Source organism: Adiantum capillus-veneris, chromosome 8, assembly GCF_014529385.1.
Source record: "Adiantum capillus-veneris isolate H3 chromosome 8, ASM1452938v2, whole genome shotgun sequence".
Classification (NCBI taxonomy): Eukaryota; Viridiplantae; Streptophyta; class Polypodiopsida; order Polypodiales; family Pteridaceae; genus Adiantum; species Adiantum capillus-veneris.
The window spans coordinates 48,691,518-48,763,606 of record NC_140938.1 but is presented as its reverse complement, the minus strand read 5'-3'; the positions used below and the strand labels follow the sequence as shown (position 1 = coordinate 48,763,606).

Genomic DNA, 72,089 nt, shown 5'->3' with positions numbered 1-72,089 from the left:
ATGGGCTTGGCATTCCTTTTAGCCCCTTCTTGGAAACCATAATGTGGTGGATTACTTGGTGATAGAACGAGACCGTTGGGAGGTGACATACTCGGCCATTTTTTAACGTAATCCCGCACATAATTGTTGCTTTTGCTTGGTGAAGTCTATCTTTCAAAAGATGTAGCCTTGAGATGTAAATCCCAAACTTGTCCACATATTTGTGGATAGACTCATTGGAGAGCAGCTTCAAACCCCGCCATTTGGTAAGCATTGTTATGGAATTTTATTGTTTATTGCAGCTGTGACAGGTGGAATAGGCTAAGGGTTATGCGAAAGGACGACCTCAAAAAGATATTATATTTTATAATTTATTGTTCAAGTGCTCTTTTATGAGCTTTGTCCATTTATGACCGGTCGGCCAGTTTGTACGCAATTTGACCATTCAAGAAATCTATAAATCAAATACGTGCAAGAGAAAAATGGTCACTCTTGCACGGGGGGAGATTGCACCAAGTGTTTGCGTTTATCCTCTCTTCTCTCACATCATGCTAGCATAGCACTCCGCTCTGGGAGGTGTGCCTGCACGTTTTCTTTTGCTCTCTCCGATCTTTATCTCTCTTTGTTCGTGTATCCCGCAACTATGTGCTTGTGGATGCGTCAGGTATGCAGATTCGTTCATTTATGCTTAGCAATATATTGTTTCGGGTATTTTGTAGGGCAACCACGTATCCGTCTATAGCAGTGGTATCAGAGCCAGACTACATTCTTGGATTTGCAACCACCATGGCTATAGAGGAGTTTTCATAGAGAAATCAAAGCTAAGTCATGTTCTCCTTAAACTTCCTTCTTCATATTTACGTTTGAATACGAGATGCATGTGTATGATTTATCTGATTAGCTTATTTGATTTTCCTAATAACGTGCGTTATATTATCCGACGAGAATTATTTAACCATATATATCGAGCTATGTATAAAATTCAAGGGAGACAGAGATCAAGAATTAGGTCATTTTTAATGTCGTAAGAACCGTCCAAAAGAGACCTAGTCAAAGATCTTTTTGATGAGATATGAACTTGAGACTTGTTACATTGGGAGGACCATTCTTCGCATGATTGCGAAGCAGAAGAGGGGGTGTTGTATACATAAATAGATTTATAACACCTGCGGGACGTTGATACACAATATTAGCTATTGCATGGTAATAAAGATTACAGTCTTGGGTTTACGTTAAGCTGTGAGCTATCACTAAATTTCCCAATTGCCACCCGAACATTTTCCGGCTCCCAGTGAGGATCGAACTTGTGACCTTTCGGTTACAAGACGAGTGCACTACCACTGTAATTTATTTTTAATAAAGAATACTGTCTGAGTTTTCGATGAGCTCCAATTAAGGGTTGCCATCAAAGTTGCAGCCGGCAGCGCACGACAGTGGACGGCAACATCATCGTCCATCACCCTCCGTCAGCTTGGTGGTCCTCCACATTGGTGCCCTTAGCAGCATACAAAAGTGGCGGTGGTAAATTTTCAGGTGCATCGCAGGACTCATCGCTTTACCGCTGTGGTCGCATGACCACTAGCCAACCAACGTCAATAGGCAGTTAGACTCTCTCTCTTGCCAACCACAGACCACACAGTTAGTTGCTCTCTCTCTCTCTCAATCAATTCGCAGTCTGTCTCTCTCTCTCTCTCTCTCCTTCTTTGAGCCAAACGAACGCTCTTTATCTCACTCTTAGAGCACCTACTCAGCCAGCCACCATGCAGACTCATATCAGGGTGGGTCTTGAGAGCTGGCCGGTCTTCTGTCTTCCTCTACCTTTCCATGAATGGCCGTCAGTGTCCCCCCCCCCCCCCCCCCCCCCCCCCCGGAGTGGCCCCTTCTACACCAACCACAGCCAGTATTTTTTTCCCACCATTGCATGACCACCTTCGCCAGCCCAGACACAGGCGACCACACACAGTCTCTATGTCTATCTCTCCCTCTTTCTGCCTCCACTTGCAAACCTTCATGCAGCTTAAGGTTATCGAGCATAGCACCTCGCCGGCAAAGAACGAGACATTCGCAGTAACCACTCCACTTGCAAACCCTCAACCACCCCTCGTCTGCAACCACTCTCCATGAAAAGCTGAGGCCGCCAACACTTTAAACAACCACACTTCATACACGCGTAGTTCTCCAGCCACCAACTACTCACGCAAGCAGAATTTTGCTGCCAACTCTGGCCTTTCAAATAGCTGGTGCACATGATCACCCTTGCAGCTGGGAATCCTTGCACCATTTTTCTTTCATGCTGTCAGCAGCTCTCCCTCTCTCTCTCTCTCTCTCCTCAATTGGAGGCCGCTCACCAGAGAATTCCCACTGCCCATCTCCACAAGAACTCGACTCGGAACTATCGGCATCATGCGCATGCATACAGTCACCCCGCTCCTGGCGCACAGCAGTAGCGTCAATGAGTCCTGCAACCTTTTTTTTTCACCTTGCACCAGCTGCAACCTCATCTCCTCTCGTCTCTCTCGACTACCTACAGAGGTAGACATTGATGACGCTCTGCAGAGCCGCTGCAATACCTTCTCAGGCGACGCTCGATGCAAAGCATCCTCGGACATTGACGACGTTGCTGCTGAAGATTTTTTTTTGTTTCTTTCAGTCTTTTTTTAATCTTGCTAGCTTCCCGAGGATACTACCTGCCCCAATTTTGGGTGAACTAAAGAGCCTTGGGTTTGTTTCCCACCAAATTTAATATTTCCCTCAGGTTTTGGGCATGCAATCACAGCAAAACGTTTCACTATCACCCACAACCTCTCTCACACTCTTTCTATCATCCATTTGCACATGAGTTGAGCACCTCACCCACCATAGGGTCCCCGCATCATGGTATACTGCACAACCACCACAAGGTCCCATACCGTCATCAAGATCTCTCTCTCTCTCTCTCTCTCTCTCTCTCTCTCTCTCTCTCTCTCTCTCTCTCTCTCTCGACTAGGTGTAACAGAGGCGGCCAATGATGAATCTCTTCAGGGACGTGTGCAATACTTGTTGGAATTAGGGTTGCATAGAAACGCACACAGCTTGGAGAAGACAAAGGAAGCTCAAGGCACACAATAGAGAGTGTGTTACTTAGTGTGCAATGGAAAAATAGATAGCTCTAGAGTGATGGGTGTATATACAATGCTCGAGGGAAAAAACCTCCTAAAGACGGAAAAAATGCCCCGGTTGTCCTAGTGTGTTCACACACATCACTACCACATGTATATGGTAACAAATCCCCCCTGGAGTGATGCGGTGAATGAGAGCTGGCACATGAGTAAAGGGAAGTGCCATGCCCTGAGGACATGATCAGTCCACAAAGGGGAGTGAGCCCAAAGCTTTGCGGAAAGCTTCAAGCTTCTCACGAAACAATGCCTTTGTGAAAAGATATGCAAGGTTGTCTTGTGTTGGCACATACGCCAAGCTTATCTCTCGTGCTAAGAGCCTCTCCCTGACATAGTGGTAATGCATCTCAATGTGCTTTGTGCGAGCATGAAAAACTGGGTTTCTAGCAACTGCCAATGCGCTCTGACTGTCAGTGTAGATAGTGTTGGCAGTGTTCTCTCCAACACCCAAATCAGCCACATAAGGCGTCTGAGCCATACACACTTAACCGTAGCTGTGAAGACTGCCCTCTACTCAGCCTCACAACTCAAAGTGGCCATAGTAGGTTGCTTCTTGCTCAACCATGATATACATGAACTGCCAAGCATGAAACAAAAACCACTTGTGGACACTCGCGTGTCAAAACAACCTGCGCAATCTGAGACCGAAAAAGCATGTAAGTCTGGCGGAAATGATCCCCCCTTGGGATAAAACAAGCCAAGATGTAAAGTGCCACTAAGGTAGCGGAAAATCCTCTTGACAACCTGCCAATGCTTAGACCCTCGACTATGCATAAATCTGCTGACCTGTGAGACTGCAAACTGAATAATTGGCCTCATGTTGCATACATAAATGCGGCAACCAACAACAGTTTGGTAAAGAGTGACATCAGCAGGATCGCCAGCATCATGTAGACTCAACTTCAAACCTGTTTCCATGGGAGTGGCAATATTTTTGCAATCCTCAAGTCCAAACTTACATAGAAATATCTCTATGTAACTTTTCTGACACAAGGCAATACCACCATCACACTGCTTACACTGTATATCCAAGTAATGATGTAATAGCCCCAAGTCTTTCATCTTGAAAGTAGCATTCAAATCATCCTTAAATTCAGCAATATGTCTCTCATTTGGTCGAGTGATCAGCAAATCATCAACATAAAGAACCACGATGAGAAGTACATCACCCTCACGCTTTACATACAATTTGCTTTCTGTTGGATTGTTACAAAGCCTCATTTAACCAAATGAGTGTCAGCTTTCTCATACCAAGCATGAGGAGATTGCTTCAACCCATACAAAGCCTTCTTACATCTGCCAAAGCTCATTGAAATCGGAGAAAGTGAGCAGGCGTGTGCTGGAGCAGCTGGCGACTAAGCCCGAGAGGATGCAACCTGCTCTGATACCAATTGTTGGAATTATGGTTGCAGAGAAATGCACACAGCGTGGAGAAGATGAAGGAATCTCAAGGCACACAATAGAGAGTGCGTTACTTAGTGTGCAATGGAAAGATAGATAGCCCTAGAGTGATGGGCGTATATACAATGCTCGGGGGGAAATACCTCCTAAAGAGGAAAAAAATGCCCCGGCGGTCCTAGTGTGTTCACACACATCACTACCACATGTATATGGTTACAATATTGTCTTTGACTATGCCCGCTGCCCAACATCCTTCAGCATGGACGACGATGCTGATGATGATTTTATGCTTTTAGGTTTAGTTTCACACTTTATTTCATTTTATTTTATACCCGGACATTGTATTTAAATCCACCAAGATTATATCCTTTTAATCTCAAAAAAAAACTTACCTTTTGAAGACGTTTACTCTCTCATTTCATTTCATTTCTCTCTTTCTCTCTTCACAACCCCCGATCACCTTCCCCTCTTGTTATGTTTTGGTAATTGACATCAATAATGTTATATTTTTGACAATTATAATATATGTTTGTATAATAATCCAATAATTAAATATAAAAAAAGACATTAAGCTAAAGTATATAGCGAATGAATGGTGTACTAACTGGAAAAAAAATACAATATAATACCAATAGTCAAGATGTGTATGTTCTATTAATATCAGTAGTGATTGTCGTTCAACAAGATACATAAGGTCATGCTCTATATTAATCTCTAGCAACCTATTTAACCTCTAGAATCTTTGTACGACTCCTTCATAAATTAATGGCCGTTTATCAATTGATGTTATTAACTGTTATGCACACATATACATAGTTGAAAACTGCATAACTTACAAATTTCTGGGGATTTTTATTCATGTTTTCCTCTTTAAATGGCTCATTGTTATATTTTGCACCTACTCCTTGCATTGGTCAACAATTTTACTTGCTTGCTTGGTCCATTGGTTACAAGCACACAAATTCGCCGATTTAGGCAGTGTGTAAACATTCATCCTGTGTTGGTTCGCCAATTTAGGCAGCACACAACACACAATAGATTTAGAAGTTTACATAATATTAGTGCAGATTCGCCGGTTTAGGCAGCACAAGTGCTGATTCGCCGATTTAGGCACACGTTGGGTGTAGATTTGCCGATTTAGGCAACACCGATCACAAAATCATACTGCATTGTGGCTGGCCACCACTGCAACTGGTATGCTTTTGTTACCCGGGTATACAAAATGAAAGATATTTGGATTTGGATTTGGATTTGAAATGGGTATATATTGGTAGATATTTGGATTTGGAACGACACTGGGGAGTTGCCCTGCACCAAGCTCGAGAAGCACCCCTGTGCTGCCTCGTGAAGTCACTCAGTGCATGTAGGAAAGGTAGAGGAAGGTGTATGTGTGTGCTTTTGGTACAAGTTTTTTAGGAATGGTAAAAAAGTTATGTTCTGATAAACTCTGTTAAGTTTTATTAAGCCTCGTTAAGTTGTTCACTGGTTCTGTTAGCTCTCTTTTAGTTTTGTTATGCACTTTGTTAGTTTTGTGCTACAGCTCCGTTTTGTCCTGGTTCTACTAGATCCATGCGCGCGATCTCTCAAAGCTGTGCATGCACGCAAATCTCTGTACGGCTATAGCCTCATACAGCCTCGTGCACGTGCGGCAAGTGACCCCATAGGCATATCCAAAAATCTTCTCCTCAAATTTTTAGAAAAAAAACTACAAAAAAAAAGAAAATTCTAAAAAGAAAAAAAATTAAAAAAGAAAAATTTTAAAAAGAAAAAGTTAAAAGAAAAGAAAAGAAAATATTTTTTTTTTAAAAAGAGAGGAAAAGAAGAGAAGGGTGTATTAAAAAGAATGATCGGGATTGTTCCTCGAGCTCAAGCATAGGCCCAGGCCTCAGTCCTCAGTCTTATGAATAAAGATCCAGGACTATATATATAGTCTACCCCCACAGGAGGGAGTGAGGGCATGTGAGACAAGTCGTCCACCCCCTCCTCTTCACACTTGCACCCTTGGACTTTCCATTTAAAACCTTGTTCCTAACTAGAAATGGACTATTTTGAGGATTCTGATGTCGTAAATTAACCAAATCGTGGGTTGTAAAGCATGCCACGTCCCTCTGACCAAGACACTTGTTTTGAGCTATCACACGCTATATTCCATAGCTTGGTAAAAAAAAGGACCAGAAAATAAAAAATTTGAGAGTAAAACCGAGTTGTTAACACCCAAAAAACTACGGGAGCGGCCTTTACAGGCACTCACCATTACTTTTAGGGTGTCAAGGTCACATGCACCTACTCTCTAGTCTTGTGCTAGAGCGGCCTTTACAGGCACTCACCATTACTTTTAGGGTGTCAAGGTCACATGCACCTACTCTCTAGTCTTGTGCTAGAGCACGAGCATATAGAGAGTGCCTCTATTTACACGGACACCCATTATCCCTCCACATTAGGCTCTATGCTCTCAGTAGGAACCTAAGGTAGTAGTACTTAAGACCCCCACCTAACAGCTAGTGACTCATCCTCCACTCGGACATGATGGAAGGGTATCGAGCAGCTGCTCTCGTAGCAAGAGATCAAAATATCAACCTCACTATCACGTGAGTACAATAGAAGGGGTTATTAAATTTTATTTTTTCTCACGTTTTCACACACAGAAGGGTACCATAAAATGGAATGGGGAAATACTTACAGATTGAACAGGAAAGGGGTGTATTTTATTTGTCAAAAATTCATAGATAAGGAGTTTTATAAATAGTCCTTGAGTGCACGTGATATACATAATTTATACATAGTGACCCCCCCTGAGCCACCTTTTCAATGCTACAAGTATCACATTGAATCTGAATGTCCTATTAGGCTACAAAAGGATGCCACACAAGTGAAAACCTGTCAAGGGAGCACGTTCACAATGCCAGTACTCACATGTAGTCATTGTGGCATAGATCATTTGATTGCAAAGTGTCCCCATAACCCAAATGCACCCAAGATCATACCCTTGAATTTGGTTGAAATTGATACTGGGACATCATCAATACCACCCATTGTGCCCACCAATGTGATTACACGATCAGTGCTTCAAAATTCAAACCATAGCTTTGAAGAGAGAGATAGTGCATTAATTGCTCGTGCAAAGAAAAAGAAAACACGAAGAAAGAGATTGCTAAATATTGGAAGTTCAAAATCGAGTTCCAAGACAAACATAGGAATAGGAGATGATCTTGTATATATGAACGACCTCAAGGATGATTCAGATTCAATTGAAACAATGGAAACCAAAACCATTACCACGAAGGGAAAAGCCAACAAAGAAGACCATGAGACGGAGCCAAACAAAAACCCAATTGAGGAGATCCATAAATAATTCTTGAAAATGCAACAAGTGTTTCCAAATCCAATCAAGAACCCCCAAGATAAGCCACGAGGGCCAAAAGAGGAAAACCAAAAGAAGAAGATTGGGAACTACCCAAACCCAATAGAGGAGATTGAGCGAGTTCAGAACCTAAGAGTTTTGGTGAAGGAGACTCAAAGAAAGCTAGAACCAGAACCTAGACATGTGATGATTTCTGACAAAGTGTTTCCCATGCAGGTCCATCCTCACCACACGAACCATAGATCGTTAGCCATACCCAATATTATCCAAGAAGAGAGTGATGGAAAGCCATCAAAAAGTGGGCATACACCTTTCTTGTATGAAAGGATGTTTAGTGAGGGAATGCCTCATCCCATTGAGGAAGGGGAGATTCCATCCTCACTAGTTCCTAGTCAAGGACCTACACCTCACAAAATGCCATTGAATGTTGCCAAGCTAGTGGATTTCATGTCTTCAAAGGTCCGAACAACTATCATAGCAAAGTTATATGGACATCTTGAGCTATTCTTTGCACTTTGATCATTCCTTAATGGGGAGCTACAGGTTGGATTATCGTAGTTTACACAAATGAATAGGCCCGATTTTTTGTGAGTGTTGTGGAGAATCAAGTGCAATGGCTTGACTTAGATGGACACGAGTCTGTGTCGAGGTACCCATCAACAAGTTAGGATAGTATTTTGAAGTTGACAAGTCTAATGTAACCCTACCTATCACTACAAAGGGACTAACTGTAAAGGGAATCCCTGATGGTGGTGCGGGAGTTAGCATTGTTACTAAATTTTTAGTGGAATCTATGGGAAAACCTTGTGGTAAACGTTACAAACATTGTGGTAAAAATGGCCAATGGTACCATTGCAAAACCTATTGGGATGCTTAGGGATCTTAAGATCAAAGTTCTAGGGTACATGTACAACATACTTTCATGGTTGGTTCAAGCAAAGTGTGTTGACCATAGAAACTTTCACGGGAAGGTGTGTACAGGCTAGCAGGTACACGGTAAAGGGCTGAAGCAGCTACAAAAAGCATGGGCAGACCGGTAGCATTGGTGATGTATGCATAATGTGGTTTTTTTAGACCATATGGACTCCATTGTGGTGGCAAATGAAGGCTGGTCAAAGTGCTAGTTTTGGAACATATATGTAGAGCTCAAAGTGTTGAATCGGAGTAGGTTCAGACGGCTAATCAAACAGAGCCACAATGCCCAAGTTATGATAGATTGAAGTTGGAGATGATTGCAGGTTCTAGCCGGATAGGGCAAGAGATGCCAGATAGTTTGAGCTAGTTTGGAGTTACAAATGTGTAGTGCTTGGTTTATGGAGGCTGTTGGTCTTATCAAATCGGCAATCAGAGCTTTGAATGTCGCGATATTAGCAGTTAAAGTTTTTCTAGGGGCCATATTTTGTGCCGGGTTGGTCACCTTGGTCGATGTGCCATCTGATGTTTTTTGAAGCTCGACAACGTTCACAAAGGTAGTATGCGCTATACAGAGCTAGAAGGAAGTGATGGCACAATGATCAGAGTCCAAATAAGGGGATATTGAAGACCAAAAATGGTGAGAGTTACTGATAGTTTGTCGACAGATGACTTTTTGTTAGTTTGATGTACGTCATTCAAGAAGACGGGAAAGAAGTGTCTTTGGATTCTTAATCACTAGACTTCCTACCATGGGCTTCTTTTGAAGTATTTACAACCGATCTAGCCCAAGTTGTTGATTTAGAGTGTAGACTACTATAGCCATGTGAGAAGTGTTGGTTGGTATTTTATCTTTTCCTTTCCTAGTAGTGGTCCCTTTGTCCACGGTTGTTTTGAGTGGAGTACTAGGCAATCCAATTCTTTTTTCGACAGAAGTGCCTTGAGTCTTCTCAATTGCAAATTGTGAAAATTTCAAACTAGTTAATGCAATCGTTGATTTTTTCTTGGATCTGAATTCGTCTAACAGGTTAGACACTTTTAGTTTCTTGGATGCTGTCTTTGAAGTCCCATGCTTTCGATTGTCCTATTATTGTTTTGAAACCTGAAGTAGTGGCCTCCTTTCGTTTACCTTATGGGGTCTGTTCTATTCCTTGACCCTCTATGATCTCTTGTTCTCTAGAGTTTGGGTGTACTTTTAGTGGTTTCACCCAGAAATTTCTTCTAGATAGTCGTGGCATTAATGTGAGGCAGAATGTAGGTTTCCTAGTATAGAAATTGCCACGCATACCATGCTTTAAAGAGATTCAAAGTCTTCACCTTGGCAATCTGTTGCATCATACTATTATACAAGAAAATATGTAAAGTTGACTAATGGGATTTCCAACTGGTCTTTACAGCTCGGCCATCGGATATTTGAGCAGAAATTAGCAGGGCAATGAAGGAGGGGCAGAAAAATGATTTTTTTTTTAATTCAATGGGAGGGACTTTGGGCAGTTTTAAGGGCTTGAAGGGGAAATTCACTCGGGGGTGCCACATGGCAGGGTCATTTGACCCACATGCGAGGCCGGCAACTTGAGGCATAAGGTATTTGACCGGGGGAGTGAGCCTATTTAAGAAAATAAGGAGACATGGAGAGAGCTCACGAGTGGCACCTGGCGCTATGGGCTCTGCTCGCAGTCGAGCGCGAGCGGCGACGGTGATGTGGTAGCCAGATGGGGTTGTGTCCCATGCCATCAACTTTTAAAGAGAGAGAGGGATAGCACTAACGGCACCATCGGTGCCCTTCCAAAGGGGTGATTCATGTGGAGATGGAAGGTGCAGGGTGTCAAGACCCAGTGAAGGGGTGGTTCCATGTGGCAAGGGAAGGGCGAGGTCCTGTTGGGATTAAAGCCCAAGTGGCCTCTTATACGGATATGACTTCAAAGGTGACCTGGGGTTTTACCCCCCTTTCAAAGTCATTTATGCCCTCAGAATTTCATTCTGAGCACTACAACAGAAAATAGATTTCAGCCACAAAGAAATCCGTCTTGTGTAGATTGGCAAGCAGGAGGTGGTCGGCATCGATATCGGCATCGACATACATCATTATTCATCTTCAAAGAATCATCTATAGACCAGGTACACATATATATCATCAGATATATATATTGCATTCTGCATTGCTACTTCTTGTGCTTGCTAGGTTCCAGGGGAGGTGTGGCCATACGACGGCTTGACACCACTGGCATGTATTGCAGATTGATGTACTGTGATTGTGGGTCTGCTAGTTGTGAGTCATGCTAGCAGACAGACCACCGCAGCGGTCATAGGACAGTGATTGGTCCATTGTAGGATGTATGCTAGTTCTGGACAATTTGCTGAGCCATCTGTGAGGGTCGTGTGTGAGGTTTTTTGAAGCCGAGCACTGGGGGCTGGGTTACCCAGTGTGAGGTGGATTAGGTTGCTGGAGTTCCCCTCTACACGCATCCTCTTCGCTCGGCGACTCTTATCCCATAGGATGTATGACTTTGTGTAGACACTGGATTGCATCTTATACGTTAGGCCGTTGAGGCATTGTTCAGGGTTCAGTCTTGAGACAGATACAGGTTCTGTGATCGCCCAGACAGGAGACAGTGTATGCTTACAGGACAGCATATTACAGATATTTTCAGATTTGTCACTGGTCAGCTATTTATGATTGTTTTTGAGCTATCTTTTGGTTCTTAGAGCTCAGTTTACGGGGAGACTCTGTCAAAAATTTTTCAAAATACTGACAGTTCCTGAGGAAAGGTGTTCAGCTTGTTGTTTACAGCTTGTTTAGTGTGTACAAAGGCCAGTTTACAAGGGAAACTCTGCCGGATTTTTCCTAGAAGTAAATAGTTTGGCAGATATGGCATCTTCTCAAAGTGAGACTCTTTACAACATAAAGAAGCTGGATGGCACAAACTTTCCATTCTGGAAGAAGCAGATTTGGTAGGTTTTGGTGCAGAAAAAACAAGTGAAGCCACTGAAGCTCAAAGGGGAGAGACCAGAAGGTATGGCTGAAGATGAGTGGGAAGAGCTTGACGAATTAGCTTGTTCCACAATCATGCTGACACTGGCAGAAAATGTTTACTTCAATGTAGCAGAAGAGACTACAGCGTATGGCGTATGGCAAAAGCTATGTGGTATGTACGAGAAACAAAGTGCTGCTTCTCAGATTTATTGGCTCAAGAAATTGGTGGATTTGAAGATGAAGGAAGGGACAGCCATGTCAAATCATCTCAATGAATTTCACACAATTTTCAGCCAGTTAACAGCACAGGAGATAGTCTTTCCAGATTCAGTGAAGGCTATGTTTCTCTTAATCACTTTGCCAGACAGTTGGGATACTTTTCGTACAGCGTTAAGTAATTCTGTCGTGCCAGAAGGTCTTACAAGTGCCAATGTAGAAGGCAGCTTGCTCACAGAGGAAGTGAACAGGAAGAACATTGACAAAGGCAAAGGCAATAGTGCTTTGGTCGTTCGAGGGAGACAACAGTCTAAAGAGAAGAAGGGTAATAAGACACAAAATCGAAGTAAGTCTCGTGACTCAAAGTCAAAGGATGACATAGAATGCTACCATTGTGGCAAGAAGGGTCACATGAAGAGAGACTGTACGAAGTGGAAACAAGAAAAAGGCAAAACAAAGAGTTCTGAGCAAGATGAAAAGAAGAGTCGAGTGAAGATTGAAGAGGTGAATGTCACAGGATCTGGTTCAGACAGTGATTCTGGTATAGCAGCTGGTGACATCTTCCTCACAAGAAATCTTGATTCTGTTTTTTTTACTGCAGAGGATGGACATGCTATGAGTGATTGGATTATCAACTCAGGGGCATCTTTACATGTTTCTCCGCACAAAGAGTGGTTTACATCATATGTGACTACTAAAGATTATGTCAGACTTGGCAATGAGCAGGTTTGTGACATACTTGGAGTGGGAGATGTGCAGTTGAAGTTTCAGAATGGATCTTCTCTATGGCTCAAGAATGTCAGACATGTTCCAGCAATTCGAAAGAGCTTGATCAGTACAGGGAAGTTGGATGATGCGGGTTATGTGACAGTCTTTGGGAACAACGCTTGGAAGATCTCCAAAGGTTCGATGACTGTAGCACATGGCAGCAAGTCAGGAACTCTGTACACTTTACATGTTTCAGAGGTTAAAAACCATGTAATTAATGTGATTGAGCAACCAAGTGTGTCATTGTGGCATTGTAGGCTGGGACATATGTCAAAAAGAGGAATGGAAATACTTTCTCATTATGGTTATTTGCCTAGCTTTTCATTTCAAGATTTTGAGTTTTGTGAGCATTGTGTTTATGGTAAGCAAACACAGGAACTGCACAGATCAAAGAGGAATCGTAGGGACGAACGGTTAGCTCTTGTGCACAGTGATCTATGCGTACCAACGCCTAGGTTGTCACTAGGGGGAGCAGCGTACTTTTGTACATTCATAGATGACTATTCTCGCAAAGTATGGGTTTACTTCTTGAAGCACAAGGATGAGGTGCTCAAGGTCTTTAAGACATTCTTGCAGCTTGTGGAGAATCAGAGTGTTCAGAAGCTGAAGTGCTTGAGAACTGACAATGGTGGAGAGTACGTTTCCAAAGCTTTTCAAGACTTTTGTGAAGCAAAAGGGATTAAGCGGGAACTTACTGCACCATATAATCCTTCACAGAATGGGGTTGCAGAACGTATGAATAGAACCATACAAGAGAAGGTCAGAAGCATGTTGTCAAATGTTGAGTTTCCTGATGGATTTTGGGCGGAAGCAGTGGATACAGCAACCCATTTGATCAACAGGTCTCCTAGTAGCGTTCTGGATAAGAGTGTAGTGGCCGAGATGCTATGGACACGCAAAGAACCTTCGTATAAGCATCTCAGATTCTTTGGTTGTGAAGCTTATAGCCATATTCCTAAGGAGTTCAGGAATAAGTTAGAACCAAAGAGCAAGAAGTGTATATTTCTTGGTTACGGAGAATCGGGCGAGATGGGTTACCGGCTTTGGAATCCTGAGTCCAGAAAGCTTATTCGTAGCAATGATGTGCATTTCAATGAAGCCAAGTTTCACGCTAAGCTAGAGAAGACAGAGGAGATCAAAAGAGTTGTCTTCAGGGAAGATGGACCTAGTGCTAGCACATCAAGATAGCATGGTCAGGCTCAGGAACAGCCTATAGTGGCTAGAGAGGCAGAATCAGTTGTGGTGAGACATTCTAAGCGTGTCTCCAAACCACCTGATCGTTATGTGCCATCTCTAAATTATGTCATGCTCACAGATTGCGGAGAACCATCTTGTTACAAGGAAGCATTACAAGTGGTTGACTTGAAAAAATGGCAGTTGGCCATGCAGTCAGAGATGACAGCTCTGCATAAAAACCAGACATGGAAGCTAGTTAAATTACCACAGGGAAAAAAGGCTCTACCTTGTAAATGGGTTTATAGGTATAAGATCACCGCTCATGATAGTCAACCAAAGTACAAAGCAAGGCTTGTTGCCAACGGATTTAAGCAAGAACAAGGCATTGACTTTGATGAAGTCTTCTCTCCAGTGGTCAAGATGACTACATTGAGATGCTTTCTTGCATTGGTTGCCATATTGGACTTGGTGTTGCACCAAATGGATGTCAAGACAACGTTCTTGCATGGTGATTTAGATGTGGAAATTTACATGCAGTAGCCAGAAGGGTTTGTTGAGAAAGGCAAGGAAGATTTGGTATGCCAGTTGTTAAAGAGTCTTTATGGCTTAAAACAATCACCGAGGGCATGGTACCATAAGTTCCACCAGTTTATGCTTTCTCAAGGCTACAAACGTAGTGAGTTCGATCACTTTCTATATACAAAGAAGGCTAAGGATCGCAGTTGGCTGATCATTATTTTGTATGTGGATGACATGTTGATTGCTGGCAAACACTTGGAACAAATTTCAGCTTTGAAGTCAAAGATGGAAAAATCGTTTGACATGAAAGACATGGGTGAGGCAAGTCATATACTTGGTATGCGCATTGAGAGAGACAGATCAAAGAAGTTGATTTGGTTATCTCAAACAAAGTATATTGACAAGGTTTTGCAGCGTTTCAATATGGAGAAGGGAAAGGCATTGAGTGCTCCATTGCCACCATATGTGAAACTTAGCAAACAAGATTGTCCTGTGTCTGAGGAAGAAAAGGCTGAAATGGATAAGATTCCATATGCGCCTGCAGTGGGTAGTTTGATGTATGCAATGATTGCTACACGTCCGGATATTGCATTTGCAGTGGGAGTGGTTAGCAGATATATGTCATATCCCGGCAAGAAACATTGGGAGGCAGTGAAAGATATCATGAGATACTTAAAGCATACAAAGAGTATGCGCATATGCTATGGTAGTCAGGATTTGAGTGTCGTAGGATATACTGACTCAGATGATGAAGGAGACTTGGATAAGAGGAGATCTACATCAGGCTATGTCTTTACATTGGCAGAAGGTGCCATAGTGCCATATCATGGCGATCTCAATTACAAGATTGTGTTACACAGTCTACTACAGAAGCTGAGTATGTTGCAGAAAATGAGGCATGCAAAGAAGCTATTTGGCTTGGGAGATTGGTAGCAGACTTGGGAATCAAAGTAGATATGCCAGAGTTATATTGTGATAGTCAAAGTGCTATACAATTAGCAAATAATCCAGTGTTCCATTCGAAGACTAAGCACATTGATGTGAAATATCACTTCATTAGGGAAGTACTTGAAGACAAGCAGATACAACTGTTGAAGATCCACACCAAGGACAATCCTACTAATCTACTCACAAAGGGACTTCCAGGAGAGGGCTTTGTGCATTGTCGTGAGTTATTGGGCATTGGATAGATGGCAGCCATGTAAATCTTTGCACATTTATGTTCATAGATTTACAGTTACTTAAAGTGCCACATTGGACTTTAAGTGGGAGGTTGTTGGGATTAAAGCCCAAGTCACCTCTTATACGAATATGGCTAGCCGCCCGCCTACTCACTTACCTCTAACTCTTTGTATATACTCACTTATACTTGTGTGGATAATAAGGTTTTAGGAGATAACCCTTCAAACAGAACTCTCTGCGTACTGTGTAAGATCTCTGTATCTGTGTGTGTGTGTGTGACAGTCGATCCACGCTCCGCTCTGCGACTTCAGGTCCCATGATTGGAAAGGGGTTGTTCACATGCAGTGAAAGGGGGAGATGAAAATGGAAAGTTGGCCAACTTGTCGGGCCATGCATAAAATATCAAAATAGGCGTGACATGTGTAAGCAATGCAAAAAAAAGGCTTGAGTTGCCTGCACGAGCAGAAGGATCACATTTTTTTGTTTTTGAAGCTTTGTAAGACAATAAAAAGGAGTTCCCATGCAATTTGAGGGGTTCTTTTCCGAGTTCAATGAATCGGGAGGACCAAGGGATTCTTGAGCCGAGCTGCGGATATGGAGATGGTGCAGAGACGGAGGGTTGCCAAATTTTTGTGTTGAGCTCAGCCATGCTTGTGCCGGCTAGGAGCTAGAGTTATATATGGTTGGATTTGTTGAAAGGAAGCCATCATTATTGTACATCTGGTGTCAACTCCCCCTATCCCTTCTGTTCTTTGTTTTGTGCAAGTGTTTATGAGCATGTGTAGGCAGCTGTGTCCCACCAATGATCTGTTGTGCACAAAGAGATTGAGAGAGGTTGGGTGTGCGGTGATGAAGGGCTTGAATCGAGCTATACAGGGTGATTGGGATTTGTTGGTGGTGTCATATTGAGTGTGTCCATAGGTGGTGTGCAAATGGTGGTTTGCCGATGCGTCATGTGAGTTTGAAGGTGAACTCTAGTGGTTAGGGTTGCTATGATTATCTTGGGCTATAGAGAGGCATGTTGTGTATGTTCCGGGTGTGTACCCCCTTTCCATCTTTTGGTGCCCCCATTAAGGAGTTTCTTAATGCTCTTGATTAAATGTGAAGTGGAAATTTTTCCGCTATTGATGGTACAAGAGTTGAAGAGCAGGTGTTGCTAGCATGGCGTGGTCGGGGTTTTTGATCTTTACAGGTGTTGAAGACGCGAAGGCATGGCTCCAAGACTATGCGGTGCGAGTTTTCCAGCTCGTGGTCAGAAAAGCAAACTGGTGGTTTGATGAACTGCTTGATGAAGTAAAGACCAATCAAGAAGCACTAGAAGTGGCTTTTTGAGGCGAGTTTGTAACAGATGTGCGATTGGATGAGGTAAAGAGAAGGCTGGATGGCTTGAAACAAAGTCTGGAAGCAGATTTCCAAGCATTCACATGGGAGTTTGAAGCCCTTTGGGTGAAGCTAATCAAGGTAACTGCTATTGAAAATGTGGATTATCTTAAAATAAAAAAATTCTAGACTTCTGCATGAAGAAGTACAAGACAAGGTAGAGGTTGATGGCCCGGTGTCATATGACAAAGTGGTGGCTCTAGCAAAAGGGCAAACCAAGAAAATATTATAGAAATGGCAGGCGAGGTAGGGTTCCCCAGATGTGGTGATACCAAAGCAGATTGAAGCTATCATAGTTGAGCCAAAAGCGGTGCAAAGGGAGATGCATGTACAAGAAGAACGAAGGGAGTTGTGGCTGCAAAAATATGGGGGTTGTTCCCATGCCGAGAATTCTAGAGAGAGCGGCTCTAGTTGTGCAAGTGATGAAGACGGTTCCAGATCAAGCAAGAGAAGAGTTTTCAAGTCAAGGTATGGATGTTTAGTCTCCTTTGAAGAGTGCTAATGAGCAAAGAGTACGGTTTGTAGATGAAACCAAAGCGATGAAGCTGGAGGAAATTCTTGAGCTTGAGATAGAAGACAAGGATATGCAGAGTGATTCTAGCTCTGTGGATGCAAATACGAGCTGGGATATGGAATTAACCAGTCAAGGTATCAAGAGTTCAGTCTTTTGCAAGTGCTTGAAGTTACACTAGACATGTGTAAAGAGCAAGGAATATTACAAAAGGAGATGTTGGATGAGGACCAAGATGATGTGGTATGGGGAGAATTTCTCTCCACTTTGGCAGAGCATGATGTAGCAGTAGAAGAGGTGGTTGAGGTGCAAGCATCTAAAACTGACAAGCCAGTGGAGAAAATTGACTTTGAAAAGCAAATGATTGAAGGAAAAGTGCTTGATGGTGTGGAGATTAAGGGAATTTTCAATGAAGGAGAGAGCATGGAGCCAAAGATTGTGATGCTTCTAGTGCAGCAAATGGTGCTTATGATGGACAAAGGAGAATTCCAAGCAGTTGCTTTTCTTCCCCTAGAGGTATGTGAGTCTAGTTGATGGGTATGGTGATGGATACAACTATGTGGTGGATGGTCCAGTAGGTGCAGGAGTCCTTGATTGAAGAGGCCTCTAATTTTTTTGGATGGGATAGAGGGTCAGATATGTTGTCAGATGTGTGGTCAAGTACGTTCACTTTGAGTGACGATATGCTAGATGCTTCTTGGTATGAAGCAGGCAATATGCCAATGGATTCTTGGAGTGCTGAAGGTAGGCCATGGGAGGTCTACAAGCATAAGGAGCTAGCTATTGGGGAACATCACTATGGTGTGGTGCTACAGGCAGATGGAAGAGGCCAATGGTAGGATTTAGATCGAGATGGGATCTATGTGCGGCAGGAGGTGGGGCAACCCACTTGATGGTCTGGATAGTAGGACATAATAAAATTGTACCTATGGGCAACCCACTTGATGGTCTTGATGGTTTGCTAATAGTGTTAGTAGGTTTGTGCAATTTATAATGGAATAAAGTTTGTGTGTGGTTGAACATAAATGTTCAAAGAGGGGGTGGGCAATGACGGTGCAAGCAAAGTGCGTTGACCACAGAAAGTAGTACAGACATTTACAGGCTAGCAGGTACATGGAAAAGGGTTGGAGTAGCTACAAAGAGCATGGACAGATTGGTAGCAGCGGTGATGTATGTATATTGTGGTTTTTTAGACCATATGGACTCCAAGATCGGCTAATTATGGTGGCAAATGAAGGGTGATCAAAGTGCTGGTTTTTGGTCCAGATATGTAGAGTTCAAAGTGTTAAAGGAGCAGGTCCAAATGGCTCATCAAAAGAAGCCACGGTGCCCAAGTTATGGCAGATTGAAGTTGGAGATGATTGCAGATTCTAACCAGATAGGGCAGGAGATGCCAGGAAGTTTGAGCTAGTGGAGTCAGTAGTGTTGTGTGATAACAATACGAAGATCAAATTAATTTGCATTGTTTTTTGTTGGACCAATCTACTATTTATAGTATGGCCTTTACATGATGGATGCTTGTGATATCTTGACTAAACACTAGTCAGTTACCTTTACACTAGTCCATAGTGTGCAATCATCAACTTGCCATGTGGCACTAATCGATTAGCTTTATCCAACAATCCCATGCTTTACTAAGGACTTACATCTTTAGCTTCTACCTAAGAGTTATGGCTTACAATCTTATGCAATCTTCAACAATCGTAGAAAGCATGAAAGAAAATGCGACAAATGGGGTTAGAGAACCATTATGTCACTCTTTTGACGATAGATTTGCATTGCATATGTGCAAAAATATAAAATCCACATAGACAAAGTATATACAAAATAGAAAATAAGAAAAAATTGCAACCCTACACCCCTGACAAGGTTCTTTGATCTCTGGAAAGAAATGCAAACTTACTAGACAAGATGGTGCCCATCACTTGACTTGTGTTTCCAAATTATCACTAACATATGCCAAAGATGATTGTTTAAGACATATTAAATCTTGCAACACCATGAATTTATTGAAACGAGGAGTTGAACTCAAGACCTATTATTCAAGAGGGAAATGGCATAATCAATATATCATACTTGGCATGGGTGATAGAAAGGTTATACCATTTATCTCTTTTTATTGGCACACATATCCACACACGCGCACACACACAAGAAGAATAGAGTTATAACGTCGTAGAAAACTATCTTAAAAGACGTTAAAGATTAGGTTATATGTAGACTTACATTAAATTAGATTTAGGTTTATTTTTAACTAGATTTACGTTTATTTACGCTAGATTTAGATTTACGTTATATTAGATTAGATTTAGGTCTCCATAGACTGCGATGCCTGCATGAAGCGGGTGAAGAAAGCCCTCAATGGAATATAGGGTATTGCTGCCTTCACTCATGGTGGGCTCCGTCGATCCAAAAGTACTGGTGAAATGTCTTCAGAAGATAGGGAAGAAGGTGGATCTTCAGGGCGGCAAGAGTCACTACATCCCCGACACAATGACCATCTAGACAACCTCTAGTCATTCAACAGCAACTTCAAAGTTAGTAACAAGAGCAAGAACGGTCTAAAGGGCCAATTGCTGTCGTCAGATGTGGATGGAGATGAGGCAACGTCACCGTCGGAAGTTAACTCTCACATCTTCAGTGATGAGAATGCCAACTCTTGCCGAGTTATGTGAAAAATTATGTGTTAAATCAGTTTTAAGGTTCTTATAATTCCTGTTAGTTTAGTTCTTTGTTTTTAATATAACATAATTTACGTTAGATTTAGATTTATGTTATATTAGATTAGACTTAGGTTTATTTAGGTTTACCCACACACACACACACACACACACACACAAGAAGAAGAGAGTTTTAACGTCGTAGGAAACTATCCCAAAAGACGTTAAAGATTAGGTTAGATGTAGACTTACGTTAAATTAGATTTAGGTTTATTTTTAGTTAGATTTACGTTTATTTAGATTTAAGCTATTTACGTTAGATCGAGTCCACGCAAGAATTACTTACGGTTTAGGGTTTAGAGTTAGACGAACAGTGAAAAGATGTTAAGATGTTGTGAAGCTACAGCTACAGAAGAGGCAAAGGGGTTTTGTCCACTACATGCAGTATCATGTAGACGTGGGTGTGTAGATTTCTTGTACCCACAAATATAGGTATTGACCAATAAAGGCGAGATTATAACCCGGTGGTTCTGATCTCCGTGCACCTCTAGACCGAGGTGTGCGGGGATTGGACATGACTAGAGAATGTGAGGTAAAGAGAGAGAGAGAGAGAGAGAGAGAGAGAGAGAGAGAGAGAGAGAGAGAGATAAGACGAAGAATGCCAATAGAATATTAAATTTGTTGTCCAGGTTATAAGTTTTTTATCCTCATTATGAGTAGCGACGAGGATGTGGGACCGTCCAACCGAAACACCTATCTCTCAACGCGGGTCTTATGTGCTTGTAATCAATGCAAGCATGCTGTGCGACGGACAAGACGTGTTTCTTTGCAGCACGTTCGTGAATTTGGTGAGTTCGATCCATCTATTATAGATCGAGTTGTTGCCAATTATAACTCGTCGGACTCTGACGCTGGCCAACAAGCAGCAATCTTGCAACCCAATAGACGTGTTCGCAGGCGCTTTGGTCAAGCAGCATATGTGAGACCACAAGATGTAGCCTCTGACAGCTCGGGGGATGATCATGCAGAGCACATTCCCAACGAGGCAATGTTTGAGCCCGAGATTGATGAAATGATCGAGACGATCATGGATTCAGAAAGGCTTATCTATGATGATATGAAAAGTGAAGCCGATACGCCATTGTATAATGGAGCACGTATGTCTAGATTGAAAGCACTCCTGGTTCTTCTCAACATGCAGGCAAAGTTTGGATGGAGTGACACTAGCGTCACAGCGCTTTTCAGGTGATCTATTACAATTAGTTTACTTTAATAAAACTCTAAATGTATAATGATCTGATAGATTTTTACACGATTGTATCATATTTTTATGTTGTGTAGATTGCTGAAAGAGCACATACTACCAGCTGACAATGTGATGCCAGATTCCCGAGATGAAGCAAGAAAGATTTTGCGAAACTTGGGGATGGATTACAATTCTATCCACGCTTGTCCTAATGACTGCATTCTTTTCAGAGGGGAATACATAGACATGGAGAAGTGTCCGAAATGTGATTCCGAAAGATATCGAGTAGATCTCCACGGGACAAAAATTCCACAAAAGGTTTTGCGACATTTCCCTCTGCTTCCTCGCATCAAGCATTTCTTCGAATGTAAGTCCATGGCCGCCCTAGCATCATGGCATGAGGAGAATAAATCTTCGGATGGTGTGCTACGAATTCCTGCAGATTGCGTAGCGTGGAAACATATAGATGGAACATGGTCGGATTTTGCCAGGGAAGCTCGAAATTTGCGCTTAGGCCTGGCTATGGATGGCGTAAATCCATTTGGTCAAAGATCAACATCTTACAGTGTATGGCCCGTTGTCATCGTCAACTACAACATTCCCCCATGGTTGACTACGAAGAAGGGGCACCTATGGCTAAGCTTGATTGTGCCAGGGCGATATAAAGTGGGGAATATGGATGTGTATCTTCGTCCACTATTGGAAGAGCTACAACAATTGTGGATTGGCATAGAGGTGGTGGATATGAGCCGACACACAGGACGACGGAATGCTTTGATCAGAGGCATTCTAATGTGGACCATGCATGACTATCCCGGGCTAAAAGAATGCTCAGGTGATCTATTGACACTCCTCACTCAGACACTGTAAATCTTGTTTTTTCCCATAGTTGATCTATTATCATGTGTATACATGCAGGGCTTCAAACAAGCGGATACAGAGCATGTGTCACATGTGGACCTAGACTGAATGCACGTAGGGCACCCTCACTGAAGAAGCAAATCTACGAAGGTCATCAAGCGTATCTTCCAGAGAATCATGTGTTACGCGACGGCTTTTTGGGAAGAGAGCCACCAAGGATGTCTGCACAAGCATGGTTAGAGCAGAAGGAGATGTGCGATGACGGATTGCCTCCAGGGATGAAGAGACTATCTCTATGGTACGAGTTACCATACTGGCCCCGACTCATGATCAATCACTTGCTCGATCCAATGCACATATTCAAGAATGTGGGTAATCTACTATGGGACCATCTGACCGGCAAGAAAGATACTTTGGGAGCCAGAGTTGACCTTAGAAATGTGGATCGTATGGAGCAATATTGGCCGCAAACAGCGTCTGATGGATCGATAAAACTCCCTAAAGCACCATGGATTTTCACAGGAGCCCAAGAACGCAAAGTAAAAGAGACCATTCGATCTTTGCGGACCCCCACTAGCGTAATGCACTCGCTCCGAACGTGTTTTACTAAAGAAGGAAAGCTTACCAGTTTGAAGTCACACGATTGGCATAAAATGTGTCAGGTACGTTCATAGTGGACTTTAATATCATTGCATCAAATGTGGACTTTAATATCATTGCTGCACATACTTTACAGTTTATTTTACCGGTTGCCATTGAGGGATGTTTGTCTCTCGACATCCGTAACACAATCTACAAACTTGCAAAGCTGGTGCAATGGATCTCACAAAAGGAGATCAACGTAGACTCCATACCATTCGCCAAACTAAATGCTGCGGAGCTTGTGTGCATGTTTGAGAAACATTTTCCTACTACAATGCTAACCATTCAGGTGCATCTTCTTGTTCACATAGTTGATGAGGTGGAAATAGCTGGCACAGTTCATTCCAGATGGATGTTCTTCTTAGAGCGTTTCATGAAAACGCTTAAGGGATATGTGTGTCAAAAGGCACGTCCGGAGGGTAGCATGGCAGAAGGTTGGTTGGTATCAGAGTCCCTAGTGTACATTGGAGAGTGGCTAGACGGATTTGATAAATCCCGGGACACGCTATGGCGAACCATAGATGATGAGCGCATATCTGGGATTGTCATGTGCAATCTCGGTGTTGAGAAGAAGATGACGGAAGATCTAGAGGCTAAAATCAACCGATTTTGCATGCTTCACAATCCAGTGATGCAAAAGTGGATTTCACAATATGAGGATGCAAAGCAAGAGCGACAAAGGGCACGAATCGAGTGGAGATGGGGAAGACGACCACCGATGCACTATCCAGCGGTTCTGGAGAGCCTACCAACCTTCATGAGCTTAAGATGGTTGCACAACCAATTGAAAAGCGCACAACAATGCGGTGACGAAGTGACTGAAGAAGAGTGGGAGTACTCTCGAGGTTGCGCGACCAAGGTAAGTTTGCAATGTACGACTAGAAAGTGACTTTATTTATAAACATTTGAACGGCCACTCATAATCTTTGTTCGTTGTAGTATAAGTCATGCACAGCAGCATGGTGTAAAGGTCGACATTTTAGGGTGGAACGAATCGACAAAAAGCGTTTTACTCAAGATTGTGGAATCATGGCAAAATTTGAACAGTCTAGTCGACGACGTTCCTCTGATGCAGATCCTGTGGTGGCGGAACTCACTTACTTCGGCACGCTGCAAGAGATTTTGAGGATCGATTACACAGGATTTTTTGTCGACTTGTTCGACGTGCAATGGTTCAAGATAATCATGGAGGGTCGCAACGCTACTGTGAGTAGAGGAGAGTCTGGTTTTCTTGAGGTGGATTCTACTAAGAAATGGACTGACCTAAGAGACACTTTCGTACTACCCGAGCATTGTGAACAAGTAAGTATGTAAATAGTTAACATCCCCCTTTTACAAGTTATGTGCTTGAAAGCTCTCATGTAAGTTATGTGGCTCTGGCAGGTAATATTTCATCCTACAAAGTCTACATCAAACTGGTGGTACGTCATAGAGGTAGCCCCTTGTAGTGCAAGGACGTATGAAGGCTACCATGTGCCAATCACAACAACATCAATGGAGGAGATCAGAGAAGATGCTCAATCAGAAGCCGCTGCGGTGGTGCCAGACGAGCATCAAGATGCTACTACTCTATATGGGGTGCATGCAGAGGAGCTACAAAATGAAACAGAGGATATCTGTTTAAACGGAGAGCTCTATATAGATATAGGAAGTTATGCTAAGTTATGCGAGGATGAGAGAGAGATCTCTTAAAGCCACAAATATTGTATTTGAACAATTTTGCTCCGTGTTGTAAAAGCTCTGGCTCTCTAAGTACCTTCCATGGTGTATAACGCTCTTTTCTACTCGCGCTCACATCTTTTGATTGAAAATTCTGAGTTTTCGACTTGCCTCTTCTATCACTCAATTCATTGCGTCATTGTATTTATATGCGTCATTACGTCATTGTATTTAATGGTGTTTGCGTCATTGTCTACTCTATTCATTCAATATTAAGTTTAAATATTCGTGTGTTTAATGCAGGTATGGATGATGAGGAGTTTCTTTCTTCTTTGTCACCGCAGCAGAGACAGTGGTACGTGGAGCGTCATCGCTCTGGCGCATCATCGCGCGTTCCTACTCCATCCGCATCTCCCTCTCTTTCGGAGCATTCGGCGCGCTCCGAAGCTTCGGCGTCGACGAGACGAGCTTCACACTCGTCTAGACACCGGCGCTCTAGTGGTGGCGGTGGCGGTTGTTGTGGGGATTCCGCCACCGATGCCTCCACACCGCCTCGTGTTCGACGAGGCTCTTTACCCTCCCCTTCTTTGCCCGCCCCCACACCAGCCACAGCATCGCCATCTACGCCAGGTTTTGCACGGCTGACTGTTCCTAGAAGCTACACACCTCTACCTACTCCGCTAGGAGCCACCCCACTCGACACTCCTCGCTTCGGGGCCCAGACGCCGGTGGAGACACCTGACATCCGTACCCCCATCGACACGCCGCTAGAGACCCCTGCCGGGACACCCAGGTTCACGCGTCACCGGCCAGAGGGCTTGCCTTACTCCGTCGACATCAGCGGCGGCATCATCATGGATGATGACGGCAAGAAGGTGATCTCGCGCATGCGTGGTCTTTGCTCTCAGCTGTTTAGACACTACATACTAAACAAATGGAGTGAAGTACCAAGTGATTTAAAAAACAGAGTCATCAGCATACTTCATGATGAGTTTCCCGTTCCAACACGGGATCAGCGCTTCAATGAAGACCTGATGAAGATTCGAATGCGCGAATACTGCAAACACAAGTGTTCCGAAGTGCAAAAAGCAATCAAGAATGGGTGGAACAGGCCAGATTGGCTGGCCAAAGAAGATTGGAAGAATGCGAAGAAAGCAGTGCGCGAGAATCCCGACAAGTGGAAGCAACAAAAGGATGCAGCCAGAGCGCGAGTAGAGGCAGGGAGCTCGCACCACTTGGGGAGCGGTGGATGGGCATCATTTGAGGCCGATTTTGTAAGTGTTTTCACATTGCTCTTTATGTTCGATAGTTTAGGGTTTATGAGTTTTTTAATTCTAACATAATGAAATCTTTGTATGTTTTGACAGTGGTCGATGACAGGACGTGATCCCACACTGTACGAGCGCGAGTACGTAGGCAGGAAGGGCTTAAACGCCCTGATGGACATTCTCAGTTCTCGCGGCGGCATGGTTAGTATTAGGGTTTACTCTTTTTTATTTTTTGTATTGTTTTATAAATGTCGTTATATGTTTATACTTACTGAAAGCTGTCTTATTGTCTTTTTTTGCAGAATCCGACAGATACGCCGCTTGGACGCGATGAGACGTCTGACTAGACGACGTCAGTTTAGCCGTAGCTAGATAGCATTAGTTTAGGGTTTCTCATAGCTTATGTATCATGAGACGGATTTTATACGTCTTTTTGAACCATGTATATTATTACATTTGTCACCGCAGTTCCTTTTGCCAATCAATTCTTTATGCCTATGATGTTGTACAATTGTCATTATTACATTTGCCAATCAATTCATTTTGCCTATGATGTGTACAATTGTCAATTTTGCAAACAATGCGTCTTGTGGGTGACTATTTTGGGTCTATTATCTACCCTTGCACTTTTTTTAAAAAGTGAATCAAGTACAATATGGTTGATGGGTGGCAGGGCATTCAATGCCCTGCCACCAAAAAAAAATCTCTCGGGCGTCGCTATAAGCGTCGCTATTTATGGCTCTGTAGCGTCGCTATGAGCGTCGCTATAGTCTTCTGTGTAACCGTCGCTATATGCGTCGTTATGAGCGTCGCTATATAGCGACGCTTTTAGCGACGCCTATAGCGATGCATATAGCGACGCTCGTAGCGACGGTTTTAGCGACATTGGGGGTTATAAAAACCCAGTGTATTTCCGTCGCTAACAGCGTCACAAGAGCACACAACCTCTTGTAGTGTTGAGCAATGACAAACTTAAAGTGTAACCATCGGTCTGAGGGAAAAGTATGTTTGATTCCTATAATGATCATGCAAAAATAGCAGGGTGACTAATATATGAAAATCTAAACTAAGGTTATGAATGTGTGCTGGTTATAATTAATTATTGCAGGGCTATAATATCTACAACAACATTGTTAATAACGTGTGAGCAAACTGGCCAACACTAAAAGATCAAAGATTAAGGGGACTGTAAATTTTCAATTGTTGTATCACAATTAATATTTTGCCTATCTAGTAATTGCTGGTGAGAAACAGGTGCATCATCAATGGTTGGAATCTCCCCATTGATTCTTGGGACATGAGGGACTGAGTCCATATGCATTAACCTTTTTTTTTTACTTAGCCAGCATAAGTATCAAAAGCATATGAAATATTTGGAACACCCTCATCCTCACTATCAGGTCCAAAATCATAATCGCAATTTGATTTCAGATCATAGTCATTTTGGGTTGCCCCTTCAGCTGACCAGATATCTGTGCACAAAGGGTCCAGCCCACCAGTCTTGTGCTCTTTTAGACCCCTCACCAGATAGTTCCTCTTGCAACGCTCTATGCATGTGTGATCATTGGTTGGAATGCTCGTTCTACCGACTCCTAAACTAGAATAATTGGAGTAACCCTCAAGCAAGTCATGAAGGCCCCATCTCACTAAAAGTGGGTCATCGATTACATCGCTCTTCTTCTTTGAGTTGAGAGTTTTTATCTTTTTGTTAAGATTTTTAATTCAAATTCTATGTAGACAAAGCTTTTGAGATAAGGTGGATGAGGTGCAACACACAATAGCGATGTTTGTGTGTGTGTGTGTGTGTGTGTGTGTGTGTGTGTGTGTGTGTGTGTGTGTGTGTGTGTGTGTGTGTGTGTGTGTGTGTGTGAGAGAGAGAGAGAGAGAGAGAGAGAGAGAGAGAGAGAGAATTTGGTGGTTGCACGTTGTGTTGCATGAGCCAAATCGCAGGTGGTTGAGGCTTGTGTGTGTGTGAGCAGAGGTGGTGGATGGGTGGTATCTCCTCGTCCATGCATTTGTACTGTGGGTATGTGGGTTGGATGGTAGAGGTAGCTCTTCACAGGGGTTTTCTGCATGCTATGCCCTGAAGCTCGCAAACAACATAGAACTTGGCAGAGTATGGAGTGTGTCCGATTTTCATTGTGTCAGATGCAAGAACTCCCAGATAATTTAGACGATCGACAATTAATTTTAGAGGCCCCTAAGCAGTGTTTCCCACTGCACGAAATGTCTCCAATGGCATTGAAATTTATTTTGTCAACCTAGCTTCGTGCTCAAACTCCTTTGTAGATCCAAGGTCTTGAGGTTTTGTTGATGTTGATCCATGGGATCTCTCGGGTTTCTTTTATTTCTATTTTTTTCCATTCTTCTCCTTCTTTCTTCTACTACCCATCGGATTCGCATACCTATTATATTAACAGTCTTCTTCTTCTTAAGTTTGTAATGCAAGACATAGCCGATCAATTCCTAGTAACTTGATAATCTCTCTAATTATGTCTATATTTTATTCTATATTATTATTATTACTACTACTAATCCCATATTCCCACTTGATTTCCTAAACCGAATCTATAATATAAAACAATCATGGCATAAGTATTCTTATAACAAACACCGGGCGGATACTTATTATGTATAACTAATATGATTACACTAACCCTCTCAAAATGATGAAAGATTAATATTAAGATCCTTGAAGACTTTTTTTTAAAAAAATCAAAAAGAGATAAAACAACAAAATTTAATGGAGTTGATGAGGTTATGGAACTTATCTATAGTGCAAAATTGCAAGGATCTATATTCCTTGGAGGTAAATCATGGATTGTTACTTGGATGCCTAGGTTGTTTGTTATCCAAATCGTAGCCCCGTGCTCTGATACCACTGCTACAAACGGAAGCATCACACGCCCTGCAAAATGCCAAGAACGACATGCTACAAGTGATAAACCCATGAAATTGCATACGTGACTAATCGCATAGCACATAGTCGAGACTGTACGTGAATAGAGAGACAGAGACCGAGGGAGAGAGCAAGAGAGTAACGTGCAGGCGCACCTCCTAGAACGGAGTGCTATGTCGGAACCGCGAGAGAAGAGAGGAGAGGAGAGAACAAAGACACAAGCATTGGGTGCAATCTCCCCCCGTGCAAGAGTGACCATTTCCCTCTTGCACGTATTTACTTTATAGATTTGTTTGAATGGTCAAAGTGAGTATAAACTGGACAGTCGGTCATAAATGGACAAAGCTCATAATAAAGAGCACTTGAATAATAAAATGTATATCTTTTCACAAAGGCCTTTTCTCGGTTAAGCCTTTTCCACTTGTCATTTGCACTAGATAGTAAAATATCAATTCCGTTACACACACACACACACACACACACACACACACACACACACACACACACAGAGTGAGAGAGAGAGAGAAAGAGAGAGAGAGAGAGAGAGAGGGGGTGGGGGGAGGGGGAGGGGGACTGTGCATGTACACTTCACGGGATTTTGTCACCACCCTGTCTGCCTCCTCTAGCCACTGCATGCGCTGCTCTACCAATACAGTGAAGGTTGCGGGCTGCTACTTTCTTTGCACACTAGTCCCAACATAGGCTAGCATAACTAACACTCCAATTTTTGTTTGCTTGGTTATTTGGGAGCACTTTTGTAGCAACAGTTGCAGTCTTCTAGGGCCTTTGTAAGGCCCTTGTCAGGCAGACACAGGTGATGAACGAAGCTAAAAGAAGATGACTTGGGTGCTCTCCCTATCACAAGAAGCAAACACATTTTATGTATTAAACTTTTAGAAAAAATTCAGTCAAATGGAAGCATCCCAGTTGGAGGAGGTTTCGTCTGCTTCGGATTAGGTTGAAGGCTCAAACCTTTCACGTGGTCTCCCACCACTGGTTTTGTGAATGTCCACCATGAAGTAGTGACGGGTGAGGGGTCTACTGTGGGAGATTTTAAGGAGCTGCGGATGATGTCTTCTTCCAATCATCTTTTGCCACCCAACCTCACACACGTCCATGCATATGTGTGTGACAGAGGCCTAAGAGCTGTCTTGATATATGATTCGCGCTCATGTTGTCTAGCCCTATATCCAATCGAGGTGGTTTACTCTTACTGCCTCCTTTTTGAGAGAGAGAGAGAGAGAGAGAGAGAGAGAGAGAGAGAGAGAGAGAGAGAGAGAGAGAGAGAGAGAGAGCTCTTTCAAAAAAGTTGTTAAAAATTTGGAATCTCCAGGTGATCCTTTGGAGCGAAGGGTAGAGGGGTGAAAGCATGAATAGGTGGAAAGCTATATATGTGATATAATTAAATAGCATAGCATGACATTGGGGGTGTGGTCACTGGTGCCATATTTCAGACGTCCAAATTTATATTCTAAAAAATGTTATATTGAAAAATTCAGCCTTCACACACCCACTTTGTTTCATGAGTAGTTGGCAGTTTCAAACACCGTGCCCCCCCCCCCCCCCCCCTCTCTCTCTCTCTCTCTCTCTCTCTCTCTCTCTCTCTCTCTCTCTCTCTCTCTCTCTCTCTCTCTCTCTCTCTCTCTCTCTCTCTCTCTCTCTCTCTCTCTCTCTCTCTCTCTCTCGCACGCGCGCGCGCGCGTGCTCAAGGTCTACTGTGCTTGGAGCTTCTACTGTGCAAGCTTGGCTGCTTCAAGGACGATTGCAGTAAACGCCCTCTTCTCTTCAAGGTATGTCTCTCCCATTGAACATGTACACTCTCTACTGCTTGAGCACGCGCGCCCAACCTGGGATCATTTAGCTACATTAAGCTGCATTTGGAGTTGCATGAGTGCCACACCTTGCTCATTTGCAACAAGAGGCGAGCAAAAACTAATGTTGCTGCTGGCTGCATGAGAGGACATAGACTCCCAAGGTAATTTGCTAGTCCACAAGCTGCATGCAATCTTGGGGCAAATCCCATAGCACATCACCTTGAATGCCCTGCTTACAAGAGCAGGCCCATGAAGTTCTTGTTTCTTTTTAGCAGGGATGATAAGCGAGGGCACACCACATCTCATGAGTTCATTGGATGATGTGCAGGTATATCACTTGAGACTGCATCATGGCACCTTCCTCAAAGCATCCGATTCAAGCAAGCAGCAGTCTAGTTAGGAACATCGAACCACCTTTGCATACGAAGTTTTGTCGTCTTGCCGAGGAATTTCATATGGAGCGTGGATTGCCATTGGAGGGAGTTGATCCGCGTAGCTTGACAAGAAACAATGACATCTTTGAGGAGGACTGGGAAGCTGTCTTTATATGCCCAAAGCCTGTTTCGGGTAGCCAGAAGAAAGTGAAGGCATACCATGCTCGGTCAAAGTTCTTACAAAAGCTTGTGTGGAGACACTGGGATGTCTACCAGGAGGGTCCCTTCATGTATGAAGTAGTGACTCAATTTGCAAAGGCCTTTGCATTGGAAAACTACAATGAATCTGGCAAACATCAAATTTCTTGGGCTATCTTTGCAGAGAGGGCAATGAGAGCCTCAGAATAAAGACACAACTTGCAAAAAAAGATCAAGAGGTGGGAAGAGCAGACGAGTGGTAGAGGGAGAGGTTCCAAAACCATTGCTGCCTCTACCAGATCATCATTGAAAATAGAAGGTACATCTGTACCATTGTCAAGCGTGCCTACAGGAGGATGCCTGGTACAATTGGCAGAGGAGGATAGCAGGGCACTTGCAAAAATGAAGAATATTACAGAGGGCAGATTGCAAGACTATAAGTCAAGACTTGAGGGTGCAAAGAAGCAGGTAGAGGATCAAGTCAGAGAATTGCATAGGGTTGAGGGTGCTCAAAGCTCAAACACTTTGGCCATAAAGTTGCAAATGGAGATTGATTGCGTGCAAGACCCTGTAGCTCGACAACGCCTGATTGATTTGATTGGACAGTTCTTGAGTACTACTAGAGAGAACGTTGCTGAATTAGAAGCCAATGTGGCTAAAGCAAAGGTGCATACCCTCCTACATGTGCTTCACTTTGTTTTGGAGTATGTGGTTCACTTCCATGTGGTTATGTGGTTAGAGTGTTATGGATTGTATGGTTATGTACTGTATGAGCATATTCTATTTCTGCTATGTGCTATATAGCACAAAATATGTGCTATATGGTCACAACATAGCCATCATCTTCATGGAGTGGGTGGTTATATGCTATGTGTGGTTATGTGCTATGTGCTTTATAGTTCAATCTAGGTGCAACATGTTCACAATAGTACCCTCATCTATTTGGAATGTGTGTGATTCTATGCTATGTGCTCTGTGTGGTTATGTGCTATGTGATACATAGCACAATGGACATGTGTAATATGTGCTATATAGCATACATGTATGATATATGCTCACAGTATAGCCCTGAAGTGTGTGTTAAATATTGACATGTGCTACATAGCACAATCTTTTTATGTGCTATGTGCTAAATAGCACATATTGTGTGTTATATGTTCACAATATAGCCCTGGAGTGTGTGGAATAGTGAATTGTGCTATATAGCACAATCTCTATTTTTGCTATGTGCTACATAGCACATCTCTAATAGCACAATATTTTTGCTATATGCTATGTGCTATGTCTCATATAGCCCACTACATATCATATACCCAACAAGCTTGTGCTATATAGCATATAGAGAAAATGTTTGGGCTATATCTGGTACTTTAAAAAGTCTCTCTGCTATGATCTACAGTGCATACTCTATGTAGCACTTATAGCACATTATACTTGGACTGTGCTATGTGCTATATAGCACAATGCATATCATATACCACATCAAGCTTGTGTTTATATCATATAGAGTACGTGCTTGTCTTATATGTGGTATTGCAAATAAGGGATAACATTCATGGTGCCTATTCTTTTCAGCAATCTGCTTTTGTTGGGTTATTGAGACTTAAATTAGATGTGTTGTCTTCTTTGTTTCACAGGCACTACTTGCAGAAGTAGAGACCAACATAGCACAGGAGTCAGAGCACTTTAAATTTTGTGTTACCATGGAGAGGACTTCACATAACGTGGGAGCCAGTTTGATGAAGCCTTTTCCTCCTGTGGATTTTTAAGCAAAGCATTAGCGAGGTGGCACTTAATGGGTTCTACCATTGTGTAGGATGTGGATTCCCGTTCGATGCCAGAAGCTTGGATGTATTCTCCCTGCCTTGCACCCATGTGTACCATATGCTATGCTTCACGCATGTATGTAGGGAATATGGCTATTGTGTTGCACTAGATTGCAACATGTCTGTTCCCCCTAGAGCTAAGCATATGATTGGTCTAAAGGTGAAGAGTGAGATGAAAGAATCAAGTGCAGGTAGTAATTGTGTCAATTATTTACTACTACTATTGCAGGCCCACTTTCCATTGGTAGTTTAAACTCTTTCATTTAATGAAATCATTTGCAGGTACAGACATCGCACCAGAGACCTGTATACAAGAATCATTCAGGACAAAAACAGAGATAGTCTCTACGCAGGCCACTAGTAGGTACTAAAATCAGTATTTATGTGTGTGTTTTGGAATACTCCAAGTGAGACTTTGTAAATAGCTTGCTTTGTAGAACAATCATCGCATGCTTGCTCCAACAAGACGATGCATTCCACAAGGAAGAATGGCCTGATTACCTCAGGGATGCAGCCTGGCCTTGAAGCGGAGTCTGCCGTGCGGGATGCAGTACGTGGAGTAGTTGAAGACATCTTGAAAGCCAAGTCTTCTGCAGTCAAATCACCTAGGCAACAACTAACTCCAAGAAGACTGTTGCGTTCTCCGTTGAGTGCCAAAGCATCACCAAGTGTGGACACTAGAGATGAAGCATCAGATGAGACAGTTGCAGATGCGGTGAAAGAAACACCCCCTCCAGCGGGGAAGAAGCCAACACCTAAGCGCAAGAAAAATACTCCCAAGAACTTAGGTGGAAGTCCCACAATGGATATACCTCTTGATTCATTTAGGAAGAGAAAGAAACCAAATGCAAAGCAATGAGTGTGTTTTTGTTGTAACTTCATGCAATTAGAAGATGTCTTTAGAAGGCATGTGCAATCCATTGCACCCCTATTGTATCCATGCTCATTGATGAATCAAGTAATGGAATTTGTTAGTGACATGTCTCTTAATTCTTTGCATCAAGTAGTTGCAAACTATTTGATTTATTTTATGTACATGTTTAGTAATATGTATCTACTTTCTCTTGTCGTAGATAATCAAGAAGCTGAAAAAAGAGGAACTTTCATGAGACGCACTTGCTCTTCAGGGTTTCTAGATGAGGGGTCTGTAGGTTCACTTGATCAGTCTTATCCTGTGACGAATCCATGAAGGGGTGCTACAGCTTCTAGGGGGATTACATGCAAAAAAAAAGTGTCTTTTGATACAGTTGAGGGGTCTGTAGGTTCACTGGCTCAATCTTATCATATGAAGAATCCAAGAGGGGGTGCTACAACTTCCAGGGGGGTTACAGGCAAAAAAAAAGAGTCTTTTGATACAGTTGATCCTTGCACACCTACTAGTACTGCTGAATTTTTTCCAAATGTGCCTAATGCAGTTGATGTGCAGGTTGTGCATGATGATGTGCATACAGATGTTGACCGTGCTAAACTTGAAAAGGGTACATTACCCACCCCCACCACATTTGAATCTGGCACAGATGCCATTGATGATGCTATGGTAGTTGATGCATGCACAAATGCCATTGCTGATGCTACGCTAGTTGAGGCCTACACAAATGACATTGTAGATGCTATGGAAGTTGATGCTCGCACAAATTCTGTTGCTTATGGCAATGTTAATGATGGTGGAATAGAAAGTATTGTTCATGCTGTCATAAATGCCCTTATTGATGCATTTGTGGCTATGGGTACAGATGCCACTGTTGAATCTGGCACACATGCCATTGATGATGCTACCACAGTTGATGCCTGCACAGATGCCATCGTTGATGCTACAGTAGTTGATGCCCGCACAAATGACATTGTGGATACTATGGAAGTTGATGCTAGCACAGATGTTGTTGCTGATGGCAATGTTAATGATGGTGGAACAGAAAGTATTGTTCATGCTATCATAGATGCCCTTCTTGATGCAGTTGTACCTATGGGTACAGATGTTGCTGCTGATGGCAATGTTAATGATGGAGGAACAGAAAGTATTGTTCATGCTATCATAGATGCCCTTCTTGATGCAGTTGTACCTATGGATACAGATGCCACTATTGAATCTGGCACAGATGCCATTGATGATGCTACCACAGTTGATGCCTGCACAGATGCCATTGCTGATGCTACGGTAGTTGATGCCTGCACAAATGACATTGTGGATGCTATGGAAGTTAATGCTAGCACAGATGCTGTTGCTGATGGTAATGTTAATGATGGTGGAACAGAAAGTATTGTTCATGCTGTCATGGATGCCCTTCTTGATGCAGTTGTGCCTATGGGTACAGATGCCACTGTTGAGGATACCAGAGGCATGGGTGAGGAGGTCCTCATTGAGAGAGAAGCTGGAACACGTGAGGCATTGGGTGCAAATGATGTCACAGCTCAAGCCGAGGTGGTCTGTCCAAGTGATGCAGCTGATGGCATTGTTGATGCAGAGGAGGCAAGGGGTACAGATTCCGCTGTTGAAGATATGGGAGGCTTGGGTGAGGAGGACCTCACTAAGAGAGTACCTGGAATAGGCTCAGCAGTGGGTAACGGTGATGCCGCGGCTTCTACCGACACAGCTGAGGCATACGACAGAGAAGTTCAATCGGGAGAGGCAATGGGAGAAGTTCTTGTGGCTGCTACGGACATGAAAGAGGAAAATACACATAATACAACCGAGGCATGTATAGAGCAAAACAATGAGGCAGGGAAAGGCACAGAGGTTCCCACTGACAGAGCAGCTCAATCGGGAGAGGCAATGGGAGAACCTTTCATGGCTGTTGTGGACACGAAGAGGCAGTTGCACATGATACAACTGAGTCTTGTACAGATCCCAATGTTGGGAATACCAAAGGTAAAAGTCCAGAGGTCCCTATGGGTCGAGTGGCTGCTACAGATACAAATGAGGCAGGTACAAAGAATGACAAAGAGGCCAAAAATGGACATGAATATGAGAGGCAAGAGAGGCCGTGTCTTGTGGTAATGCCAGTACAGATTGTTGCACTGCCTCCTGCATCTTTTGAGGACAAGAAGAGAAGGGAAAATTTATGCATCATACTGGATGTGAATGGGCTTCTCATAAGGAGGTATAAGGTCTCCTTCTACAAATGAATAGTGAGAAGCAGTATTCCTGATTGGGCAAGATCAAGGTATCAGGTAGTCACTGGGCCAAATGCTACAGAAAAGATGCAATTTGAATATGTGGTCAGGCCCAATGCATCAATCTTTTTGCATGCACTGCTGCAAAGAGCACAAGTTGCACTATGGAGTTGCATGACCCAGGACAATCTAGCACTTGCTTTGAGTGCATGCTTTCCTAGGCTGAACAAACATCATTTCCTCGATATTATCGGTCAAGAGGGGTGTAGAGAGGCGAGCTTCAATCTAAATGAAGTTCCTGGGATCCCTCCATGTAGAGATAACGCAAAGCCCATATTTTTCAAGTGTTTGAAATACTTTTGGAAGCACCATCCTAAGTTCAACTTTGATAATACACTGGTGGTGGATGACACACTCTACAAGTGTCTGCTCAACCCTCCCGGGACTTGGGTCTGTCCTGCTTCATTTGAACCAGTAGATATTTGTCAGTCCCCAATTTACCTGGTTAGCACATTGTTCCCTTGGTTAGTCAAGTGGACAGTCTCACCCAGTCCTAATGCTTATGCAAAGATGAACCAGTTTGAAAATCCTTCGGACATAGTGTCTGCTCGTGTCATCAGCCACTATAGAAGTCAACGAGAAGTATGTAGGGAAGGTTGATTGTGGTTATGGAATCATGTATACAGCATTTTGCGCACTAAATGTACTTGCGATTACTATACAAAAAACTGACCGGTTCAAAGTTCTCTAAACTTAATGATTGAATGATGTAATTTTATTTTGGTGATATGATGTAATTTTATTTTGTTGATATGATGTTGTCATACTTTGATAGAGTCCTGCTACATGGCACACATAATAGCATAGACGGGACCATCGGGCTATTATTACACATAGTTATGCTATATAGCACTCATACTGCAATAAATACTATGACATAATAGCATAGATAGGGACATTGGCCTCTTATTACACACACTAACGCTATATGGCACACATAGTGCTCTCAATATGTAATAATATCTTTCACATACCACACATCATATCATAGGCAGGAACATTGTGCTATGTGATACACACACTTTTACTGTATAGCACACATGTTGCTATCTTACTACAATAGAGTCCTTTTATAGCATAGACAGGGACATTGGGCTATTATTACACACACTTGTACAATATAGCACACATAATAGCCTAGGTAGAGACAATGGACTATCTTGACACATTACTTGGCTACATATCACATATAGTAGCATGTAAACAACTCCATAACACCCAATGGGTAGCTATTCATAAAAGTGAGATGATTGTAAGAATGAGACATGTTTACCCAAGATTCATCAAGAAAGTGAATGGGATGCTCTTGATAATGTTTTCTTCCCAATCGTTTCCGAAAAATATCTTGGCTAACTTTTTTCAAGGTGCAACATGTTCACGATAGTAACCTCATTATCTGAAATGTGTGTGATTCTATGCTATGTGCTCTGTGTGGTTGTGTGCTATGTGATACATAGCACAATGGACATGTGTAATGAGGTACTGAATGGTGAAGGCTATATAGAACATAATATAAGCCTGTTAAATAGGTATCATGCTGCTTCATAGGGCATGGCATTGTAAATGGTTTCATGTAGTTCCAGAGATAAATAATATGTCTTTGAGGTAGCATCTACCAAATGCATGTCAAACTTGATTGCCCGAACAAGGTGAGAGTACAGGTTAGTAACTCCCCTATCATCAAGTAGAGTGTAGTGATTTGGGTCCCCCTCTTGCTATTGATAATAACACCCTGTGACAACATAAGTGTTTTTATCACATTTGTTTTTCCACTTATCTCTTAAGATGCAATCTGTCATCCATTTTCTCTTTGTACATCTCAAAAGAAATAACTCTACACCTTCTGCATTGCCAGCGTCTGCATTGACTGCAAAGTTATCACCTTCAATGAGATACTCACTCAGCATATCCTGGGATCCCTCAAACATTGCAGCTTCATCTTCTGGTACCTCAGTCTCTTCTGCTACCTTAGAGAGTGGTTTCAATGCCTTATGTGTCCACTTTCTTGCATATGATTTGCTGGAACAAGTCCTCCAATGGCCCTTCATGCAAGCATCACAAAAACAAGAAAGCCGCCTAGTCCATAATTGAGTAGGATCATGACAACAAAATCCTGAAATGCAATGGAGTGATCGAGATCCTGGTACTCTCTCACAACCCCATAGATTAGACATGTCCACTTCTGTCTCTTTTACTAGACAAAATTTCCTATTTATAGTAGGACCTGCTTTAGTGGATTGTGCATAAGAGCTACATGCAGCATTGGACATTGTTCTCGTAAAAAATGCAACCACGTCTGCAGCTTTCCTAAGAACAACTCCATTACTCTTGAGTTGTTCATGTGTAAGGGCTCTCTTTATCACAGCGCCAGCGCCATCATGCTCCCCCTTGCCATGGCCAGAGCCAAAAAAATTCCATGTCATCTCTGTACCTGTTAGTTGGTAATATCTAGCAACAAAGTAAAATGGCCTTGAAGCCTTGAATAGCGAGGCTGCACCATCTGACCACACCCAGTGCTTCTTGAAATTCAGCCCCTGGTCTTTAAGCCACTGATCACAAAGAAGAAAACAATGTTGGACAAATAGCGTATCATGTTGCCTATCATCGGAGATGTAGAAATGCATATGCTTGATAATACTGTCATCTTCGTTGTCACGCATGTACGTTATGTGAACAAGGATGGTGCATTGATCTGTATGCCAATGCATGGATTGTACTTCATTTTTCTCTTTGAACGAGTAATTTTCAGCAAAGTCTACTACAGATATAATGGTATCTGAAGGAAACACCTTCAAACATTCTCTGTATTGATGTGCCTGCCATCTGTAAGTGAAATTGTGCTCGATGAAGATTCCGATGTCGTCTTTTATCCTCCCTATTAGCTCACTTAAAGACACCTGTTTGAGTGACAACATCTTTCTCTTACTTAGAACATGCTTAGTTTGAACTTTAATGTCCTCGAAGACTTGCAGTGGAACTGTCTTTGTCATCTTTGCAAGTTCTCGTGGACAAAGGCTGAGCTTTTCCACACCACAGTTTTTGCATTGGCCCATCAAGCAGGTGTGTTTATGGAACATATCCCCTCAGCCTTTGTACATACGCATGATTCCCACAACTTTGTGATCCCTGAAAACGAGTACTCAACAGCAAGACATTCTGCATTCACCCCATCTGATTTACAAACATTGCATTTACATGTACATGACCTCCCATGAAAACCAAAAGTAGATGAGCGCATAACATTAAATGCATCTTTGAGATACATCAGTTTGATATGATAAACACAACAGCAAGTATTTCGATCTTTCAACTTTCGCACGAACCAAGGCTTCAGCTTCTCAAAGGACCTTTGCCCGATTGTCACATGTGGATGGCTATCTTTAAACTTCAAGAAATACTCTGTCTGCTTGGGAAAAAAATGCATTAGAATTCCATTTTTCTATATATCACACATAATAGCATAGCTACAGATGCATTGGTATAAATACATATAGCTATGCTACATAGCACAGATAGTAGCATAGATAGATAACTCAGCTTTCATTACATGCTCAATTTTGTTATATAACACATAATAGCATAGATAGGGATTTTTAGCTGTTCTTACACACACATCACACACGTCTGCTATATAGCACACATAGTGCTCTCATATTATAACACAGTTCTTCTACATAACACACAAAAGAGCATAGACAGGGATATTGTGCTATTATTACACATATCACACTCTGCATAGCACACATAATAGCATAGACATGGATACCATGCTACTATTACACTAACATCTGCTATGTAGCACACATAGTGCTCTCATAATATTATAAAATCTGATAGCACACATAATACCATAGATAGGTATATTGTCTTATTATACACACATGTCTGCTATATAGCAGACATGATGTTGTCATACTTTGATAGAGTCCTGCTACATGGCACACATAATAGCATAGACGGGACCATCGGGCTATTATTACACATAGTTATGCTATATAGCACTCATACTGCAAGAAATACTATGAGATAATAGCATAGATAGGGACATTGGCCTCTTATTACACACACTAACGCTATATGGCACACATAGTGCTCTCAATATGTAATATAGCTCTTTCACATACCACACATCATATCATAGACAAGAACATTGTGCTATTCTTACACACACTTTTACTGTATAGCACACATGTTGCTATCTTACTACAATAGAGTCCTTTTACATGGCACACTTATAGCATAGACAGGGACATTGGGCTACACTTGTGCAATATAGCACACATAATAGCGTAGGTAGAGACAATGGACTATCTTGACACATTACTTGGCTACATATCACATATAGTAGGATGTACACAACTCCATAACACCCAATGGGTAGCTATTCATAAGAGTGAGATGTTTCACTTGAGAGTTATTCATTGTAAGAATGATACATGTTTACCTGAGATTCATCAAGTAAGTGTATCGGATGCTCTTGATAATGTTTTCTTCCCAATTGTTTCCGACAAGTATCTTTCTTGTTTGGAGACACCCTACTGTGCTCTATCCAAAATGTAATAATTGTCTGCTTCAATTCCTTCGATAAGGACCCAGCATTTCCAGACTTCCTTTTGCATAAGTCGAACCTCAGCGTACTTGACATAGGATCGCTGTCAAGTCTACCCAAAGCTAAATATAAATTCCTTGGATGAACATTTAATAGCTTTGCCACTTTATGTAGAGTAGCACCTCTACCTTGGCTCCCATTATCATGCAGTAATCCATTCACCAACATGCTGAATGTGCTTCATTTTCAAAACATCTCGTCAGCTGATTTTGGAATCTTTAATTCCTATAAGGAGACCTTGAGTGCAGAAATAAGGCCATTTGCAGGAAGATACAAATCTTCACAGAATGGCAAGATTCTATCATCATTAAAAACACCTTGAAGAATTGCATTCTTATCTTCTTTCCCGTAACTATGCAACTGTCTCACAATGTGCTGAACAATATTATGAATAGTATGTTGCTTCTTGTCTTCCTTTGTGTGTACATCGACGTCCTCCCTATGAAAATCTTCTACTCCAATGTTGACGCTTGGCTGTACCTGCTTTCTTGCACGACATCGCTTTCTGTACTCACATTTAGCCTGTGCTTCATACTTCCTCACTGCAATAATTTCATCCTCATTTAGACAAGCCTTTCTCTTGGAGTGCACCTACGTATGAATGGTGTCTATTCCATGTGCCTCATCATAAAACCCGTCGTCCACCATTCTGGAACAGTCTACAGTAGTTTGAAATGAATGAAGTCGTACAAAACTTCCTGATTGTAATAGTGAACTGAAATCCATTTCTGCTGCATTGTTGAGTTCAAGAAGCTCCATTGCTGCTTGTGAGGACGTATGAGCTGGAACCAAAGTGAGAGGAAGGGAGTCTCCATCATCCATATTCTGAACAGGAGAGTAGGAGAGAGAGAGAGATGGAGATGGGCATTGGAGGCCATCTGAGAGAGAGAGAGAGAGAGAGAGAGAGAGAGAAAGGGAGAGAGAGGGAGAGGTCCACGCGTGCTAACCGCTCCATGTCTTTCAATCCGAGTAGTGGAGTCGTGAAGTCCGTTATCTCACCTATATTCTTTTAAAAATTATTGACTTAAAAGCCCAGCTATGGTGCCATCCATGGACACCAAGTATTTAGACACCATTCTATGCTTTCACCCATAGATTCGCGGCGACGCAAGTGGGAGGGAGGAGTCAGGGACAGGTAGCGCATTCCCCCCTTTGCAATCAAAAACCTCCCATGAAGATCTCTCTCTCTCTCTCTCTCTCTCTCTCTCTCTCTCTCTCTCTCTCTCTCTCTCTCTCTCTCTCTCTCTCTCTCTCTCTCTCTCTCTCTCTGAGCCTCTAAAAGGTGGTGGGTGGCGGCTCTCAAGGACTCAAGCCATGACAGGGAGCTATTAACAAGGGCAGTCCTTGTTCAGGTTTGCAGAGGGGAGCTCCCCTCATGAGGATGCCTAGGTTGATGCCCATCCTTTTAGGGGGTGCAGGCATCTCTCTCTCTCTCTCTCTCTCTCTCTCTCTCTCTCTCTCTCTCTCTCTCTCTCTCTCTCTCTCTCTCTCTCTCTCTAGGTCCAGCGTGAGGCAGTCGACTAGCTATGGCAAGGTTGTGTGTGCACGAATGCAGTATATGAAGAATAATGGTATGTACACATGTGGGTGGGCGGGCAGACCTCGAACGTCTGGCCTCGAGAAAAGGAGTTGCACCTTTACCCCAACAACTAGCCCTGATAAATCTTTAATTGACCATAAGTTGCCCATCTGAGCTCCAATTGACAATCCAAAAAGACTATCATACTCCACAACTTGATCACTCACATCCATCCATTGACATTAGCTCTGACCATCACTTCTTATCTGCCCTGTTTGTCAGGAGTCTGTAACACCTCCAAACTAGAACTGACATACCTATCACCCTATAGCTTCGTTTGAGGAGCCACCTAGACTAGCCCATAGAGCACTTCAAGAACCACAATCCAAGGCATAATTCTAGCACTCTAGACACTCGAAACCATCACTTTGATTGGCCCATTTTGGAGCCTTCTTGACCTAGAAAACCACCTTAAACATACAGTTCTACTCTCAACTACGTTCCGAGGTCCTTCAAACCTGCTTTAGCCCTTTAGAAATAAACACAAAGTTGATTGAACCTTATCTTCTCCTACTACTATGATGAATAATGCACATCAACAATGGTAAATAGTGAACCTCAAATCAAAGCACACACCCTTTGTAGACAACCTCAAAAAGTAGTACCACAACCTACATCTACAGCTTGATGAACAGAAAGCATTTTTGCAACTGTGCCAAAATGTCATACGTGCAGGCCTTGCCATGCATCGTGCACGAGCCACGAACGTTGCAAGCACACAGTCTTTTTGGCTCAACTAGTATGGATAGTGTGTCACTCTCTATGTCTCCGTCAAAGAGGGAATCTTCTGCTATAGTGAAGAAGGAGCTCGCCTCATCTGCTCAACCACCTCGCCAGCACCGTACCATCGTCGATGCTAGATCACACACACCATCTCTCTCTCGTTCTCAAGCTCACGTACACTCAGTCAAAAAGAGGATAAGGGGAAAGATAAAGGAGAGTAAGAGCACGCTGCATTAGTAAATTTGAGAATGACCCAAAAACTTCTTTTATGTGGGTCATTTTGTTCACATACGGGCTCTCACACTTGGCCGTTCAACATTGAATCCTTATCTTCTAAAGTACATTGGTGATCACCCAATTGATGATCATGCACATACAAGGTAAACAAGCCGACCCATGATTAAAAATACCACAAATAATAAGAATGACATCATGGATTAACAACCCATAAACCTATCTACCAATGCTCAAGCTATTGCATCTCATTGAAAGCTTTCCTCTAATGTGCATCCATATTTGCCTATTCAAAGATGAGTTATTTGTATGCACCAGCTTCCATCACTATGTTAAAAATTTCTCATATAACTTGTGAGCACCCTCTTTTATTTGTAAGAATGTTATCTACCCTTGTAGACTAGCATCTTGATACCACTCGCTCCAAATTGGGCTTGTACAACTCAAGTACCAAGCCCTTTACCTCAATTTTCTCCACTTCCTCGATGAGTAAGTACTTTTTAAAATTTCCTAGTCTTTTTCACCAAACCCACAAGACTTTTTACAACATGAGACCTTTCATCCATGAGCTGAAGTCTCTTCCAGCTAGCCTCACTAAAGAGCACACTATTGCAAAAGCTGTGCGGTGTAGGTACGCATGCAGTGAGTGTAGAGTGACAAAATAAGGTTAGCGGCCAATGAACTCAATGGGTGGCCACAAACACGTGATATCGGGTCCCAGAGCAATGCACATGTTGAATTTACCCCGACATACTCCCACTTAAAGGATAATGTGTTGATAGGTGGATCTTATTAGCAAAATACTAGTATATACAATAAATATTGGATAGAGACTCTCTCAGCCTATGTCCACTAGCTTTCTCACTCGATCTACATGCATCCGTATTTGCTCTAGTGATAGACGAGCATGCAAATCCACACTAGAGCTTGCATGAAAATCCAACAGATCTATATGGTTTGCATAGATCGCCAATGCTTCATATTAGTGTTAGTTATTCTATGATTGACAATACCTGCTACAAATGCTCCCACTATAGCTACTAGGTTGGGCCTTGATACTAGTAGGTCATATATGATATGTCCAAACGCTGATGAAATCTACGCAATCTTGGCAATACTAGCCTCCTCATTCCTATCTATATACACTCCATCATCAAGAATACTCATCACATTTGAATGTGTCATTGTTGACACTAGAAGGGCTACGTCCCTATCATCCATAGGTGAAATTATATGTCCTATCATCACCTCATCAACCTATAGCATGATCATATCAAAGACTCCCATGTCTGTTATCTCAACACGTGTCTCTAGGGAGCAGGCCCACTCTACCTCTGTCTACACAGGCTTTGAGAACATGTACTTTGTCTCATTGGAGAAATCCCACTACACCTCTACCTTTGCAAAGTCCACTCATATGTCTTGCATAGCTACCTCTAATATGTCCAATGGAGCGGAGAAGCCATATCTAACTCCTCTCACAATCACAAGAAATTCGCAATGCATCTCGAAAAGACGACTCTCAAAGTAATACATGACATCCACAATCTGCTGGCTATTTCATGGAGATCAAATTGTGCACAATCTCAAGAACATACCACAAATGGTGTATCGTAAAAGATTCACCATTTGATAACGACACGAATATCTTTCCTCTACCCTCTTTGTCATTTGTTGAACCATCAGCCAAGTGAACACGGCCAAGCCTCCCACTAGAAAAGGTACTAAACCACTCACGACATGGTGCGACCCAACAACATATGTACCAACAACTACGAGACCTTTGCTTGTCTTGAGTCATCATTGTCGACTCTGAACTGTCACACATAATAAATGTCAAACCAATGAAAAACCCATATACATATCAAAGTGGGAGATCTCTCGGCCACTACTCTAATCAAACATGATCACTACATCAATCCAATGCTCGCATATGAAACTGTAGCTTGACAAAGCTCTACCAAGAGATGTACAAAAGAATTCCCAACCTCTGCTCTAAACCAAGCATCATCAATGCATAAACAAGCACCAAACAGATAATGCAGACACAAATTGGGATAAATCTCTCAATTGAGCATAAAACGCATGATCCACGTGCATAAGTAGATAACAAATGCAATGCTAACTACGCATCCCAAAAATAGTGCTACAAAATGGGAAAACTCTGTAACCCTGTACGTGTAAATCTATAGAACCTATAATCTGTGAGTATCTATATAGTATAACCTATAAGTAGTAGATTCATGATCAGAATATCCATCAATAGAAAACAATGCATAGCCTATAATCTGTACCCACTACGAGTATACGCTTTAAGTCACTCATGCAAGAGTGGATAGAAGAACACTAAAACTGTGTCCTAAAGTGACCAAGCCCACCGAAGTGATAAAATGCAATCACTATCAATGTGGGAGTCACACTTGACCACTAAAACATCCGAGAGTAAATTGCAAATACATAGAGACTATGCCAAGAATCCTGGAGAAAATCCAAAAAGGTCTCCTTGGTAAATTGAGCAATATCTCTTAGCCATTAAGAACTAGCAACACAAAAAAATTTAATAATAGAAACAATAAAGCCAACTCGACTATGCGTATAATCAAAGATAAAATCTCTTGTCCACAATTTGTCATACATCAAGTCAAATTGACTAAAAGCTCTCCAAATACGATGGAGAGAAGAAAAACAAATCGTTGGGTTGAACAAAGTGCATAGAAGCTCACTCTTGCATGAGGAAGCTCTCTAAATAACTCCACCTATCCAAAACACTTATATGCCTGTGAATCTATTACCTTTGAGCTCTACCTAGCTTAATTTGTATCCACATATGCATATATAACTAAAAAGAACCAAACCAAGTGATGTAACCTCTTTGAAATCCCACACAATCTCAATGTGCACAAAACCATTTCCGGATGTATGTACGTCAATCCGAAAGCCACATCCCAAATCAACACTTGTATACACAATTCCAAGGTAAATCATCTCTCAAATAACACCATAGTGTGACACACATATGTAGAGACACAAACTACATAATGCTGGACAATGTAGGAGTCTAATTCTCAAGGTTTCTATGCGTAGAAATTGTTGTAGGTTGCTACAACAAATTAGTGTTCACAATTCCAAAATTTTAATATCACCAATGCGGCTGAAACATCAAGAAACCTTGAGATAGACTCTTAGACCTACCGGTGCTACACCTTGTAAAATTCTGATCCAAATTTAACACTAGAATGGTAACCTAATAGGACATAAAAGTGTCCTTTCAGGGTTTTGGGAAAAAATTCCAAAACCATAGTAGATCCACTCATTTTGAAAAATCCTTTCATGAGCTTATAGTTCAATAACTACTACATATGGAAAAAATGAGAAACTTGTTAATTTTCTCATCCCTTGGTCACTACAAGCCTCCAAAGTTGATGGACCAGTGCATTTTGCCCAAAACAGCAATTTCTTACGGTTGATTGCATATAAATAAGAGTGGAGATTTTTGTAGGACATGAGATAAAATGCCCCGTTAACTTCAATGGGTTGGTGACCAAACATATGGTTGCTTTTACCTCACTAATTTTTTTTTGGGAAAAAAAAATAGGTACAAAAAAGTTGCATTTTTGCCATTTTTTGGACCTATCATCAAAGTTTTTATAGTCACGCTCAATACAAATACTATATACATGTTTTCTTAGTTGCCTTTGGGCCTCTGGATTCAAAAGGACCCATGGAGCATGTCAAAAGGATAATGGATCTCTTACAATTGGAACCTTGGGGGCAATGATAAAGTGCTAAATACAGCAAACATGAAAAAACTGGGTTTAGCATTATGACCTCTAGAAACCCATAGAAACTACTCAATATCTAGCCAAGTTTGTAGTCTATGATTATATATGGTCACCACCTACAAAATACACACAATTGGACCAAGAAACTAGCAATATTGAGAAAGTTATACTTGCTAATCTAAAATGTATCGTATTCTTCAACAAATCAAAAAACTCAACCATCATCGTATACTATGCTATATAGCATATTAGGTCCCCCAAAACTCAAGGAAGATTAGCTTTATGTTATACATTACAGTTACACAATCAAAATTGAATTTGGATATCAAGAAAGCCACCAAAAAAATCATAAAAGTGTTAATTTTGGCCAAAAAATAGGATTATACAATTCTTGTAAATTGGTCATAACTTTCAATTTTAACACTTAGCTCTCCCTACAAGCATCAAAACGTGTTGGTAACAATGAAGACCTAACCTCTAGCCATCTAAGCCTCACAAACATGAAGTTTAGATTGGTATAGTTGCCAAAAATTGAAAAAAAAGCCAAAAACAGGACCCGTTTTTTCACACAGTTTAGGTTCAAAAATGTTGTGCAAGAGTAAGGTTAATGGTGAGATCGATACTCAAAAAAAAATGCTAAGTTTTTTTCAGCTCATAAGGCAACTTTGTGGATAAATAGCACCTAGAAATTCATTTTCATACTCTTCAAATAATTCAAGCAAATGGTCACTTAACAGGACACAAAAGTGTCCAAGGACATAAAAGTGTCCTGTTACCATTCTAGTGTTAAAAAAAAGACATCGTCATTATATCTAAAACATGTCAAAATCCCAACCTAAACTCCTAGATCATATCTATCTGACTCCCTATGATAGAGATTTGCAAAAAACGGTGTTTTGAAGCACGAAAATGGTAGTTTTGTTCCTGCTTTTGCTCTGCTCTCCATGACAAAATGTCAAGGTTGGCATTGCCATTCCCCCTACGCTTTGATATCAGTTGAACAACATGCCAATGTGAAAGTTGTGTAGTGCAGGTGCGTGTGCGGTGAGTTGTGTAGTGTAGCTACGCGTGTGGCGAGTGTAGATTACTAGACCGTGTGAGTGGATGATGTCCCCACTATTAAATGAGTGAGACCCCTTATTGTTTTATGTAGAAAGAATAAAGTTAGTGGTCAGTGAAGTTAGTGAAAACTGGGACACCAAAAATCCAACCTTGGGGCAAGGCACATGCCGCCTGTACCTCAATAGTCACTTCCACTTCCTGCTTGTCACCTTGAGATTCTCACCTCCCTACATCACTTACTCAAAATTTTAAGAGTAACTCACCTAGAATATTAAACCTTCCTCTCTTTTTCTTTTCCATTTCCCTTCTTCAACTCCTAGCTCTTCACCACAAACTCCTCAACCCCTTGTTGGCCAAAACTACACACACTATAACCCCGCCTTCTACCATGGTTGGAACTTGGTTTGACCCAACCCAACAAACCAAAGTGCAATATACTGCAAGCGTAAATATGATATGTCAGGATGGCATCCTCCTGAAGCTCCAACTTTAAATACCCCCCTCTTTACCACCCTTGGCCTACAACTTTGTTTGATTCTTGTTTAAAAAAAATATAGTAGACCTTTACTTTTCACATCCCAACCTTTAAAGAAAAACCTCTCAATCTATACTGCTTGCCCAATAACAAAGGCTGGAATCTCTTTCCCAATGTGCGTTAAACCCTCCCAAAAAATAATAGGTGGCCAAAATGATTTTTTCATTTCTTTTCGAATAAGAGTAGATGTTTAGGTTCATCTAATTTGGAAAAGGGAAAGTTGAAGGGAAAGTCTATCTATCCCTCGTTTAACTTTCTAGTTTACCTCTTCTAAAATGCTTAGGTGGTCTTAAGATTACCAAAATACCCTTCTAATTTCAAAAATTCTCAAAATACCCTTGTATCTATTTTGGTTGGATTCTTCAACTTTTTTTTAATTTTTATTCCTTTTCGACAATCAAGATCTGTTTTTGAGTACTTAGCATGTAATTTGTCACAAATTATCAGAGATTCATTTTTGAGTGCCTAGCAGGGATTACCTCGCAAAAAAAGCGATTACATTGAGAAATAACGAAGCGATTCATCTGCAAAGCCTACATAACCAACTCAAATTCTAGTTTTAGCATCTTGTAATGATAGACAATCAGTCTTCTTATGAAAAGCTATAAACTTTTTTGGATGAAAGCATGTATAAGTGGCCTGGAAAGTAACGTCAAGGACATTGCTTTTTTGTGCTTAAAAGTGGGTGTTTTAAAAGTGGGTCAATTAAGTCTCCTAACGTACCACAATTAATGAGACTAAATGTAATTTACTGTTGATGAACGTTGCATTATTGTCCGTCTCTTCTTTCCCGCTACAACCTGTCTGAGCTTTCTCTCTGCTTTGAGTTTTCTTTGTCTCTGAGATCTCTCTTGGAGCTCTATCTAGATCCTCTCTGTTTCTCTCTCACAGAGCTCTTGCTAAGCTTTCTGTATCACTCAGCCCCGTCTCTCTCTCTCTCTCTCTCTCTCTCTCTCTCTCTCTCTCTCTCTCTAAGCATGGCTCCTCTTGTGTCTGAGCTCGCGCTCATCTCTCTCTCTCTCTCTCTCTCACACGAACCTATCTCTATAGGTTCCTCTTCTACTTGATGATTCTTGAGGTATGTAAACATTTATCATGTTTCATTAGTATCTTGCTAATTAGTGCAAGAAGTGCCATGTATTAATTAAAAGTATAGCATGTAGTTATGATTTGTATTGTATTTCTTGTAGAGCAATCCTTTGAAAGTACTACAACAATGGAGCACAGTGAAGAACTGCCTATCAGCTCATCGTCATTGAGTAGAGAAGCTCAACTTCAGCGCAGAAAATTAATGAGGGAATATTAGGCTGCTCAGAAACGAAAGCAACGTAAGGCAACGATCAACTTTGTGACGGAAAGCAATACAGGGGGGATGGATGAAAGAAAAAAACGAAGGATATGTCAATCTATGGTACAACACTTTGATACATTAACCGTGGGAATGGATGCAAGTGGTAGGAAGGAAATCTTTGATGAACTTCTTCAACATCCTTGCTTCCTTACTATGCAGAGTAAATCCAAAGAGTTGAAAGCAATTATGCTGAGAAACATCCGCAACACTTTGAATCATGTGAAGATCCCAAGATCTTCAGACGAGTTTTTTGTGAAGAAATCAGCAATGTTGATGTTGGTGAATGGTGGAAGCAAGGACCAAAACACTGACATGAGCATACCGCAAGCTGCCAAGCTCATGGGGATCCACAAAAGAAACTTATATTCAGCCAAACATCACTTAATAGTGTCATGTGAATCCGATGGTTCGTTCCCTGCATCTTCGTGTCATAGACATGATGCACGGAGAACTCACATCATTCAAACTGTTAAAGACATAGCCTTTCAATTTTGGACGGATGAGACGAGGGTGTCCCCCAACAAGAAAGATGCTTGCAGTAAGAGACTAGCTAGATGTGCATATGTAAAGCATCCAATCCACCTTCTTGAGGAGCCTCACGTAATTGATATATTTTCTTAGCACTTTTTATTGGTGTTACAACTCATATTCCTGCTACAAAATTATGTTTCTATACCACTTTTTACTGGTGCTACAACTCATTACTGCCACAACATTATGTTTCTATACTTATTTTTATTAGTGCTACAGATTGTTTTGGTGTTTTGCACCACTTTCTAGTGGTGCTGCAACATTAAAAAGTGGTGAAACATTACTATACTAGTCTCTAATCGTATCTGAACCACTTCTAAAATTTGATCAATAGTTCTAAATGTTTTTGAAGCACTTTTACTTGTGTTTCCACACCACTTTTTAGTGTGTTTGAACCAGTTTTTAATGTTTAAGAAATAGTTTTTACTAGAAATGCACCAACGCTGCACCGTAAACCCTACAAAGTGGTGTTCACCCACTAAAAAGTTTTTTTTACCCAATGCTAACAGACGTGTTTTACAAACTCCTAGGGGTGTTACAAGTGCAAACGTTTTTGGTGGTGCAGCTCACTTTTTCCAAGTGATGTAGCAGCTTTTAGTCATGGTGCAACAGTTATAGTAGTGCCATAGACTTTTTACTGCTGCTGCACGAATGGTGTCCACCACCTTATGATGGTAACCAAAACCATATTAGTGGAGTTTGAACACATTTTTTTAGTAAACACTTACAAGTGTTGTCACACCACAATGAAGCTTACACATATAAAAACCACTTTCACGTGGTGTCTGACCGCATTCAAGTGGTGAGAAGCCACTTTCATGTGCTAAGTCACTACGTCAGTCCATCACTCCATGCAAGTGGTGAGGCACCACTCCCAAGTGGTGTGACACCTCTTTCAAGTAGTAACTAAAACCTTTTCATTGCAATCAAGCGAAAATTTCCCGCTTTCAAGTGGCCAGACATCGCATTCAAGTGACCAGAAAACGTGTTAAAGTGGTGGCTTCCCACATTGAACTAGTTTCTCACCACTCTCAAGTGGTCATCAAGTGGTGAGACACCACTTTCATGTGCAAAGTCACTACGTTAGTCATCACTCCATGCAAGTAGTGAGACACCACTCCCAAGTGGTGAGACACCACTTTCAAGTGGCCAAACACCGCATTCCAATGACCAGAATCCGCGTTCAAGTGGTGATTGCCCACTTTGAACTAGTTGCTCACCATTCTCAAATGGTCATCAAGTGGTGAGATACCACTTTCAAGTGGTAGCTAAAACTTTGTCACTGCAATCAAGCGGCAAGCTCCCGCTTTCAAGTGGCCAGACACTGCATTCAAGTGACCTGAATCGGCGTTCAAGTGGTGACTGCCCACTTTGAAGTAGTTGCTCACTAATTTCAAGTGGTCGTCAAGTGGTGAGACACCACTTTCATGTGCTAAGTCACTACATCAATCATCACTCCATGCAAGTGATGAGGCACCACTCCCAAGTGGCGAGACACCACTTTCAAGTGGTAGCTAAAACCTTGTCACTGCAATCAAGCGGCAAGTTCCCGCTTTCAAGTGGCGAGAAACCGCATTCAAGTGACCAGAATCCGCGTTCAAGTGGTGACTGCCCACTTTGAGCTAGTTACTCACCACTCTCAAGTGGTCATCAAGCACTTTTCACAAGACCTCCTCCACTTCCAAGTTGTGTTGGACCACTATCTAGTTCTGATGCTAGTCTGTCGCCTAGTATTTTGTCCCTCCCAGCTACTTTTTAAGTGCTAGATTTTAATTGGTGATTGGCCACTTTGAACTAGTCGCTCACCACTCTAAAGTGGTCATCAAACACTTTTCACAAGAGCTCCTCCACTTTCAAGTTGTGTTGGACTACTATCTAGTGCTAATGCTGGTCTGTCGCCTAGTACTTTGTCCCTCCCAGCTACTTTTTAAGTGCTAGTTTTGAACTTCCCCAGCACTTTCATGTCCTTACTCACCACTTTTTAATCGTTGCCCACCATATATCAAGCAGTGCACACCATTTTTTATTGGCGGTTCATCACCGTCAAGTGGTTTGAATTCACTTTTAAGTCGTGCCGAACCACTTTCTAGTTATGTTGAATGCTGTTTCTCACCACTATTAAGTTGTCCTCACACAACCTCTTAATATTCTACCTTTTTGTATGGTTACTGGTTTCTACACTAATTTGTATTTGTGGTGCATTATTTTCACAGGTAAAACAATACTACTGAATGTATCATTACTAGTTTTTAGTGGTGCACACCAGTTTTTAATGATATAGAATCACTTTTTAATGTTTTGAAACAATTTAACCAGTTTTGAATGCTAAGTTTATTTTTAACATTTGTATACATGTATATTGCAGGTGGAGCTTTATTTAAGATTCAAGAGAAAGTATGCGGATATCTAGATTTCACAATGTTGCTTCGAGTCTATGAAACCATTCTTTGTCCGAAAATTGAGGGATCGCTACACCTGCTGTTGTATTGTGCATGTACAAATGATTTTCCTTAAAGAGGCAGTAAATCACATGCGGACTGGAATTTTTTATCTTCATGGTTCTTGCTACATGTGCAGCTACCCTATATGCCTTCATCATGATGAAGTTGCCAACCATGGATGTCTTGCATACAAAAATGCAAGTATGAGTACCATTTCACTGTTGGAGTCTATACTCTGCCCTATACTTGCAGGACATAGTTTCCATAGCTACCAATGCTTAATGGGAACATGCAATGCATGGGGTGTAGGTAATATTCAGATATGTCCAAGAGAAGAAGTTGAGCAGAGTAAGAAAGTATTTGCTAAGTTTTTTGAAAATATAGTGGGTGCTATTGGATTAAATAATGAAGCTAGAAAGAGCACTGTGAAAGACATTGTCCACAAGAAAATGCTGCCTAGAGAACTTTTGCGAGTGTACCAAGACCACTTGAAGAAGTATGTCACTCACAATTTTATATTTAGGTGGCAAGCACAACAGTTCAAGGACTGCATTTATTTGTTTCCAGATGATGTGGTTGTCTCCGTCGTTGACTTTGCAGAGAACTACTCCTTCAAGGACCAAAATGAGATCAAGTCAATGCATTGGTACACTAAGCAGGTCACTATCTTTGTCGTGATTACTTATTTTCGCATCGCATCAGGTGCAATAAAGAAGACCATGCACTTTGTTGTCTCAGATGATAAACAACATCACACCTTATTTGTGCAACATGCTTTTCTCTTACATGCTCAATGGTTGAGAGATCAAGGGATAAGCTTTGAAAAACATTGGGTTTGGTCAGATGGTGCAGCTTCACAATTTAAAGCAAAGCGAACGTTTACTTTGTTGCTAGATATTGGAGCCTTAATGGCATGGAAATGAATTGGAAATTTTTTTGCTGAGGACATGGAAAGGGGGAACATGATGGGGCTGGGGCTGTCATTAAAAGGGCTCTAACTCATGAGCAATTGAAGCAAAATAGCGTGTGGTTGACTTGTGCAATTGAAGTTGTCTCTTTTTTGAGAATGCATCTCAGTACTGGAGCAACTACTATGTATGACAAGCAAAAGAGCGAGGTCAGTAGGGTGTTCTGGGAGGTCAAGCTAGGTGATGTTCAGCGATCCCATCAATGGAACTGCAAACCATTGAAGGGCTCTAGAGCAATGCACTGTGTGAATGGGTATTCTAAGAACAACACTTGTGCATTGCAATCAAAACAGCTGTCATGCTTTTGTTTTCCTTGCAGGCTTGGCCATTGGAGAAGGTGTATGAACAGATCACATGTGGAGACATGGCAATATCATACTTTGGAGCCACTTGCTAATTATTCCCAGTCATACGGAGACTCAGACAATGAGGAGTTCCATGGTGCCACTTATGCAGGTCATTATGACTCCTTAAGTGATGCTCTTACACCTGGAGACAATTTTGATGTCACTTCTGAATAGAATAATGAGGAGGCTGTTGACTTCTACATTTTGAAGTGTGTAGTAGCTAAGGGCCTAACAACTAACGACCAAATTGATGCATGGGGCCACAAGATAGAGAAGCATACTTATATGGTCACGGGCCATTGGTATAAATCCCTACAAGCAAACTTGTATGAGCTGTGGGATAACAAGCCAGTAGTTTTCATATATTCCCACTTGATAAGGGCAATAAAGTTCCCTATGGAGCCTGTAGTGCTCGATGGCATATGAGAAGTGTTCGAACTTTCCAATGAAAACCATGAGGCAATATACAATAGCATGCCCTGTGAATTGTAAATCAAATCTGATTTTATATCATCTAGTGAAAGATTGAACAAGATGGAATTGGTGTAAACGTACGATGGAATTGACATGTTGGTTTTTGAGAATGCTTCACCACTCCCCCCTCCCCCCCCAAACGTCACCACTAAAAAGTGTTGCAGTTCCAGAAAAACTCAATAAAAATTTACCACTTTTTCGTGGTGCTAAAGTGGTTTAGCACCACTAAAAAGTGGTTAAGAATGCTTCACCACTCCCCCCGAACATCACCATTAAATGGTGTTGCAGTTCCAGAAAAACTGTTGCAATAACACAATAAAAATTTAACCACGTTTTAGGGGTTTAGCACCACTAAAAAGTGGTTCTGAGACATTCAGAAATGTAGAGACATGTATAGGGAAAAGACATGTAAAGTGCTAGACTTTTGTATATTACAAAAAGTATATTACAACAATTATCTAGAAACTTCTACATATCCACCAAGAATGTACAATATATAACGTTTCTTAAATTACAGATGTACAATCTCATTCATCTCTATTTATAACAAAGTGCTCAAAGACTATACTCGAAAGTTCATCTTTGGTATTGTTGATGTGGTTTGCCTTTGTATACTCCAGTGAATTGGGGGTTAATGCCCATCTGCACAGCCATGGCAACAGTGTGCGTGTGAGGTAATCAGGGTCTTGGTTTTCATCAAGAGGATCAAAGGTGGGTAGACATCTACAGTTGTCCTAGACATTGCGCATATTTTTATATCTGGAGTTATCTACCAGCAATGTCCGAGAGGAGTCATATTCTGGAAACTTGTTCCAGACATGGTAAAGGGGCTTAAAGACGCAGGTTCATCTGCAAGGTCTCTTGGAGCTCCAGCAATCTCTTCAAAATATGACCACTTCTCACATTGCCAGTTTGAGAAGAGATCCCTAAAGTAATAAGTCCTATGTTCCCATATGTCTGGCCAACATGTACTGAGGATTAGCTCAATGTTAGCAGCAGTACAAGTGCTCAAAATCATTGCATCTACTATTTGCCTCAAATCCATACAAATTTGCTCAACATCTCTACGGTAGTAGATCCACAACTTCTTGTCCACTCTTTTTAGTTTAACTCTGTTGGAAGCCGAAAGTGGAGGGTGTTTAAGTTGTCCAGTCTTTAGATCATGTTTGCTTACATCTCGTTTCACGAATACTCCATCGAGATCAAGGATGATGAGCTTTTTGATCTTGCAGAAATTCGAAACAAGATATCCCCATCCAGGGCAGTTTGGCAAAATCTCCTCAATTTCGGGCAAGCTACTGGTTCTTGGTCTTCCTCTACTTTATCTGGTGTTACATTTGCATTCTGCTCTGCATCCTGCTTAGCTGCTATGTGTTCAACCTTCTCATCTGGTTCTTGAACATCTCCAATCCAGCTAAGTTCTGCCATAGACAAGTACCATGCCTTAAAAACCTCAATCAGACTGACATATTAACCTTTTCAAAATACACTTGAAAAGTATACCTTCCAGGCTATTGATTTCCATTTCATTAATTTCTTGAACTTCTATGGCAACAACAGTCCACTTGGCAGGAGATACTGGAGAAAAAAAAGCTCTACTTGAAGATGCTCATGATGACGTGGGAAAGAACAATACGAGTACAATAAATAGACAGTCAATGAACAATATGAGTACAATAAATAGATAATCAATAAGCAATAAACAACTAGTGAACGAAAAATAAAGCCGTCATTTCATTATCATCAAAATGAGGTTACAAAGACCAAATTACAAAGAGGTTACAAAGCACAAAAGGTAAATAGGGGCTACAAAAGTTTCTTGCAGGACTTTGGTTTGGGAGGTTTAAAGTTGGGTGCTTGGAGGTTAGTCTTTTTCCGAGCAGATGAAGGCTCCTTGGATTTTTTACCTCCTGGAGTAGGCTCCAGAGGCTCGGATGCAACCTTAGCTTTTTTCTTTGGTGTGGCGCGCTCTTCAGTGTTGCTCTTCTTTTTCCTACGCCCCAAAATCTCTGCACAAACTTCTGAAATATAAAGATCCGCGTCCTCATCAGACAAGTTTACTGCTGTATCCTTTTCAATTGGCTTCTCAGATGATTTTTCAGCGTCCTCTACATCCTTGTTCATTGCAGGTTCTGGCTTCAGAGGCACCTCGACTGACTCCTTGGATGCGTCACCTTGAGATCCCACTACATCTGCTCTTTTTTCATCCCTTTTTTCTGCCTTTTGTTGATCCGGAGTGTCTTCACCTGCTTGTTTCTGGGATGCATTCTTATCCCCGCACCCACCACACATGCTATCAATATTGGGCTTGCATGATGACCCAACTTGGGAGTGTGCTACATAAAAGACAATGTAATAATACTCAATATTAAGTTATGTGAACATTCAAAGAGAAGAATGTTCCACAGAATATTACCAATTCCATCAACATGAGATCCAAAGATGCCTTCCATTGGATCTTTCTCTGCAATTACATGGAGAAAAGAAACAAAATGGTCAAGAAATGAATCTACAATCAGCTTCATATCATAAGGTATAAAAACATCGATTACCTGTACCAACATGCTCATCCATGTTTGCCTCTCTAGGTGCCAGCAACTTCAAAGCATCTTTTAAAGGTTCCTCACATCCACGAAATAGACACTGGCCGGCAGACTTACAGGCAGTTACAAAACAAAGTGGGTGATACGGATGTTGACACCGGAGCATGTAGACACCGGTAACAACAGTCTGCATGATAGACATCCACAAGCAACACAATCACCTAACTGCGCACAGCTATTGTCCGATCCCAAATGAACATGCGGTCTGACAAGAAGGATAGGCATTCTTGACTTGAACAAATTAATAATCGTTTCCACAAATCTAAGATGCCTAGTCGCCACTTCTATTTCCCATAACAAAGTGTCATGCTGATCCTGTAAAGAAATAGCACTGCGTACTTTATAAGACAATATAAGTGTTTGTGCATTACTTTCAAGAGTCTTCATCACGTTATGTGGTACCACTTAAGAGTGTTATATAAACACATTTAAGTGGTCTTTTACCATATAAAATGGTCCCTAACCATTTTTTTCTAATTAGAGTTTAACCACTTTAAGTAATATCAACTACTACTATGTGAATCAATCAAGCTTACATACCTGTAACTGTGCTGCCTCTTCACCTAGGTTATCGAGATTGTGCACTTCAATATCAAGTCCCATATCTTTGAGAGCCTCCTTTTTGATTTGAATCAAGGTCTCAAGCTTTGCCATTGCTTCCTCGTTTGGTACAAGCCCAGCCTTATGCAACTTGAGTTCCTCCATATCCTTGTTCAGTCTCTCTATGATCTTGGCGGCGCCTCGCATCAAAGCAACCTGCTCATCTCTCTTTGTCTTTGATTGATCTAAAGCAATTTTTATTGCTTTGAGACATTGCTACTTCTCTTTTAACTTTTGAGCAGCATTAGCCTTCATGTTAGAAATAGCTGCTACATTAGCCGTTGACTCAGAAAATGTAGTTGAGGAAACATTTGACATTCCAAACGTTCCCATCGAGCCAAAGGCCCGCCTCTTTAGAATTCCTTCTTAGCCTGCCTTGAAAATTGATGTCCACTTGAGTATGTCTGCCAGTCAAAGCCTGTGCCAGTACTGTCAGTGTAATTAGGCAAATTTTTTGCATTAAATTTCCACTCGCTTGCAAGACATGGACCGTTTGTGGACCTCCATTTCTCCAATTTCCTATTTAAAGTTTTTTGTTGGCGTAACATTTTGATAACACCTTCAACATACACATCCCATGCAACTAAACCTTCAGAATCTTCAGTGCCCTTGCACTTCTGCCACGTAAATCCATGTGCAAAATGCACGCCTACCTCGTTGTTTGGGGGAGCTCCCTGATATACTTTGTGGTATAGCAGGAGACATTCTTCATACATTTCAGGCCTCAGCCCCTTTAAATGCATCTTCTCCTTTTGGTGGCGCTTGTAAAGCCATACCCTATACCACTCCTCATCTGAGAAATCATCATCACATAGGAGCTTCAGATCTTGGCCAACCAAGCATATAGCCCATATTCGGTATGAAAATCTTCCTTGGTGAAGCAAGATTTTGTTTGAGTGGGTAAGGCCACTCGTGGTACTGTCCACCTCCCTGTAAAAACATATATGAATGCATGTTAGTATGTAATGAGCCATAATTAAACTTGTTTTATCAACAATAAGAAGTGGTTGAAATGATTTATGCACCATTCTCAGAGGTACTGCAAAATTTTTAAGTGGTGGTGTACCACTAAATGGTTCTCAACCACTTAAAACTGGTTAGGTAACACTAAAAAGTCCTGCTACACCACTATTTGCTAGTGATACATCACCTTTTGGTGTTTCTTCACCACTTTAAAGTGGTGCTCCAACACATAAAAGTGGGTTGAACCACTGTTCAGTTGTGCTACACCGATGTGAATTGTTGTACACAACTTAAAACTGGTGCTACACTCCTAAAAAGTGGTGCTACACCAATAGAATGTGGTATCTCCTTGTAAAGCTTCATCTATTAAAAGCACTTAACCACCACTTTTAGCAAAGATGCAGAACTAAAGATTGCACTTTTGTAAAGCATCACTAAAAAGTGGTTCTACAACACTGAAAGTGGTTGACCATCATTGGGATTATCTCTTTAGCTGTGGACTATGGTATGATAATGTAGGTACAAAATAAGTTTTGTTCTAACTTTTATCCACACATCAATTAAGGGTTGTTTTGCTTTTGACATGTCACCTGATTACTGCATAGCTTTTTGGATCTTGGAAGTCTGTCTTAAATCTACTCTTTTTTGAAACCATATTTATCCAAACATATTCTATTACATCTAGTTCTTGAGGGTGGTGTTGCCATAAATTATATGAAAACCATATACATACAAATATTGGTGTTGATGCTTTAAAACCTGGTATCTGGCATAACCTTAGATTCTGACCGACATATAGATACAACATCAATAGTTAAATGCACTCATGCTTGAACCTGCATGATGCATTCGTATAAGCATGCACACACACTTGATAAAATCTGCATTCATGCTTCAAGCTGCATAATGCTTCAAACTGGATGATGCATTTTTATAAAGCATTCACAAGGGTGATCAATTAGATGTGCACAATGCATATACATTCTAGAAATAAATTATAAACTCACACATGCATAATTAATAGTTACAATCCACGATTATCTTGCCACACTTTTTTTTTTTTTTTTGGCAATACCCTCCCTAATAGAGGGCAAACCATATCACGAGGGGTTGAACCTGGGTCCTTACGCACCCACCCATTCACTTTAACCACTAGGCCAAGCCCCCTTTGGTTATCTTGCCATACACTCAGAGGCAAGCATACATCGCTTCTACATGTGCATGAAGCATGTTAAAACATGGATCACTGCTACCTGGAAATGCTACCTAGAAAATCCAGCCACATTCAAATTCAACCAACATCCGAGATAGAATGCTTCAAGCTACATGATGCCACATACATGTTGTTGCTTGCACACCTACACATACTTTCACCCATTTACGTTTAGAGAAATTTAATCTCGTGAGCAGGGGTATTTTGGGAACAAAGTAATAAAACGAGAAGGAAAGCGTGGCCGGAATGGGGGGTTCCGCCTAGACGGGAGTCGTGGTGGGTAGGTTCACAGGGATATTTTTCGATATAGTTGGAAGAGAGAGATAAAAAAAGAGAGGTGGAGGACATGTGGACATAATAGAGAGGCAGAGCGATGGAATGCGTTAGGGTAATCGCAGAGAGACAGAGAGAGATTGATTTTCGTCTGGTAGATTCAACAAGAGGCACAGCAGTTTTGCCTGTCTCCCTCTCTTTTCTCTCCAGGGAAAACCCCAATGGACCTGTAGCATATCTCTCACTCGCCCTCTTGTTTCTCTGCAGTGCCTGGTTCAGGTGCATCTCTCTCTCTCTCTCTCTCTCTCTCTCTCTCTCTCTAAGATCTGAGCTCTCTGTCTACGTCGCAACCCCGAGTTTGTATCGTTTATTTGCCCAGGTGGGCTGGTGTAAGGCCTCTGGTTTGTGTGCAGGGTACAAGAATGCAAGCGAACGAGGATGTGGTAGGTGGCAAGCGAGGCAACTGGTCCTAGCTGTGGTCACCAAGTCGGGAGGGGGGAGAGAGAGAGAGAGAGAGAGAGAGAGAGAGAGAAAGAGAGAGATTTTCATGGCCTGAGAGCGAAGCTGGAGGGACAGAGGAGACAGTAGGCCACACGAGGAAGAGGGGGATATCCTGTATGGCTTGAGAGAGAGAGAGAGAGAGAGAGAGAGGGAGGGAGGGAGGGAGGGAAGGTGAGTTCTCGCGTCTGCATCACTCGCTCCTCCTGCTGGACCTGTGCAGCTACAAACAGCGAGAGATATCGTCCGCCTTTGTGCCCATGGTGGACCTGGGCAGTATTCATGGTGATGGACAAGGGGAAGGGGGCGCAGAGCATCGTGCAGCCCAACAACTACGCTCGGACTTTTTCCTGTCTCACAACAATCATTTCTAGTGTCAGCGACCTGAGATGGCTGGCGTCTTGTTGCCAGGTTGCATGGCAATCATGAAAACAGACCAGCTCTCTCTCGTCTTTGGAAAGGCAAGCCCGGATGTGGAGTTGGCGCGTCGCTCTCTCTCCCTTTGTACATAGTAGGCCCCAGTTGCAAGCCCCCCATCCTTTCGCTGCAGGAAGCAATGGTGTGGTCGTCAGAAGGATTGAGGCGGAGGAGGTGAAGAAATTGCAGGTGTAGCGATTGCGGAATGGCCATGGCAGGTAGGCTAGATAGTCATCACGATGTTCAAAGAGCACAATGCAGAGGTGGAGAATCCACCAAGCAGGAATGGTCTCCAACTCACTTTGCTTCAAGTTCAAAGATACCTTTGGAATCGAATCATGCAAATTAACTCCATGAAAAGGGGAACGCGCTGTCGTCAAAAGCTTCCATATGCGCAGAGGCAGTTCGAACGTTCGCAGTTTGGAGCGGATTCGATGCAATTCGATGCAGGTAGCAGTTTGGAGCGGATCTTTTTGTGAAGGTTTGTCTGTGAGAGAGAGAGAGAGAGAGAGAGAGAGCTGCATTTGTCCTGACGTTGTGTATGGCCATTGATAATCTCACACATAATTTTGAAGATGACGAACTGCTTGCTGATGGGTGTAGCAGCAAATTGGCTATTTGTCCTCACGAGCGACTCTCTCTCTCTCTCTCTCTCTCTAATTTAGATTTTGTTAGAAACATCCAAGAACCTGTGCCATGACCAAGTTGTGGTGTTGACTAAATACAATCCCCAAGACATTGGCATCGGTGAGAAGACTCACGTTGAGCACATGTGACAGACTTGGACGACAATGGAGATGTTTCACCAGAGTAGCCAGAAGATCAATTTTCCATGGGGGCTAGCTTCTTCATTATGAAGGAAGGAAATTTTGGCAGTTGTCTGTGCCAATTTACTTATAGAGTACCTTATCAATCTAGAAATGAGAAGGAAGTGGCTCAAAGTTATTCAGGCAAAAATTGTTTCACAGCAAGAAATGACATCACAAGGAAAGTGGGGTGACAATTTTATTGCTAGTTTATGTAGCTTGAGTTTGAGACCTTTGTGGTTAAGTTGTCGATGAACCTTTGCAAATGTGAGGCAAAAGGGGGACTAAAGCATACGATGTAGAGAATTGAGTTACTCGAAAGTTGCGTAGGTTTGGATGATTCCATGAGTGTATAGGGGTTGGAGTGTTTTTGCTACACATTGGTGAATGCTCTCTCTCTTGAACACTAGAATAGCTAGCATGAGAATAAATTTGTGAGCTAGCATAGGCACAGGCAAGTGGGCATCATCGACTTTTTAGTTTCCTTCACAACCTGCTCAGGGCATTGGGGAAAGGAAACCAAGGGCATCTCAAGGCTTCTATAGTATGCTCAGTGATCAAGATATTGGTATGGTTTTGTAATGGAGAATCTACTCTATGCTGAACCTTATAAATTGTTGTCCATCTAGAAGAGTTGTCGATGGTTGTTGAGTGAATGTCAAGGGAGGAGGGCGCTTTAGCTACTCAGGGATTTCTTACATGTTGTGATAGTGGCTCATGCCTAGATTCTAGTAATTTAAGCATAACTTTTGCATATGGCATAAAAACTTCATGAAACTTCTTGAGTATCTTGTTAAGAAGTGTCTTAAGACTCTGAGTCATATTTGAGTTAAAAATGCTAAAAATAGAATTTTCACTTTTTTAAAAATAGCCGTTTTTGTGTAAAATTGTAGTTCACTACTTAACTTGGGCGAGTATTAAAGGTTGTCAGTCTTTATGTAAGCAACATAGGAGTCTGATAGGCTCATTACATATCTATTGAGGGATTTTTCAAAGAAGTTTATGAGTGTTTTTTTTTTTTAAAGTTTACTATTGAGTCAATTTTGTAAAATTATGCACATTTTACCAAATTAGTTCTTAGAGATGGCCATGCAAAGACAACTTCGATCCTTCATTTGTTTTATTGACATTTTTTATCAATTCAATTAAACTTGGCCTGTTCACAAGTCCTCATCACTGACCATTAATCAAGTAGGCTTTCAGTAAGCTTGATCTGGATCTTCTTGGCATATTTCTTAGCATGGGAGCGGAGATGCACGACATCCACCTCCTCTAAACCTGCATAGCCTCCAGTCCGTGCCAACAGCACTTCAATCTACATTTGTTACGGGTACCTTAAGCTCTTTCCCATCATCATACTCATGTAACAGTACGAAAAATGAAATAAGACTTATACCTTATCATCGATGTTCTAGCTTAATCATTAGGTAGCTGCCCATCAAAAATCTCTGAACTGTATCTGTCGTATCTTCAAAGCATTCAATTATGGAAATTATGTTTAGTGAACCCCGCCAGACTCAAGTACTCCAGTTAATGATGCACACGGCTTGACCATTAAGCTCTCTTAAGGGAACCTTGTCAAGCTCAAGTATGCCTTACTCTGTCTGCACACGAAATGGCTGTCAAGTCCTTTACCTCAAGTTTTGGTAGCAGAACCAACTCAAAAGATATGAAGATACTTCATCAATTGTCCAAAGAAGTTAGTTGGAAGCCAACTATGTAATCTTATTGAACGCATAACCAAACACTCTTTTGACTTAACATAATCTAGAAAACAAAACCTTGCATCATGCAGCTTGCTACATCAGGCATTTGGTGTCCTTCGTATCTGCAACTTGCACTTTAGTAGCCCCCGAGATCAAATGGGATAATAAGGAATGGCCCATATAGTGGAGTAACATAACATCCACATGAGCATACATTTCCTGTATCAATCAACATCAAGCATTTCTGGTGCAAATATGCTATCCCTGCTTCAAGTAGCACGCAATTACTATGCATACTTGGCAGTATCCATCCATATTGAATCTGCTTACGAACATCCTTAGAATCTCCTGGATGAAACACCATTGAGATCACATAGCATTGATGGGCTCCGCAATATACTAAAGCTTCACCCGAAGCATAGTTCGGTACCCACATCTCATAAACTTTTGGCAACTTAAGCTCGTTACCAAAAAGCATTAAAGAAATCTGGCTCCCTTTTACTGGTAGCCAAGACATCACTAACATAAGCATCAATAGGAATAGCATCCAAATCTAGCCACATCTGGCACATTGTCCAAGCACGTAGAAAACCCTGTGCATTTTATGCAGTATCAAGGATGATTTAACATCATCACCCCCTCTAGCTTCAAAGTCATCATGAAAAACCTTGGGAATCTTTGGACCTGTATCATCAAAGGAATTTTTACATGTTGGAATTTCAGCTTGATCATGGAAAACATCTTCATCATGTAGATCTCCATCCATAACATCCTCGGGAAAATCACCCTTAGAAGTCTCAACATTACTCAACACTGTCGGAGTTATCTCCTCATGCAGCCCATGTACAAGGGTATATGTAAAATCCCTAGCAATAATCTGCTCACAATCAGCATGATCTAAGGAATCTTCATACTCATCCATATCATCATCTGCTTCCTCATTTGCATCCATGTTACTTAGCAATACATCATAGCACTGTAAAGGCTCATTTGGCACCCCCTCTGAAGAGGTACACACATCCGAAAGCTCTTCTATACTGCTATAAACATCTCCTTCAGATCTAGATAAAAATTCATCGATTATAGCATCCTCTTCTATGATAGCAACATCTACCAGCATATTGTTAGTAGCAATCATAGGTTCATTGACATCCTCAGGCTCATCCTGTGCTGGGTCCACAATCTTGGTCACTGCATCAGCTACTGTGTAATAGCTTTCATTATGAAATCATCTGTAGACAGACATGTTATCCTGCTCGGCTATAATGCAAATAGTTTCAATAATATCCTGTAGAGGCTCATCTAAGGTCAACAACTTGCGAACCACTTGCTGTACAGTCTATGTATTCACTGAAACCATTATTAGAGGTAGCGTCCATGCGAGCAATCATTGAAAAAAAAATCATATAAGCCTGTTTCAACATCAAATTCATCGTTTACCTTTTCTTCGTTGCTCAAAATAGCCTCCTCTCGACCTGAATCTGCTACTTTCTGCTCAACATTTTCTTTGCCTTTACTTCTTGCAGAAATATGCTCGCAGAATTCATCGTAGTTGAGGATCTGCATTTGATCCCCTTCACCTTTACTAAAGACAACCTTACTTTGTTCAGTAATCTCCTTTATTTCCCGATCTAGAATCCTTGAGCTTTCGTAAATAAATTCCTTTGCAAAATACTTCCACCGTGTGGGATATGTTTCTGCCAGTTCTTGAACCTGCTTTTTAAAATCCGAGTTTACAACCTCCTCAAAAGCTGCAATCATCCGATCTTCTGGAACATTTCGGCTCTTCCTCTCAACTTCGTAACATGCAATACAACCTTCTGGATAATATCCTTGAAAAATATAATACTGCTCCCGAACAGCATCAAGTGCTAGCTCTACAGCATCATCAATCTGCTTTTTTATCTGCATGGCTTTTGCTTCCTGTAGATACTCCTTAACCAATTCCATCATTTTTAGCAAATCTGTAACTGCCAGATTTTTATCAAATCCATTCAAACTGAAATCATCAATAAATTGCTTCAATTGCTCTGTAATCTCCATCTTTACCTCCCACCTCGGCTCGTTTCACGTCGAGTTCACCAAAGATGTCGGCGGATATGTGTTCGCCACGTGAGCCAGGCAGGCGCCGGGCCTTTGATTGTGGGAGGTGTTAACACTAGAATGGTAACCTAACAGGACATAAAAGTGTCTTTTCAGGGTTTTGGGAAAAAAATCCAAAACCATAGTACATCCACTCATTTTGAAAAATCCTTTCATGAGCTTATAGTTCAATAACTACTACATATGGAAAAAATGAGAAACTTGTAATTTTTCTCATCCCTTGGTCACTACAAGCCTCCAAAGTTGATGAACCAGTGCATTTTTCCCAATACAACAATTTCTTATGGTTGATTGCATATAAATAAGAGTGGAGATTTTTGTAGGACATGAGATAAAATGCCCCGTTAACTTCAATGGGTTGGTGACCAAAACATATTTTTCCCAATACAACAATTTCTTATGGTTGATTGCATATAAATAAGAGTGGAGATTTTTGTAGGACATGAGATAAAATGCCCCGTCAACTTCAATGGGTTGGTGACCAAAACATATCGTTGCTTCTACCTCACTAATTTTTTTTTGGGCAAAAAAAATAGGTACAAAAAAGTTGCATTTTTGCCATTCTACGGACCTCTCATCAAAATTTCTATAGTCACGCTCAATAAAGATACTATATACATGTTTTCTTAGTTGCCTTTGGGCCTCTAGATTCAAAAGGAGACATGGAGCATGTCAAAAGGATAATGGATCTCTTACAATTGGAACCTTGGGGGCAATGATAAAGTGCTAAATACAGCAAACATGAAAAAACTGGGTTTAGCATTATGACCTCTAGAAACCCATAGAAACTACTCAATATCTAGCCAAGTTTGCAGTCTATGATTAGATATGGTTACTACCTACAAAATACACACAATTGGCCTAAGAACTAGCAATATTGAGAAAGTTATACTTGCTACTCTAAAATGTATCGTATTCTTCAGCAATCAAAAAACTCAACCATCATCATATACTATGCTATATAGCATATTAGGTCCCCCAAAACTCAAGGAAGATTAGCTTTATGTTATACATTACACTTACACAATCAAAATTGAATTTGGATATCAAGAAAGCCACCAAAAAAATCATAAAAGTGCTAATTTTGGCCAAAAAAACAAGATTATGCAATTCTTGTAAATTGGTCATAACTTTCAATTTTAACACTTAGCTCTCCCTACAAGCATCAAAACATGTTGAGAATTATAAAGGCCTAACCTCTAGCCATCTAAACCTCACAAACATGAAGTTTAGAGTGGTATAGTTGCCAAAAATTGAAAAAAAGCCAAAAAACAGGACCCGTTTTTTCACACAGTTTAGGTTCAAAAATCTTGTGCAAGAGTAGGGTTAATGGTGAGATCGATACTAAAAAAAAAATGCTAAGTTTTTTTCAGCTCATAAGGCAACTTTGTGGATATATAGCACCTAGAAATTCATTTTCATACTCTTCAAATAATTCAATCAAAATGGTCACTTAACAGGACACAAAAGTGTCCAAGGACATAAAAGTGTCCTGTTACCATTCTAGTGTTAAAGAGAGAGAGAACAAGAGACACTAATAGCTCTGCCAATCACCGCAATCATCAACTAATTGAATATTACTTTGAGTACAACTTAGTCCTTAGCCAAGGCGGGCTGTTAACAACACCGTCACTTGGATCAGCTGCTAACTAGGAGTTTAAGCTCCCGTTTACAGGATTAACCGTGACGTTCACGACACCGGACTTAGCAAAATGCTAATTCAATCTCTAATGGATGACGGTGATGGAAATTTTTCTCATGTCGCTTCATCTGCTTCGATTGCCCCGTGGATTCTACAGTCTTCAATTCAGTTCACCGCCTCAATGATCAATGCTTTAGACCGGCTTAATTGCCATTCTCTAGTTGTAACTTCCTCCTGCTTCTTACCTTGCTTTGTTTTCGATTCGACCAAGCCTTGGCTTGCTCAAGCCTCGACAAGCTCTTCTCAACCTTGATTTCTCTAATCACTTCACCCCTTGCTTCTTGCCTTGCCGAGAACTAGAGAGAGAGAGAGAGAGAGAGAGAGAGAGAGAGAGAGAGAGAGAGAGAGAGAGAAACTTCCCTCCTTTACCTTGACTTGAGTTTCTCCTCAAGCTTCTTACTTGCTTCGACCATCCTCCTTCGTTAAGCTCCCCTTGAGCTCACCTTCCCTTTGCATCCCAATTCTCCTTGGTTGCTCTCCTCGTTTTTCCTTGCTTCGGGGATGAGAGAGAGAGAGAGAGAGAGAGAGAGAGAGAGAGAGAGAGAGAGAGAGAGAGAGAGAGAGAGAGAGAGAGAGAGAGAGAGAGAGAGAGAGAAAGAGAAAGCCTTTCTTTGTTTGCTTCGTTCAAGCTCGAAAGGGAGAAAGAAAAGCTTGCTTGCCTCGAGGAAGAGAGCGAGAGAGATGGAGCTCTTCCCCGCCTTCTCCGCGTTGATAGCCTCCTCTCCTGATTCCCTCGCTTGCCCTCATTGATAGCCCTCCTCCTTCCTCTTCGCAATCACTTTCAATTCTCCTTGTTTCCTTCTCATGCTCCTCCCTTTCCCCTTCGTTCTCACTTGCAATTCTCCTTGTTTCCTTCTCACGCTCCTCCCTTTCCCCTTCGTTCTACCTCTTCTTCTCTTCCTCGTTCTATATATTTGTTGATAGCCCTTCCAATCCCTAAAATAGCCCCCCCCCCCCCCCCCCCCCTTTCTTTCCCCGCTAACCAGTAGCGTCGGCTTCACTGCATAGGAACGCGCGCTGCTGGTGTGCCAATGGATCCCGACCTGCACCAAATGTCGCGAAAGCCGGCCCAAAAAGGAGCGCCTAGGCAGGAAGAGCAGCTCTCGCTTCTTTTTCGTGCTCAACCGAGCTCCTTGTCGCCCAGTGCGAGCTCATTCCCGCCGCTGTTGTCCGCACGCTGCCTCACGCCGCCATGCCTTTCTTTTTTTTCCCTCTTTCACATTCAAAATCCCCTAAAGTGTACGGCCATTCACAACCCATAGTGGGCGGCCACTTAAGTTGGCTTGGGCGGTCATTGGCCCTTGGGCACCACACTTGAGTACCACATTTAGTATACATATTAACCAAGGCACCGAAAGCCCTCCACATTCGAGTAAAATTTTCATGACTCCCTTGCCATCAACATGGCATCTTTTAGTGAGACCTCATAAAGGAATTTATGCTTACATAAGACACCACATTTGGTGTAAACATTGACCAATATATTGCAACACACAACAAATTTCTTCAGTAGCCGATGTCAAGCAATCTCATCATGAGTCTCGTTGTTCGTATCGAGGTCTTGAACAGCAAGAGACAACCCTTTTTTTAAAAACCCACTCAAGCACTTATTGCGCGCTCTGAAGTGCATCACATCCAGCATACATCTCAACCAAAGCATTGCTACCTCGAGCACTTATTCTACTGCATTTGAAACCCTGGCTATAGCTAAAAACTCCAAAATGCCACACCGATCGTGCGGACCGGACTGGTACAGAACCGACCCCCGGTGAATCTTTAACGGCCAATATCTTGGCAACCGTAAATCCGATCACTGATCTGAAAAGACCGACGCGCTCTAGAAATTGAGCACTTTAGCCCGATGCATTCATTTCAATTTTTTCACCTCAGCTATAGTTGCCCAATCCGGTACGGATCTGCAATCGACTTGAACTTCAAACTGCCATAACTTCTTCATCCTAGCCCCTATCGAGGAGCCATAAAGACACGCCGGTAGAGCGCTTCAAGCACTACAGTTTTAGATCATAATATTACATTTGTGCTCACTTCAAGCACAATCATTTTTGGCATCATTAAGGCATTTGTTGGCCCTTTTAAGCCGCATCTGGCAAACATTAATCATTAAACTTGGCCTGTTAACAAGCACTCATCACTGACCATTAATCAAGTAGGCTTTCAATAAGCTTGATCTGCATCTTCTTGGCATATTTCTCAGCATGGGAGCGGAGATGCACGACATCCACCCCCTTTGAACCTGCACAACCTCTAGTCTGTGCCAACAACACTTAAATGTGCATCTGCTATGGGTACCTTAAGCTCTTTCCCATCATCAGACTCATGTAACTATATGAAAAATGAAATAAGGCTTATACCCTATCATCAATGTTCTAGCTTAATCATTAGGTCGCTGCCCATCAAAAATCTCTGAACTGTATCTGTCGTATCTTCAAAGCATCCAATTATGAAAATTCTATTTAGTGAACCCCGCCAGACTCAAGTGCTCCAGTTAATGATGCACACGGATTGACCATTAAGCTCTCTTAAGGGAACCCTATCAAGCTCAAGTATGCCTTACTCTGTCTGCACACAGAATGGCCGTCAAGTCCTTTACCTCAAGTTTTGGTAGCAAAACCAACTCAAAAGATGTGAAGATACTTCATTAATTGTCCAAAGAAGCCAGTTGGAAGCCAACCATAAAATCTTATTGAACGCATAACCAAACACTCTTTTGACTTAACATAATCTAGAAAACAAAACCTTGCATCATGCAGCCTGCTACATCAGGCATCTGGTATCCTCCGTATCTGCAACTTGCACTTTAGTAGCCCCCGGGATCAAATGGGATAATAAGGAATTGCCCAAATACTGGAGCAACATAACATCCACATGAGCATACATTTCCTGTATCAATCAACATCAAGAATTTCTGGTGCAAATATGCTATCCCTGCTTCAAATATCACGCAATTACTATGCATACTTAATAGTATCCATCCATATTGAATCTGCTTACGAACATCCTTAGAATCTCCTGCCCATCAAAAATCTTTGAACTTATCTATCGTATCTTCAAAGCATTCAATTATGGAAATTCTATTTAGTGAACCCCACCAGACTCAAGTGCTCCAGTTAATGATGCACACGGCTTGACCATTAAGCTCTCTTAAGGGAACCCTATCAAGCTCAAGTATGCCTTACTCTGTCTGCACACGGAATGGCTCTCAATTCCTTTACCTCAAGTTCTGGTAGCAGAACCAACTCAAAAGATATGAAGATACTTCATCAAGTGTCCAAAGAAGTCAGTTGGAAGCCAACCATGTAATCTTATTGAACGCATAACCAAACACTCTTTTGACTTAACATAATCTAGAAAACAAAACCTTGCATCATGCAGCCTGCTACATCAAGCTTTTGGTATCCTCCATATCTGCAACCTGCACTTTAGTAGCCCCCGGGATCAAATGGGATAATAAGGAATTGCCCAAATACTGGAGCAACATAACTTCCACATGAGAATACATTTCCTGTATCAATCAACATCAAGCATTTCTGGTGCAAATATGCTATCCCTGCTTTAAATAGCACGCAATTACTATGCATACTTAGCAGTATCCATCCATATTAAATCTGCTTATGAACATCCTTAGAATCTCCTGGATCAAACACCATTGAGATCACATAGCATTGATGGGCTCCGCAATATACTAGAGTTTCACCTGAAGCATAGTACAGCACCCACATCTCATAAACTTTTGGCAACTTAAGCTCGTTACCAAAAAGCATTAAAGAAATCTGGCTTCCTTTTACTGGCAGCCAAGACATCACTAACCTAAGCATCAAAAGGAATAGCGTCCAAATCCAGCCACATATGGCACATTGTCCAAGCAAATGGAAAACCCTGTGCATTTTATGCAGTATCAAGGATGATTTAACATCATCACCCCTTCTAGCTTCAGAGTTATCATGAAAAACCTTGGGAATCTTTGGACCTGTATCATCAAAGGAATTTTTACATGTTGTAATTTCAACTTGATCATGGAAAATAGCTTTATCATGTAGATGTCCATCCATAACATCCTCGGGAAAATCACCCTTAGATGTCTCAACATTACTCAAAACTGTAGGAGTTATCTCCTCATGCAGCCCATGTACAAGCGTATATGTAAAATCCCTAGCAATAATCTGCTCACAATCAGCATGATCTAAGCATTCTTCATACTCATCCATATCATCCTCTGCTTCCTCATCTGCATCCATGTTACTTAGCAATACATCATAGCACTGTAAAGGCTCATTTGGCACCCCCTCTGAAGAGGTACACATCCGAAAGCTCTTCTATACTGCCATAAACATCTCCTTCAGATCTAGATAAAAATTCACCGATTATAGCATCCTCTTCTATGATAGCAACATCTGCC

General features: G+C 41.7%; 1 protein-coding gene and 1 pseudogene across 2 annotated transcripts in view; one reads left to right on the top strand and one right to left on the bottom strand.

Moving 5' to 3' along the window:
* Nucleotides 1-27,047: 27,047 nt before the first annotated feature.
* LOC147452102 (uncharacterized) lies at nt 27,048-42,513 on the bottom strand (annotated as a pseudogene).
* A 17,961-nt stretch (nt 42,514-60,474) lies between these two features.
* LOC147452101 (uncharacterized) overlaps nt 60,475-72,089 on the top strand; it is a 19,230-nt gene continuing 7,615 nt past the window's right edge. Inside the window, exons 1-3 of one of the 2 annotated variants that reach the window (XM_086518881.1) lie at nt 60,475-60,719; nt 60,854-60,883; nt 61,162-63,391. In XM_086518881.1, coding sequence (XP_086375007.1) covers nt 60,541-60,719; nt 60,854-60,883; nt 61,162-61,312 — 360 coding nt within the window. In that variant the 5' untranslated portion in view covers nt 60,475-60,540 and the 3' untranslated portion in view covers nt 61,313-63,391. Of the gene's footprint in view, nt 60,720-60,853; nt 60,884-61,161; nt 63,392-72,089 lie in introns of those variants that run through there. The other variant, XM_086518880.1, reaches the window with a different exon arrangement.